Source organism: Monodelphis domestica, chromosome 1, assembly GCF_027887165.1.
Source record: "Monodelphis domestica isolate mMonDom1 chromosome 1, mMonDom1.pri, whole genome shotgun sequence".
Taxonomy (NCBI): domain Eukaryota; kingdom Metazoa; phylum Chordata; class Mammalia; order Didelphimorphia; family Didelphidae; genus Monodelphis; species Monodelphis domestica.
This window is the reverse complement of record NC_077227.1, coordinates 200,132,349-200,204,437: the sequence shown is the minus strand read 5'-3', so window position 1 is coordinate 200,204,437 and position 72,089 is coordinate 200,132,349. Positions and strand designations below refer to the sequence as shown.

The following is a 72,089-nucleotide window of genomic DNA, read 5'->3' as shown; positions in this document are numbered from 1 at the left end:
CTTCCTCCCTTCCTCCCTTCCTCCCTTCCTCCCTTCCTCCCTTCCTCCCTTCCTCCCTTTCTCCCTTCCTTCCTTCCTTCCTTCCTTCCTTCCTTCCTTCCTTCCTTCCTTCCTTCCTTCCTTCCTTCCTTCCTTCCTTCCTTCCTTCCTTCCTTCCTTCCTCCCTTCCTCCCTTCCTCCCTTCCTTCCTTTCTTCTTTCCTTCCTTCCTCCCTTCCTCCCTTCCTCCCTTTCTCCCTTCCTTCCTTCCTTCCTTCCTTTGAGAAAAGTAAGTTCAAATCTGGCTTCAGATACTTCCTGATCCTGGGCACATCATTCAACATATGTTTTCCCGTTTCCTCACCTACAAATTAGGGATAACAATAGCAACTACTTTTCAGGGTTACTGTGAGAATAAAATTAGATAATATTTCCAAAGATGATAAGCATACTAACTGGTAAGAGTCCTATATCAATGCTTATTCCCTTTTTTAGAATAAGATTTTAAAAAATTGAAGAAAAATCTGAATTCAATAAGAAATTAGTCAAAGATTACTCAAATATTTTCAAAATGTAATTATTTCCCTATACAAGTTCATTGACTCCTTAAGCCCAAATTTAGAATGCCCAGTATAAAGCTTTAAGGTTTATAAGCCCTTTACATGTGTTATGGATAGCTATGTGGTGTGGTAGATAGAGAGCCAATCCTGGAGTCAGAAAGGCATTTATCTTCCTGTGTTCAAATCTGACCTCAGACACTTACTAGCTGGGTGACCCTACATAAATCACTTAATCCCCTTTGCCTCAGTTTACTCATCTATAAAATAAAATAGAGAAGGAAATGCCAAACCACTTCAGTATCTTTACCAAGAAAACCCCAAATGGGGCCACAGAGAGACAGGGAACAACAATAACCACCACTATCACCAATACCATATTGTATTTCAATTCTTACAGAAACCCCATGAAGGATTATTATTACTATATCCATTTTAAAAATGAGGAAACTGAGACCCAGGAAGGTAGAGTAGCTTGCATAGAATCACATAGCTAGTCAATGCCTGATGTGTGATTTAAGCCCAGATTTTCCTGACTCCAAGTCCAAGGTTTTGTCCAAATAGGTCTGAGAGAAATATGAAAACAAAAAAGCAGCACACTGCAACTCCAACAGCTGTCTCCAGCCTGGGGCTTCTCTCTGGCTTTCTCTTTGTATAACTCTAATTTGGAGCCAATTTCTAGATTTGTGTATCAGAAATACACCCTAGAGGATTTGCAATGTCATTGTTGAATGATAAAGCTAATAGCAACTTCCCCTGACCCCTGAATGCTAGGAAATTATTTGTACATGGACTTGCCATTCTTTATACTCCATGAGCAATGGAGCATTTTTCATCTGCTTCCATTGGGATGTATTTATGACCAGATAAGCTAGCAAAATGGTATCATTACTTCTTATCATCCTGAACCATAACCTTTTCTCAAACAGTATTAGATGTCCTTGCTAGAGTTTACAGTCACTCCCTGACTCCTATAAGGACAATAATCATCAACATTCACAATTAGAGAGCACTTTAAAGTTTGCAAAACCCCTTTCATGCATGTTCTCATTAGCGCTTCATAATAATGCCCCAAGGTTCATACCACTATAAGCAACATCATCATCCTCATTCTGTAACAGAAGATACTGAGTTTCAGAAAAGGTAAGGGACTTCACACAGTTAATAAGGGTCATGAATTGGTAGGATTCTTTAAAAAAAAAAGTAAAAACATTATCTTTTATCTTAAAACCAATCTAAGACAGAAGAGTGGTAAGAGCTCGGCAATGGGAGTTAGATGACTCACCCAGAGTCACACAGAGAATAAAGGTCTGAAGCCAGATTTTGACCCAGGACCTCCTGTCTCTAGGCCTAAAGCTCAATCAATTGAGTCACCTTGCTGCCCTCAAGTAGGTAGAATTCTGAAAACTAGTGAGTGATACATATACATAAGACGCAGGGAGCAGAGCTTTCGATTGAATCTAGATCTTCCTGATAGTTAATCCATCATGCTAGTCACTGTTTCATACTGTGACCTGTTCTTAAAGTGCATCTTCAGGAAGTAAAACTCTAAAGTTTAAAAAAATAGTTTAAAAAATAGGAGGGAAGGAGTCATGCCAAAGGAGAGATGAGAGCTATAAACAGAGATGTTACAAAGGTAAGGTAAGGTAGAAATGACAGAAATTCACAAGTAATTGTTTATGGATGAAGATAGGGAGAAGTTAATAAGAGAGAGAGAGAGAGAGAGAGAGAGAGAGAGAGAGAGAGAGAGAGAGAGAGAGAGAGAGAGAGAGGGAGAGAGAGAGAGAGGGAGAGGGAGAGAGAGAGGGAGAGAGAGAGAAGAATTAGGGATGACCCATAGGGGGTAAGCCTGGGTGACTAGAAAGATAACAGTATAGGGATGTAGTAAGAAGGGAAGGTGTGGGGGAAAGATAATGAGTTCCATTTTAGACATGTTTATTATATCTACAGGACCTATAATTGGAGATGAGGCATTTGGGTATCCAAGACAAGTACCTCCAGGTCAGCAGAAGGGTTAAAGTTGGATAAGCAGATTTGAGAATCATCAGCATAGAGATGATAACTGAATCCATGTAAGAAATTAGATCACCGTGTAGAATAATATAAAGGGAAGAAAGCCCAAGAAGGAGCCTTGGAGGTGGGCACTCAAAAATTAGCAGGTAGGACAGGACTTGGATAAAGAGTCAACAAAAGAGACAGAAGGAGTGGATGGACAGATAGTAGGAAAACGAGGAGAGGGGTGTCATGAAAACTTAGGGAAGAGAGTTTCAAGGAGAAGAGGGTGATTAGAAGTGTCAAAGGCTGTATAGGAATCAAGAAGGATGAGAATTAAGAAAAAATCCATTAAATTTGTCAATTAAAGCATCATTAGTAACTTTGGAGAGAATAGTTTTAGTTGAATGATGAGTTTGAAAAGAGTTAAGGAAAGAAAGAAAGGAAGGGAAGGGAAACATACATTGTAAATGGCCTCAAATAATATGCCTACAAAAGGGAGGAGAGATATAGGATGATAACTATCCAGATGGGTGGTTCAAGTAAGTGGTAATGGAACATGAGGAGTGGTAGTGAATCTTGCCTATGTGGTGTCAGAAGTTCGGGTAGAATGTATAAGCATTTTGGAGATATTAGAATGTCAATGACAACAGAGAGAGGCTGCCATAATTAACTTTGGATAAAGGAAAACCAGGGTTCAAGTAAAATCTGACATACACTGATTGTTTAATCATAGGCAAGTGAGTAGGTCTACTTCTGACACTTTGTGGCTATGTGAGCTTGAGGAACATACTTGATCCCTTGGAGCCTCAGTTTCCTTATATATAGAATGGGCACAATATGCAGTACTTCTTGTGAGCAATTTTAAGAGGCAAGTGAGATAGTGATGTGTGTAAAGCACCTGGTAAGTCCAAAAGTGCTCTATAAAATGTCAGCTATTATAAATTCTGGCTATTTGAACTTTGCTCTCCCGATCATCCTCTCCAAATATTAAACCAATATGACTTCTGGAAAAAGGAAAGCCAAGGAAACCCACTAAACAGATGAGCATTCACTGCCTTTCTCAGACCCATAAATAGCTACAATGACTGTTCTTTCTCAAGTTCCCTTGTTCCATGACTCAGATAATTTTTAAATGTCTTCATCATTAACCTATCAGAGACCTTGGGGTTCTTTCCATAGTTTAGTTGCTTCTCATCCCTCCAGTTAGTTGAATAGAGCTTATTCAGTAGACACTTACAACTCTCCCTTGTGGCTTGTTGCCCTTGGAAGGGACAAGTTCCCATCTAGGCCATGGGCAAAGTGCCATTTTCATAGGAGTGTGTGTGTGTGTGTGTGTGTGTGTGTGTGTGTATGGGGCAGGGGGTGGTGGTGGAATCCCTGACCAATTTCTCAGTCTAAGATATAATCATCAAGATAAGGAAGGGATGGATAACCAAGCATTATACTAAATGTTATAAGTATAAAGGTGAGAATATATTCTACATCCATACTTAGTACAAAAAAATCCCTTGATTGATTTGAACAAGACAATTGTCATTGACTGATTAAAGATAGACCTTGTCTTTGGCCACCTTTGAAAAGCCAATTTGCTATCTCTTCAGTCAGCCTAGGAAGGAGCCAAAAGTGAAACAAGTATCCAGCAAATAAAAATAAATCACTTTTAGCTTGTTAGGGCTGGAGGAATAGACAGAAATGTTGGATATTGGTACAGTGCTTTGTATTAGTTATGTATCCTTAGCTCCATATTGCCAGGATCCATTATGATATGGAGTGACAGGATTTTCTTCAGATTCCTGTTATGACCCTTTCCTTCTTTAGTATATGATCTTTGGAAGTTTCTGTACCCATAAAAATTGTATAACGTGGTAACCAACACACATCATTAGATAAGCCTCTCTGAATTGAGGATTATCAATTTAAAGCTGGAAGAAGTCTTAGATATGATGTTAACTGATCCATGCATTTAATAGATGAGGAAATCAGTCCCCAGAAATAGAAAGTGATGTTCCCAGTGTCACACTGGCAATAACAGAGACAGAATTTGAACTCAGGTTCTTTTATTCCAGTTCTAGTACATTATTACTTAGTTAGGTTAGTCTCAGATTATCAGATACACTGAGTTGTAGTGCCTCTATTTGAAGCCTTTCCAGCTCATTAGGACCTGCCAGGGTTGGTGTTCCAGGCACCCCAGAATCTTCTCTAGTTTCCAAGGGGAAACTTCAGTGAAGGATTACTGGATACATAAACAACCAACAAGAAGATTGTGTGTGTGTGTGTGTGTGTGTGTGTGTGTGTGTGTGTGTGTAAGTGAGAATCATGATAAGAAAATTTATTGTTGTTATTGTTAGTCATTTAGAAGAAATGGATTATTTATCTCAGAAATGGAACTTTTTAGCTTATTTTATAGAAAAGGTTTTGCAATAGTGAACCAGATTTTCACAGAACCTCCAGGATAATTTCTGATGCTAAATTAAGCTTTGGAGGATTCAACTTTTCAGCACCTTTTCAAGTAAGGCACTTCATGACTTGCTATCTAAAAGTGGTTAGGATGACCTCAGGAGGTAAGACTGAAGGTTTCCCTTACTTTTTCCCATTCACTTTTATTGTTACATCTATTTTTTCAATTACAAAAATCTATTTTTCTCCTTCTTTCTTGACTGCATTGGGAAAAAACAGATATGCCTAGCTAAGCAAAACAATTTTGAACATTTTAAAAAATGTCTCAGTTTTCAGCTTGAGACCATCACTTCTCTGTCAAGAGATGGATATAATTCTTCATCATGGGTCCTCTGGAATTGTGGTTGATTAGTACATAGATTAGAGTTCTAAAGACTTAATAAGATGATTGTCTGTACAATGTTGCTGTTATTGTTTAAATTGTTCTCCTATCTCTGCTCACTTGTTCAGTTCATACAAGTCTTACCAGAATTCTCTGAAAGTGTCTCCTTTTTTCATGGCACATTAATATTCCATCAAAGTCATAAAATTCAGCCATTCCATAATTGAGGGACCTTCCTCCCATAATTGAAAATTATTTGTTCCTAAAAACTATCCATAATAAATAGTTTTTTATACATATAGATCCTTTCCTTCTTTTTAGAGTTTGTTTGAAGAAATCTCACTTGAGGTCTTGAAGCAAAGGATGAATAATTGCTTATGATCAGGGATTCATAAGGCCATAGGATAAAAACTGGAAGAGACTATAGACAATCAAGTCCAACTCCAACTCCTTTTTTTATTGTTAAGAAAACTAAGGCCCACAAAGGATAAATGACTTTCCCAGGATCATAGAGCCAGTCAGTTGTTGTTTTTTTTAAACTGGCATTCTTGACTCCAAGACCAGTCCCCCATTTGCTACACTACAAATTGAACTGGTTGTCTCCTGAAATTTCTTCCAACTCTTAGATTCTATAATTCCATTACTCCAGTATCCTAGGCAACATGATATATGGTTCATTTTAACTATGGTTATATGACACAAATCAACTCCTAATGAGGACATGCATGATGCACCGTTGTGAGCACTGTGAAAGAAAGGTAACCTCATAACCAGTAGGAAATCCTCAAGGACATATTCTCTTCCTTCATAGGACCTAGAGGAACACCCTATTTTCATTTCCCATTTATTGTTTAAGTAGTGTGCTCCTTTTGTGGTATCTGCCAAATCTTTGAACCTCAGTTCCATGTAGGTTTGGACTGAATAATATGCAAGTTCACATCAATATCTAAATCTGTGATCCATTGGATCCATCATCTTATATTTCTATAATTTGTCATTCCAGTACTAGACTGTGCCTGTATCTCCTTTAAAGATGCAAATCACAAACATTCCAGATCTGCCCCATCATCTTTTATGTTGTTTTCAGTTGTGTTCAACTCTTCACAACTGTATTCCAAGTTTTCTTGACAAATATACGATGTGGTTCTGTATTTACTTCTCCAGATAATTTTATAGAAGAGGAAACTGAAACAAAAGGTTTAAGTGACTTGCCCAGGGTCACACAGCTAGTAACTGTCTGACATCAAATTTAAACTCAGAAACAAAAATCTTCCTGACTTCAGTTCAAGCATCTTACTGATATGCAACCTAAGTGCCCTTTATATCTCTAGTATTAGACTAATTGACCTATAAGATCCCTTCAAGATCTAAATCTTTGATCAGCTCTCATATGTCTCTATAGTCTAGTCTAGTATTATACTATGATCCTATCTCCTATAAAGATGCAGCCCATCCTCATCTGGTCACCCTATAAGCTTCTTGTTCATTTCCTTCCATAAATATGCCACACAGGACTCATCCAGTGTGCTGATATTCTTCCTCAAAAATCCTATAAGGACAGTCTAAAGTCTGGGAGCAGCTGGATGACTCAGTAATTTGAGAGCGAGGTCTAGAGACAGGAGGTCCTAGGTTCAATCTGGCCTCAGACACTTCCCAGCTGTGTGACCCTGGGCAAGTCACTTAACCCCCATTGCCTAGCCCTTACCATTTTTCTGCCTTGGAACCAATGGACAGTATAGATTCTAAGACAAAAGGTAAAGGTTTTTTTTTAAAAAGAGTCTAGAGAGTTATAGCTTAAGACCATGGTCTTAATAGGTCTAATAATTGGTCTAATAGGATCCAGAAAAACCTCAATGAAGTGCCTGCTTTCTCAGTTTGTTTGTATATTTCTCTTCTTTTCTTTTCTTTTCTTTTCTTTTTTCTTTTCTTTTCTTTTCTTTTCTTTTCTTTTCTTTTCTTTTCTTTTCTTTTTAAACCCTTACTTTCCATCTTAGAATCAATACTGTATATTGGTTCTAAGGCAGAAGAGTAGCAAGGGCTAGACAATGGGGGTCAAGTGACTTGCTCAGGGTAGCACAACTAGGAAGTGTTCGAGGCTAAATTTGAACACAGGTCCTCCTGTCTCTATGCCTGGTTTTCAATCCCCTGAGCCACCAAACTTCTACCTTGCATCCTCCTCTACTAAGAAGATCTTTATTTTTTTTTATAGACTAGGTCTCCCTGTCTTACATTTAATTAATTAATTAACTAAAATAATAATCAAAATGAATTTATAAAATATCTATTGTGTTGGGAATTGTGGATGCAAAAAAAAAAAATAAAATACGGTTTATTTCATCTCCTCTCCCCTTCTCCCTCCCTTTCTCCTCGTCCTATCTCTGTCTCTGTTTCTCAATCTCGGTCTCTGTCTCTCAGTTTGTCTCTCTTTCTGTCTGTCTCTGTCTCAGTTTCTCTCTTTTTTTTAACAGAGTGTCCTTATCTCACTCAGGCTAGACTCAGGGTTAATACATTCCTACTCTGATTAGCACAGAAATGTTGAACTGCTGCACTTTCGACATGGCCAGATTTGCCACTACTTAGACAATCTAATGATCTATCCCACCTTCATCCTAGAGGCTCACCATATTGAAGATGAAATTAGTGCCCATACCAAATGGGCCTGGCCCATTGCAGCTCCTGAGCTTGAGTTCCACCAGACTCAGATTCCCCCAAAACGAGGATAATAGGAAGGTACCACCATGTCTGGTTGAAGCTCTTGTGTTCATTGCCATACTTTTAATAGCTCCTTTTTATGCTTGATATTAAAATAGAATTTTAGATTTTCTTCCAGTCATGTCGATCTTTGTGTTTAGGTGATTAGGGATGAAATAATGGTGGATCTGCCTTGATTTCTTCTTCCAAGGGGAATTGGGAGATAGTAGTGGTGATCAACTTATGACTTATTTCCTTATTTATTTTAATTTGACTCAGGCATGGATTAAAAAAGAATAATTAGAAGGCAGAAAAAGAACTTTTTAATCACAACAATTCATTGTTTCCACTGCCCCTTAGTCCCCAGCCAACAAACAGGAGGAAGAGAGAATGGTGCCAAAGTTCAAAAAAACATGTCAATAACCCTGCAGGCAGGGTGTTTCATCAGACTCAGTTGTGGCTAGGCCAAGTCAGAACCCAGTCTGGGGTTCTGTTCCAGATTCTTCGACCCATTTTGCTGTGTGACCGTAGTCAGATAACTGACCCATTCTAAGCCTCCTTTCCTTCTGTAAAGTGGGGAAACAACAGCTAGGTGGACCATTCTCCTTACATCCCAGCTTAGGAGAGATGAGACCTGCTGATTACATTTTTAATTCTGTGCAGAGCTCTTTGTTTTCATAACCTGCCAGAGCCAAGCAGAAGAATAAGTATCAATAAAAATTGGATTCAACTGTTCAAAGTTCACATGAGCTTAATTTGATCCAAACAAGCATGCTCTTCTTTACCAGAAACCCCATGACTTTCTCACTTGGCATGGGATAAGCTCCTGGAGCAGACTACTGAGTTGCCTCCCCTGTTGAAGTAGGGTGGCTTTTTTTTTTCCTATGGAACTGGCTGTTTAACCCAACATGATTTCAGAGCAAACATTACCTACTGTATTTGCTGAATGACTCATCAAGAAAAGAATGTGGGAGGAAGGACCTCTCCATCAGTGACATTTTGCAGCTGCACAGATGTCTCTTGACATGGTTTCCCGGAGCCTGAGAGAAGGCAGATGCTTGTTGAGAGATACTTTGGACTTTAAACTCAGCCCATAGTCCTCCATCTCTTAGCTTGTCTACATAAACAGCCTTACTCTTGTATATTTTCTAGGCACTCACTCTCTCTCTCTCTCTCTCTCTCTCTCTCTCTCTCTCTCTCTCTCTCTCTCTCTCTCTCTCTCTCTCTCTCTCTCTCTCTCTCTCTCTCCCCAGTAGGGTCTCCTATCACCTAGAGAGCAAACAATTTTAGTAAATTTTGTTTGAACTTTTAACTTTCTTAAAATTAGGCCACTCTAATCATTTCTCCCCCTGCCCCAGCCCATCAAACAATAACAAGAGCCAGAGAATCATAGTTATATATTTTGAGCTGAAAGGAACCTTGGAAGTCAACTAATTCTAACCCTCTCATTTTAAAACTAAGAAGCTAAGGCCTAGAGAGCTGATGGGATTTACACAGTCACACAGAAAGTAAGGAGCAGAACCAAAATTCAAACCCAGGTCTTCTGCCTCCAGGTATTTTGTCCAAGGAGGAACTAGGTGATGCATTGGATAGAGAACTGCCCTTGAAGTCAGGAAGATGGTTTCTGATCTGGTCTCAAGCATTTACTAGATCTGTGAACATGGACAAGTCACTTAACCTCCATCTGCCTCAGTTTCCTCTGGAGGATGGGAAAGGGGAATATAATAGCATCTACCTACCAGGGTTGTTCTGAATATTATGATGTTCTAAATATTAGTAAAGCACTTCACCTTGCAGGTAGTTGTTCAGTTCTTTAAGTCATGCTCACCTCTTTGTGACCAAGTTTGGGGGGTTCTTGGCAAAGTTACTGGAATGATTTACCATTTCCCTCTCCAGATCATTTTACAGATGAGAAACTGAGGCAAAGAGGGCTAAGTGATTCGCCCAGGGTCATATAGCTTAGTACATGTCTGAGACTAGATTTAAACACAGGAAGATGAGTATTCCTGACTTCAGTCCTGGTGCCTAATATTGTACTGTTGTGTTGCAACTTGTAGGTGATTAATAAATGTTTGTTTCCTGTCTTCCAAGATACCACTATGCCATATCCTTCATTTTCTGGTTCCTGTTTAGCTACAACCCACTCAATGTACCTCAAGGTGAAGAAAATTACTTAGTTCTAGAATCTTGAAGAGAATTTTTAGGTTAAATGGGGGAAAGGATTCCCTTAAGGTTCTGATCAAAGAATCCATTATGAAATACCTGAAGAGTAAGGGTAGGTTAGGGGAGAGGATGTGTTTCTTCTTGGAATCTGTATCCCTTTTAATCTCAAGTTTTGGGTCAAGGTTTGGGATATGATAGTTCTAACTAGTAAGAACAATAAGAAATGGCAAGAAGGAATGAAGAACATGAGGAATTCAAAGAAATACTGGACAAACATTGCATATACCTTTAGACTCAGTCTGGACTTTCTTTAATTCTCTTCTTTGTTAGAGAGAAGGTTCAACTTTCAGAAAGGTAAAACAAAAGGAATCATTAGGGCTTTATACATACATATATATGTTTGTACATATATGTTTGTCCAGTCAGGCAATTAGATGCTTCAGTGGATAGAGGACTCGGCTTGAAGTTAGGAAGACCTAACTTCTAATATGGCCTCATACATTTACTATCTGTGGGACCATGGACACTTAACTTCTGTTCGCCTCAGTTTCCTTTGCTATAAAATAAGGAATATATCTCCTAATTTATATGGTTGTTCTGTTCTGAATATTGGTAAAGCACTTTAGCTTGAAAATAATACATACTTAATAAATGTTTTTTCCCCTCCTTTCAATAGTTAAATGACTTGCCCAAGGTCACATAACTAGGAAGTTTCTGGTGCTAGATTTAAATGCAGGAAAATAAGTATTCTTGATTTCAGGTATCCTGGAAGTATGTAGGGTTCTTTCTGGCTTTAAGGCTAGCTCTCTATTCACTAGGCTACACTAACCCTCATTTTGTCCAGGTCACACAACGAGGAAATAGCTGAGTTGGATTTTAGACTTGGGCCCTCTACCTCCAAGTCCAAGACTTTTTCAAGCCTAAAATGTATTTCCTTCTCAAAGAACTAATGCTTTCTAGATTATTTTTATTCATTTAATGTAGTGGGTAGGTAGGTGGCACAATGGGCAGAGCACCTTGCCTGAAGTCAGAAAGATCCAATTTCAAATTCAAATCCAGACATTTACTAGCTATGTGTCTCTGGACCAGTCGATTAACCCTTTTGTCCTCATTTTTCTCAATTGCAAAATGAGCTGGAGAAGGAAATGATGGACTACTCCAATATCTTTGTCAAGGAAATTCCAAATGGGACCAAAATAGTGAATGCATTTTAGATCCTTCCAAAGAGTACATTCTGATGAGGGAATGTCAGGTTGAGGGGCAGAGGGAAGGAGGATGAGGTAGGGATCATGAGGTTCCAATAGAAAGAGAAAAAATGTGAGAAAACTGGTAAGTAATGAATCAGAATAGCTAATGATCAGCTTCTCCTGATTCATAGTCTTCCTCTGGACTGACTCTGGTGACCAATTTCCATTGCCAACAATTGCATGCTGTCATGTTAAAGGAGCTAAGAAACATTCTGTGGGCTGGAGCTCCTGCTGATGAGTTTCTAATACGCGATTTCATGATTTGTTAGATGGTATTACAAAGAAAAATAGTGTTGTTTGACTCAAACCATCTCAAAGATTCCAGTGTTCAAAACCGAGGAAAGAGAATGGTCCAGAAAGTCTCATTAAGTAGCTTGGATGTATTAATAAACCATGTATGAAACTGACAGACCATTTTTAGAAAGGGAATCATTCAAGAAAATGCTGAATGACATGGCTGAACCAGGAAAGGGAGATGAACGGACTCTGAGGTAGGTGGTTTTTGTTTGCAATGGCAGCCACATTGAAAACACTCCCTGCACTCATGAGGAAAGATCAGTGGAACTTTCTATTGGCAAGCATAGAACATTCTCTATTCTCCCATAAGACCTGTGTAATTTTCAAAAAATATGGTATGGAAGGAAGAAATGCTCCTGGCTCTGATTAAATGTATAATCAAATGGGATGGGAGAAAGTTCAGCTCCAATGTTGTTGTAAAGGAAATATGGCAGCACAACTATGACTGGGAAATTTGAGAGAGGGTGGAGACCTCCTTCTTTGGAGAATTTGGGATTTCAATTACTGACCCTGTCTTCAGAAGTTTATAAAGAGTCAAAATTCAAAATATTAGAATGGAAAGGCATTTCCAAGAATGGAAGAAGTTGAGGAAAAAGTAATAACATGGGCTATTGGCTTGAAGGATTCAATAATTGCTTTGATGGGAGATGGAAGTGAAACTAGCATATAAACATTTTCTAAGCAGGCATGTAGTTTATCTGGATAGCCAGCACCATTTTTAGGAATTGGAAAGAAGCTGACTTACCACTCAAATGCTTATGCTTTACTAAAATATCACTGGTTTAGAGAAGGAAAAGAAAAAAGAGGACAGGAAAGTAAAATCTATGGAAGTAATCTGGAACAAAGCAAGAGGAGGGATAAGGAGAAGAATGAATTTTTTTTTCAGTTTTTAAATTTTACTTTTTTACCAATTACATGTAATAACAAATTTCCACACAAATTTTCTGAAGTTACATGATCCAAATTGTCTCTGCCTCTCCTTCTGTCCCCTATCCCAGAGCTGCCAAACAATTCAATTTGGATCATACATGTATTATCATGTGCAACATGTTTCCATATTATTCTTTTTTGTTAGTGAATAATCTTATAACACCAAAAGCCCAAAACATAAACCCAAATAAATAAGTGAAAAATCCATATGCTTTTATCTGCATTCTTACTCCAACAGATCTTCCTCTGGAGGAGGATAGCATTCTTTTTTTATAAATTCATCAGAATTGTTCTGAATTATTGCATTACTAATAGTAGCTAAGTATCACATTGGATCATTCCACAATATTGCTGTCACTGTATATGGTGTTCTCCTTGTTTTGCATACTTCATTTTGCATCATTTCCTATAAGTCTTTCCAGCTCTTCTTGAAATCATCCTGTTCATCATTCCTTTTAGCACAATAACATTCCAGTATTACCATATACCACAATTTAGCCATTCCCCAATTGAGAGAAATCCCTTTAGTTTCCATTTCTTTGCCACCACAAAAAGAGGAGTTATAAATATGTTTTTCTACAAGTAGGTCCTCTGCCAATTTTTTGTTGAATGATTTAAAAAAAGATAGAACAGATAGAATTTTCTTCCCATCTGTGCTACAGAGTATGAGACAGAAATGCTTCAATGTGCCTGACACAATATGATTGAGTAAAGGAGGTTAAACCGAGGTTAACAGAGATTGTTAAATCATTGTTCCTATTTGACGAAGCCACCAAAGAATCTTCTGTTCTTCCCTTTGTTTAGTCTGATCCTAAGAGAAAACCTTGGTAAAATGGTTAAATTAGAGCTAGTTAAAGTGAGAATCCAAAGCAAATTAGTGGCTTTCAGAGTAGCCTATATACACTCAAATAAAGAAAGGGGCTCAAACTCAGTATACTTCAGAGTCAGCATACCAGGTATGTAGTCAACCAACTTCCATTTGAAGATGTCCACAAACAGAGATGCCACAAGAGGGCCTATGGACTCCCTTCAAATTCTGAGATTTTCTGTCATCCTGAAACATTTTGTACTTTTTTTTTTTTAACTGAAGGGTATTGAGATAGCACAGTGGTTGGAATGTCAAGCCTGGAGTCAGAAGAGTCACCTTCCTGAGTCCAGATCTGGCCTTAGACATTACCTATGTGACCCTGGGCAAGTCACTTAAACATATTTGCCTAAGTTTCATCATCTGTAAAATTCTCTGGAGAAAGAAATGGCAAACTATTCTAGTATCTTTACCAAGAAAACTCCAAATGGGGTCTTGAAGAATTAGACAAACTGAAAGTGATTCACCAACAACAGTGAGTATTTTGTGCAATTAATTATTAAGAAGTCTTTCTTTTTCATTTGTGTCCATCTCGCTGCAATTTCCAATCTCTACTCCTAGCTTTGGACAAGCAGACCAAGTGTAATTAACTCTTTAATATGGCAACTCTTCATGTATTTGAAAGAAGCTATCATGACTCTTAACTTTCTCTTCTAGTGTAACAATCAAAATCATCAAGAGTCAGGATTTCTTCATTTTAAGTTAACTTATATATCAACTGCTCAAAAAGATCTAAAATGGCCAGTAGACTCTCTCCAAAATCTCAACATGTACCAAGAAGAGTGGAGCATAAGAGAGTCAGAATTTCTCTGGTGTGCATTTTATATAACCTTCTTGATCCCAATACTCAGTCCCTTCCCCAAACATCCCAAGACATCTCTTATTAGTAAATAGTCACTGAGGAAGTGGATGTAGAGCCCCCAATGCCTTCCTCAGTACTTCACAGATGAAATTTGATTATGACAAAGTACAGAACAAGTAGAAACTCCCCCATTCCTTTTTCTATGGTCAAATAGGCTTTGTTGGCTTCCATGTTCATTCACCAGCATTGCAGTCTATTAAATTCCCAAGATCTTTATAACATCAAATTCAGACTAATCACAAACTACTTGACCCTATAATAATATAGTTGTTTTCCTGAACCCAAATGTAGGATTTTATATTTTTATCATCTATTATATGTCATCTAAAAGATTAAGTTCTTTTGTCTAGCCTGTCAAGATCATGTGGGCTCTTGACTCTTCTCATTAGGGAGTGATACCTCCCAGCTTTGAAAGATTGATGAACATCCCTAATTTGGCTTCATACCAAGAACCTGTAGCATAGGCCTAAAGACAAATTCATAGGGCACATCCATTATGTTGACATCAATTTATTAAATGCCTGCTCTATAGGTTCCAATATTATTTGACTAGTTCTAAATCTAACTATTTGTATTATCATTTGATCAACAACTCTTCATTTTGTCCATAAAACTAAAATGAGAGAGACTTCATCAATTGCTTAGCTAGAGTCTAGGAAAAGAATATTTAAAGCATTAGCATAATATGCCAGGCCATATGCAAATCAGAAAGGAAAAGTGAGATTAATCTGTTGTTCATTCATTTTTTTAGTTGGGTCCAACTCAGAATGACCCTTTTTTGGGTTTTCTTGGCATAGGTACTGAAATAGTTGTCCACTTCCTTCTTTTCGTTCATTTTATAGATGAGGAAACTGAGGCAGACTGAGCTAAGTCACTTGCCCGGGGTCACACAATTAGTAAATGTTCTAGGCCAGATTTGGATTCAGGAAGATGAGTCTTTCTGATTTGTAAATTGACACTTTATCCATTGCACCAATATTATTAAGATTAGTCTGGCATCACTTGTATTTGGTAAAGTCATGCTTTTTACTACTAAACACTATTTTCCTTTCTCAATATTCCCAAAACAACTTGTAAAAACATGTTCTAGAATTTGGCCAGGATCTCAAGTTAGGCTTACTTTTAAACATATTACCATTGTAAAACTATACATTTTCACCTAGTTCATTATTTATGATAGTACTATACACAGTGAACATGATCTCCTATATGGAAAGTACAGTTAATTGAAGACTGAGTCAGGATCTTAATTTTCTACCTTGTGTAAACAGACTCGCCTGAGAAGAGCAAGTAGAGAAATTATAGTTTTCTCCTTAGCAATCTCACAAACTTGTTTTGTTCCCTAGGACTTTCTTCTTCATATTTAATCTTGTGCCTTCCCGAGGGGAGAGACCAAATCATCTTCTTTGTAACTTTGCTCTTATTTCTCCTCTGTCTGTAATCCTTTCAATTCAATTCAATTCAATAGCAATCTATTGAGCACACCACATATACAAGTCAAAAACTAAGAGTGACTTCTTCATAAGAGACTACCTTCCACCAAGGAATTTACATTCTACTCTCCTCCTCTTCCTACCTTGTTCAGATCCTACTCAGCCTAGAAGGCTCAGTTGAAGTCACAGTTTCAGTCCTATCTCCATTCAGTCTTTTCCAACCATTCTATACCCTTCCCTAATTCCTTTTCTGAGAGTATCTGCACCATACAATTCTTGCTTTATTAATCACTTTAATATTATAGTTACCTCCATTACAAATTAAGTTACTATATACATAAAACATTTTCCCTACTTCAGAATTGACATACTCCATCATTCTATACATAAACATCTTCGGTCTTCAATTACTAAGCTTCTCATGAGCAGGGATGATGACTTTTAGATGAGTATACCTCATGGAGCTAATATATTGTAGGTATATAGTAGACCCTCAATCAATAGTTATCAGTTGATTGTTTAAAGGAAACATCTTTCTCTGTTCATACATTTTTCTATGGCTTACTGTTGTTGTTCAATTGTATCTGACTCTTTCTGACACATTTGGGGGTTTCTTGGCAAAGATCTTGGAATGGTTTGCCATTTCCTTCTCCAACTCATTTTACAGATGAGGAAACTGAGGCAAACATAGTCAGGTCACACAGCTAGTAAGTGTCAGAGGCAGAATTTGAACTCCTAAATAAGAATCTGCCTAACTCTAAACCCAACATTCTATTTATGAGTATCTCTTTTTATTTCTTGGGTGATTGCTCCATGTAAAAATTAAAATTAAATCTCAGTAATAAAAATATTTTATTTTAAGGGATTTATTAATGATCATTAGAAATCAAGGAATAAATAGGATACAAAATGAAGACCATGTGCCCATGGCTGATCAACCCATTTAAAATCCCCATGCTTAGCTTACCACCACCACCAAGCTCAATGTCATCATGCCAAAAAGAGAGAGGCAGGACCACCCACTCAATATTTATCCCCTGTCTACAGGAACTACATAATGACAGGAAGTCAGTGGGCTCCCAAGAAATGTAGTTCTTTTTTCAGGGTAACAGATTTTCAATTATATATCTACCCTACATCATCTCTTCCTAGCTTATACCTAGCAGGAACAGGTCACTTGTGTTCTAATTCTCAATAGTGAAAACATGGCACAGTGAAAAAAATGAAGGCTTGGAAGTCAGAGAATCTAAGTTCAAATTCTGGTCCATTGACAATGATTAAATAAATAACTTTCTAAGTCTATGTTTCATCATCTATAAAATGAAGGTTTGGATTAGATCAGGGATTCTTAACTCTTTTTTGTGTCATAGACTCCTGTGACAATCAGTGAAGCCTATGGATCCCTTCTCAAAATAACTTTTAAAATTCATAAAAGAAAACATACAGGATTATAAAGGAAGGCAATTATTTTTAAATAAAGATCAATTTTTCTCCTTCAAGATCATGAACCCTCTATAATCTATCCACAGAAACTTCAGAAATCATACATGAACTCACAGTTTAGAACCCCTGAACAAGATGACCTCTAACTCTAAATCTTTGCTCCTTCTTGCAAAGGACTCTAAGAAGTGGTGAGAAATTAGTCATTATAATCTTGCTGTACAAACAGACTTTTCATAGTTTTATTTCATTAGGAAATTCAAAGGCTGATGGATTTGCTCTTGAGAAGAAAATACATCTTTACCAAAATATATGTTCTTCCTCTCACATATGCCGCAGCCCTACACTTATACATTTTTAAGGTCATATAAATGAAATGATTGATATTCAGAGAAGTCAGTGAAGGGAGTATTGTGTATCTGTATAGCCAAACCACATTAGTTATATGCTATTTCTAAGTCATGTTCCATCAAAATTATAGCTTGGTTGGTTGTTTGTTTGTTTTTTCAAAGCAGTGTAGACTTAGCTCCAGGTGAAAACTGTTCTGTGATTTTTTTTTATAAGTTCCCTTCTCAAGAATAGCATGTGGAAGAGTTCATTAGTAGGGCAGAGGGAACACGTTGTATCCTGGATCTCTCTCAAACTGAGTGGTGGTCTAGCTAGGGTCTGAATGCCACTCTTGAGCAGCAGAAAGTACAAAGAAAGAGCCAACTTGGAAATCAACAATTAAGCTGTAACACAATTTTTAAAAAATTTAGAATATTTTTCCATGGTTACATGATTTATGATCCCTCCCCCTTTTCCTCCCCCCCCCCCTTCTAGAGCTGACAAGCAGTTCCACTGGGTTATATATGAATCATTGTTCAAAAACTATTTCCATGTTATTCATATTTGCAGTAGAGCAATCTTTTAAATCCAAAATCCTAATCACATCCCTATCAAAACACATGATATATCATGTTTTCTTCTGCATTTTTGCTTCCACAGTTCTTTCTCTGGATGTGGATAGCATTCTTTCTTCTAAGTTCCTCTGGATTGTCCTGGGTCATTGCATTGCTGCTAGTAGAAAAATCAGTTATATTCAATTGTACCACAGTCTATCAGTCTCTGTGGACAATGTTCTGGTTCTGCTCCTTTCACTCTGCATCTATTCCTGGAGATTATTCCAGTTTATATGGAATTCCTCCAGTTCATTGTTCCTTTGAACACAATAGTATTCCATCACCAACAGACACCACAATTTGTTCAGCCATTCCCCAATCAAAGGGCATCCCCTCATTTTCCAATTTTTTCCATTACAAAGAGCTTGGCTATAAATATTTTTGTACCAGTGTTTTTCTTCATTATCTCTTTGGGGTATAAACTCAGCAGTGCTATGGCTGGATCAAAGGATAGGCATTCTTTTAAGCCCTTTGGGCATAGTTCCAAATTACCCTGCAGAATGGGTGGACCAATTAACAACTCCAGGAACAGTGTATTAATGTCCCAATTTTGTCACATTTCTTCCAACATTTATCACTTTCCATTGCTGTCATGTTAGCCAATCTACTAGGTGTGAGGTGGTACCTCAGAGTTGTTTTGATTTGTACTTCTCTAATCAGGAGGGATTTAGAACACTTTTTTATGTGCTTATTGATAGTTTTGATTTCTTTATGTAATACTATTTTTTTTAAATCCTTTAACTCTATCTTAGAATCAATGCTATGTATTGGTTCCAAGGCAGAAGAGCAGTAAGGGCTAGGCAATAGGACTTAAGTGACTTGCCCAGGTTTTTCCCATTCCTAGGTCTCTAAACCAACTGAGCCGTCTACCTACCCTGTAACATTCTTGATTATAAAAGAGGAAATCACTTTTGGTGTCTATGGATATCACAGCTAGTCTATTGCAGGCAAACATACACCTTGAGGTAACTTTTCAACTATTTCATATTGTGCCACCTGCCCTTTTGCCTCCACCACCATCTTGAACTGAAGATCCTCCCACTCTGTGTTCCCACTCTGGGTTCTGATCAATGTAAATTTACTTTATCTTACCTAGTCTCAGGCCTATCATTCTACTTCCCACTGTCTCCCTGTCATACATATTACATTCCTATCCCTAGCTATTCGATTGTCTCTCTGAAAACAATAACAAGTTCAAAACTACCATTCCCTGTAGGGCCATGTTAATGGCCCAGTTATTTCAGTCATTATTGTCTCTAACTTCTTTTTTAAATTCAATTTTTTTTCAATAATCATCCTTGACTCTCTTTCTTTTCTCTTTGCACTACACTCAATCTTTCTGCCTGCCTAGTTCAAGGGCTTCTGGAGGCTACCATAACCCTACCCAAATTAATGATATTTCATCTCCTCTTGTGCTAAGAGATGGAAAAAAAATAAGATAAGCCCCAGGGTTTTAAATGAAGTACAAATCCCTAACTAGGGAGTCTTTAACCCACAGCCCTGTCCTAAGAGAGATTTGGAATACTTCAATATAGTCAGAATTACATTTGTTTTTGAAGGAAGGAAACAGCAACCTAAAAGGAGATGTACTGTAGTGTTTTGGAGTTCTTGGACCTCATCTGGTACAGCTGGGTTATTATGACACCTGTAGAAGTCCTTTCATCAAAAGAACATTGAAGATGAATGTGATTGTTTTTTGAGAATTATAAACACCCAAGTTCAATACCAAGAACTTACAGAATTAAAAATAGGAATAATCCACTTGTGTGTGCCAGGAAGAGATTAGTATATTTGGTATGTAAAGAAACTACTGTGAGCTTTTCCTGTGGGTAGGAAAAGCATTATGATTCCTATAGCAGGTAGGTGAGGAACAATGTGACTACCAACCTAAAAAAGAGGAGGTATTCACTCACAGGTTATTCATTCCTGATTTCTGGATGCTTTCCCTTGATGAGGTAGGAAATGAAGTTGAGTAGGGGAGGGACATTGGAGGGTAAAAGAGGCAAAGTGTACTTCATTTGAGATTTAAAAAATGGTCAGGCTTGCCCAGTAGGGCAGTCAAGATTGGGAAATGTTTCTGAGTTATACAACATTCAGGGAACTGAGGACTGGGCTTAGGAGGTGGTATGTGTAAACACAGTCCTTGGTAAAGGATCTCTTAGGCTCAGCATGAGATATTTCCTTGATGAGTAGTGTTAAGGTCTGGTTTGTATTTAAATGCCTCCTACCATCCTAGAATATTGGAAATGAGCTTAGGCAGAACACCCATGTGGATATCATGCATCTGGACAATGTGTCAGTCCAGGGCCTTACATTTTCATCCTAAAGCCTTTAAAGTTAAGACAGAATTGTCAAATCATTCATGGAAAAGAAACTGGCACTCAATTTGGTGGTGAATGGTAATTTTTAAACACTGTTAAAGGAGGAAAAAGGGATAGCTTACTAAGATAGTAAATTAAAAAGATAGCTAAAATAGGGGCTGGGCTGAGAAGCAAACACACCTGGTAGATAGTGCTAGGCCTAGATCCATGAAACCTGAGTTCAAATCTGACCTCAGATTCTTATTAGCTATTTGACCCTGGGAAAATACCTTAATTTCTAGTTACCTTAATCTACTAGAGAAGAAATGACAAACCACTTCAGTATCTTTTCCAAGAAAAACCCATGGACATTGTCCATGGGATCCTGAAGAAAAGAACACAAGTGAAAAACAGAAAAGGGGAAAATAAGTTGAAAAAATCAAATCTTCTTAGCTTATTTTCTCATAAACTCATCAGAAAATTGGTGTCTTTGATTTCTTGGGTTAAATGAATGATTTCCTTATTATGGTTCTCAGGAATGTTTCTTAGGAGTAGTCATCATGGATTTTGAAAGAGGAAGGAGAGAGGCAAGAGAAAGTAGTAAAAGAAATAATAGAGAACAAGGATGGAAGAAAGGAGAAGAAGAGAGAAGAAATGGACAGACAATGTAGGCTAATGGATAGAATCCTAGGCTGAGTCAGGAAGATTAGGATTTAAATTCTACCTTTAAATCTTCCAGTTATGTGACCAAGGATGAATCCTTAACCTTTTTCATTCTCTATAATGTGGGGGAGACAAAATACGTTTTTATACACTGCCTACTATCAATATTATCTCATTTGTTCCTCATAACAGACTTAGAAGGGAAATATTTTTATTAGTCCCATTTTTCAGTTGAGGAAACTGTAGCAAACAATTGTTAAGTGAATGCCCAGGATCACATAGTTAGCAAATCTTTGAGGCCATATTTGAATGCTGGTCTTCCTTGTTCCAGATCCAGTGCTCTGTCTACTGTCCACCTACATGTGTAAATATACCGTAGAGTTGTTGTGAGGCTCCAGTCAGGTAATATACTTGGAATATACTTGGAATAATAAACTTGGAAATGTCATACAAATTCTATCATCTTCATCATTTAGAAGTATGCCAATTGAATGACTTGGATAAGTTTTTCCTATCAATCACAAATGTTTTATTTGTCATGAGCAAGATCAAATGCTACAAACACAATAGTTAGTTTGCCTAATACCAAGATTGTTGTTGTTCAATTGTTTCAGTTGTGTCCAGCTCATCATCACCCCTTTTGGGGTACTGTTGGCAAAAATACTGAAGTGGTTTGCCATTTCCTTCTCCAATTCATTTTATAGCTGAGGAAACTGAGGCAAACAGAGTTAAGTGACTTTACCCAGTATTACACAATTATTAAGTGTCTGAGCCTGGATTTGAACTCGGGAAGGTGAGTCTTCCAAGCCACCTAGTCACCCAAAATCAAAATAGTAAGCTAAAAAGATAGTTTAAAAAGGGGCTGGGCTGAGGGGCAAACATATCTGGTAGGGAGGAGACCTGGTAGAGAAGTCCAGATTGCTGCTTGGGAAGGATTGAGACATAGCTGTTCTGGAAGCCCTTATTAAATGGAATGTTTTCTGAAGAGCTGTCCAATCAGAGGGAGAGGCTATTGGGGGCAAAATGTACTCTGAGGGTATTTTCCCTCTGATCTTGATGTTCTTAATCTGTAAAATGAGGATGATGATGATTACATTATTTACTTTACAAGGTTGTTGGGAGGCTGAGATAGCATCATTCCCATTAGTAGGATGAACCCTTAGAAAAGTTCTGAGAAAATCAAAGTTGGTCTTTGGTACTTACGCTTACCAATCTGAAGGTTTTCCCATTCTGTCTTCCTTTCTCCCACTCCAACTAGACGAGACCTCTATCTCTCCTATACCCATCTAAACTTTTCTCAAAAATTACTTTAAACTAATTAACTCTAAGGTATAAATAGCAGTTATTATTTTTTTTAACAAAATAGTAATCTTATCTATGATTTCATCAGCCTTGGGCTGAAGTTGTAAAAAATGAGACCCATAACACTCCTGAGTCTGGCTTGAAACAGATTGAAATGTAATGGAAAAATATGTAATAAAATAAATAAAATGTAGAAAATGCTACATTTTAAAATGAAGTCACTATGTGACTACAGGGATCTTTACATATAGATAAAGAAGACACATTTCCACTTCAATGTTAGAACATTGGTTCCCAGAGGGAAACTGTTTCAACTGATGTAGATAAGCAAGTATTGTAGCTTATGATCTTAGAGAGTATCCTGGGTCGGTGAGAGGGACTTGGCGATAGTTATATAATCAGCATTTATACCCAGATAGCACTGAAATCCAATTCTTTTGATTTAATGACAGATATCTATATACTCTACCATTTTGTTACCTCTCAAATACTCAAGAAGGTAGTCTTAAACAAAAAGAAAGAATCTCTGATGGTGGAATTTAAGGTGTCCACCAATAAATGTAGTTAGAAATAAGCAGTGTGTTGGTAAATGTTTAACAAAGACATTTGGGGGGAAAAATCAATGTACCATACACATGCTTTTGTTATATTTTCATAATTATAATTTTCTTAAGTCTAGAATATAAAAAATAAATAAATAAATGAAGTCTTGATTTGTAGCTTTGCCCATTTCTGAGTTGTAAATGCTCCTGCTGAAAATTTAAATATCAGCCAGTTTGAACTGGACACTACTGTGATGAGGGGGTAGGGAAGACAAATACTGGAACTTTCCCTATAGCCTTGACCCATATTATGCACATGGTGGCTTATCAAGCTGATTAGTGATGACCCATATTACCAGCCATTGAAAATGACTGAAAATAGGTATTCACAGAAACATTGGAGGGGAAAATGATAGCACCTTGTGGCTTTACTATATTTCTTTATCATAAACATTGAATTAAGAAGTAGGGGAGAAGAGGTTAGGGGAAGTGTAGCCTAGAAACAATACTCCACAACATCTTTGTTTTGAAAGCAATTTTGATGTTATGGACTGCCATGTCATCTTAATTAAACATAGTGATAGAGATGGATAGAATGAAAGATTGAAGGGAAGCTCTAGCACTGAGGCAGTTAAGTAGCAATCGTGTATTAAGAAATGCTTGTTGAATATTTAACACCTAAGTAGACATTCGCTTCTACTCTTCAGCGGGGCTGGTTTCAATATTTAACGTTTAAATTAAATAATCATACCACATTTAATAATAAAGTCACTGTATGTTAAACAAATACTAGATGGCTATTGAAACCACATGTCAGACTAACCATGTTTGAGGGATGCACATGTTTTCAATAATCTTCCAATCTTTATTTCACACACGGTACAATGGCCACACTGTACTCTGAAATGTAGAAGGACTATTTTTGTCAGTCCCAAATGATGATTTGAGTATTATCTTCCAACTGATCTCCCTCCCTACTGATTCTACCTACCTAGCCTTGGTCCTGAATAAATCTAATTTTCTTTGTTTCTACAAACAACTGTCGGCAGAGGTGTTAAATGATTACATATGTTTGAATGTTTTTCTATGTATATACCCTTAACATATCTAACAGATAAGTGAAGAGATTTCAGCTCCATTCAACTTTTTTTCAAGAGATAGTTATTAAGAGTCTACTATGTACCAAGAACAGAAGCAGGGTTGCACAGTGGCTAGAGTGGGAAAAGATTTGAGTTAAAATGTTGCCTCTTACTAACAGACTTATTTACTATACTTAATAGCTGGATGACCCTGAGCAAGTCACTTCACCCGGTTTGCCTCAATTTCTTCTCCTGTAAAGTGAGCTAGAAAAGGATATTGCAGACCACTCCAGAATCTTTGGTAAGAAAACTCCAAAAATGGTTATGAAAAGTCAGACATGACCAAAATGACTCAACAGCAACAAAAGTGTATACAAAGAGCTAGGATATGAATTTTTTAAAATAGCTCCTGACTTCAAGAAACATGTATTTAATTGAGGGTCAGGCAGTCAACCAACATTTATTAATACTGACTGTGAAAGGCACAGGAGATACAGAGAAATTTAAAAAAGCAATACCTGCTCTCAAAATGCTCACAATCTAATTGTGGCAACAACATGAAAACAATCATATTCAAACCAAACTATATAAATCAATTATGGATAAATTGTAAAAATCAACAGAAAGAAGGGGATAGAATTAATAGAATTCATGAAAGGCTTCCTGTAGAATGAGATTTTAGATGGATCATAAAAGGAAGCTAGAGATTAGGAGGTAGACCATGGGGGAAAGTCACTGAAAATGCCTGGAATCCAAATATCAACCATGCTACACAAATTGGTACATACAAACTATATAAAAAAGTTTTCATTTATTGGGTTTCTTTTCAATCCCTTACCTCCTCTCTTAGAATTGATACCGAATACTAGTTCCAAGATGGAAGAGCAGTAAGAGCTAGACATTTGGGGTTAAATAATTTGCCTAGTGTTGCACAGCTAGAAAGTGTCAGATGTTAGATTTGAACCTAAGACCTCTGTCTTCACGCCTGGTGGTCCATCCATTGAGCCACCTAAATACCCCTATACAAAGTTTCGCAAAATGGAGAATGTATTAATAAGTGAAGGAATCAGGAAAGGCCTCATTTGCAAAATGAGATACCTAACATGGACTTTGAAGGAAGTGAGGTATTCTAAGAGGAGGAAGTGAATGTCTTAATTTCAAGTTGAATGAATTTAAGAGTTAAGTTAGCTAGCTATGTGTACATAATGCTAACTATTTGGTTATTTGGTTGCTCCTGCCTCCCACCATTGAATTAGTGGATATTGGTGTAGACTAAACTTAAAGCTATTTTTAATTTTTCTTTGGAGTCTTTGGAACCTATGTCCTGCATAAAATGGTTCTTTCTTGTATTTCTCGCTCATTCCAACTTAATTAGCGGTTTTCAAAGCATTTATAGACTATGAATAGGCAATTATTGCTCGATTGTCCTAGAAGGTATTTATTCATATTTTTGGAAATAAAAATATTAACAGTAACTTCACAGTGTCTGTCTAAGGCAATAAAGTGCCAGACATCTATTCCCATGACTTCTGGGAGGATTTAAAGTGGTTTAAAAAATTGGATTCAAGAAAAGAAATGTTTTCCACATTCCACTGGTATACCTCAGACTAGCATTTGCTGAAGCTTTCCTGGCCTATGGGAAACACTTTTAAATAGCATTAGATGGCCTAATACTTCCTTACTTCAATTGCTTTTAAAAAATTCCATCCCTATCATGTCTGACTATAAAATCCTCATACCAAGTGCTAATCTCTTATTTCCTTGATTAATCACATGCAAATGAAGCTATTGTCCTGAATTCCATACACGGCACCATTTGCAATTACATTTTCTGACAAATATTGATCTTGTTTTTTAGATCTATGTAGAGGACAGGAGGGAGATTTTGAAAGGATCTAGGCATCCTAAGAGGTAAAGGGTAAAGGTGAAGAAGGAGAAGGAGAACATTCCACAAATAGAGCCAGTCTGTTTAGTGACGTGGAAGTAGGAGAATGAGACCTTCATAAGGGATAATAAATAAAATAACAAGAAACATTCATAAGTCAGTGCCATCTCAATATGTTTAAAGTCTAGTTTTTAACTTGGATTTGCATGTGTCTGTGTTCCTCAAAACTACCTTATGTTTCCAATAATTTCTGCTACTAAATTACTAATTACTACTTATTGCTTATTCTTGAAGCAGATCTCATGGTCTGGTAAAGAAACTTGACTAATTCCTTGTGCCAGATAGTGAAAAATGACAGTTACTTTTCTAAACTTACTCTTTTCATTCATTCATTTATTTATCTATTAATTTATTCATTGATTACTTCATTCATTCATCCACCCATTCATTTAATAAATAAGTACCTACTATGTATGATATACTGTGATAGGCAATGGTGACACAAAGATAGAAGTAAAACAGACCCTGCCTTCAAGGAGCTTCCCTTCAACTAGGAAGGATAGAAGAAATATACAAATAAGTACCTATGAAATGTTTGCAAAATAAATATAAATTAATTGTTTAATGAATGTATTTGTGTTTTATCTGAAGAAAACTTTACTTTTGAGTTATTTTTCTATAACCCTACTAAATTGTTATCATGTAAATAACCAACCTTAACTAATTTATTAATTTGAGTCTAATTATAACATAAGAGAGGCACTTCAAAATATATGAGGGAGGGAACAGTAAGACCAATCTCTTCAGCATTCATTGAACCTATCTTGATTGTCTTTTTGTCTCTGATTTATTTGGGGTTCATATTTCTCTTCTTTTTTTTTTCAACCCTTACCTGCCATTTTAGAATAAATACTGCATTTTGCTTCTAAGGTAGAAGAATAATAAGGACTAACAATGGAAGTTAAATGATTTGTCCAGGGTCACACAGCTAGGAAGAATCTGAGGTCATGTTTGAACTCGGGAACTCCTGTCTCTAGGCTTGGCTTAGCTGTCCCCTTGGCTTCATATTTCTTAGTTCACTGAACCATACTATTCACAGCAATGAATAGGAATGTAAAAAGGTCCTACTCTTATCAAGGTATACATCTTTTCTATGTGTAAATCTAGTACTTAGCATGGTGCTTTGTATATAGTAACTATTTAATAAATGCTTTAAGATTCATTTATCCATTACCTAAGGAAGATGAGGAATGATTTTTTCTCTCTTTCCCTCTACATCTTTTCTATTTCCTTGCTAGCTATAAATAAGAGTATCATTATCAGAGAATCTATCCCCTGGCCTTTTTCTCCTAAGAGGATTCAGGAGTGAAGTAAGACAATAAAACCTAAGAAAGATTGCTAAGGACTATAAAATCCCATATAAGGAACTGAAGACCTTAGGAGCACAGGTTTTATTTTCATCACCAGTGCTGAGAATAGGCAGATTTTGAAAGTGCAGACCTTAGAGCTTTGGATAACCAATCAGTGAGGACGCTATACAGAGAGAATACATGGTCAAGTATAGGTTGGTCTAGATGGCTTCTGAGACACCTATAAAATTTGAGATTCTGTAAATCTCTGATTATTTGCCTAGATGTCAAAAAGGGAGTGGGGGGAGTAGACGGAAGTTGGAAGGAAAAATAACTATGGAATAGTGCTTTTCCTAGATGACTAGAGCTGATATGCCTTATCCATTGTACCTCTGAGGAATAGAAATTCCCTGATGCAGTTCTGTTTCCCCAATTCCCACATGTCCCCAGTCAAAGGGATGATCATGGATCCAAGTACTGCATCCCACTCCAAGAGATGGCCAAAATGGCAGGACCTTTATTTTTCCACTTCAACTATTGTCATATATATATTCAAAACAATAAAATGAGTGTATTTACTTACATGCATATATATATATATTATGTACATGTATGCATGAGTATATATAATATGTGTATTATGTATATACATATGTATATATATATGCATTGCAGATGTCTATTGTGTATACTTATGTATATATGTTTGCATGCAAATGTGTATATATGGCTTATAAGGGTTAAATGTTAGGAGTTTGACAAAAATGAGATCAATTGAATAAAACACAGTTTAATTTGAGAAGTACGGATAGAAAATAGAAAAGAAGGAAAGAGAGATTCAAATACCCTATGACTATACCTAAATTCCTAATAGTAACTAAAATTTCTAAAACCTGAGGACAGGTTCTTCTTGCCTGGCCAGACAAGTCCTAGCTAACCTACACTATCTAAAATTGATTCCCCAACTACCTATCTTCCTAAATAACTGGACATTCATCTCCCATGAACTCCTTCAATCTGTTTTTACCAACCGTCAGTAGCAAACTGCCAGTAGCTCTTGACTAAGAGACAGACCTTCTACTCTACTATCTCAAGATCCAAAGGCAAAAGACCTCTAATTGCCAACTGTCCCTTCCTTATCTCCCCCTCATCTCCTTGGTAATGGAATCTTCAGCTCTGGCTCACTGACCTCTGTCAGTTCTGTTCCACTTAGAAATCCTGCCCTCCTGCCTTTTAAAGAGATAGAGGTAGAGGTTAAGAGAATCCCTTTAACAATATATATTGATGAGGTGTAGACAGAAGTATAGAACAACTCTTGGTTAAGGAACTCAAGAGATCTAGATTCTAATTCTGTTTCTGTAATTAATTTTTTTTTAGTTGAATTAGTCTTCTGTGCTATTCTAGGTCTAAATTTCTTTAATTTCCTATAGAAAGAAAAAGTTGACTACCAGCCCTACCATTCTGGAGTTCTACTATTCTATATACATCCTGGCCAAAGGCTGACATGTAAACAGGGAATAGCTATTAGCAAAATCATTAGGTCCCTGTTTTGAATTACTTTCACTGGAATTTCCTTTAATTTACTGCAGTGAATGTTGCTCATCAGTGAGCTATATTTCAGTAGAATTCATTATTTTTTCATGGTACTCTATATTCCAGCCAAACTGACTTCCTTTCTTTCCTTCTAACTCAGCATTCTGTTTTCACCTCCATGTTTTTGAACAGGCAACATAGCTCTCTTTTTTCCAATATATTTTCTTCTCACCTCCATCTCATAGAAGAATATTTACTTTTATCCAAGAATCAAGTCAGGTTCCATTTGCTATGGGAAATCTTCCTGATTTTCCAAGGTACTGATGCTTTCTCTTGATTTAAAATATCTTATATTTATTCATCTATTTAAATGTTATACACCCTTCTCCCCCAGTAGAATGTAATCTTTTAGGGGGCAGGAACTGTTTTCCATTTTGTCTTCTTATCCCCAAAGGGTAGCACATTTTAATTAATTAATTTTAATTAATAAACACAGTTTAATTTGAGAAGTTCAGATAGAAAATAGAAATGGAGGAAGGAGAGATTATTATTCTAATACCCTATGAGTATACCTAAATTCCTAATACTAACTAAAATTTCTAAAACTCTACTGCTGTCTTCTGCGTCCTCATATAAAGGATGGTTGAATTAATTAATTGTGCTGGCTCACCTTTTTTCTTTTTTAATCAGGACTCATCCTCCATCACTTTTTTTTTTTAACAGAATAACAATTTTCAGGAAGACATAAAAGCTGGAGAAATGACTCTCTCTCCAAAGACCTACGCACATAACCATAATGAATGAATTTGCTAGTGGCTTATAGGATGAAACTAAGCTTAGCCTTGAATCTTAACACCTACTCACCTCTTTATTGAGAAAAAAAAAAGATAAAAGATTTTACTGTATATGCTCTCACGCACATAAAAAAGTATGTGCATACCACAGATGTGGTGATGACTCACCATTGATATGTAGTTACCTTGGGACTTGGAGAAAGATTTGGCAAGATAGCTTAGACTTATCTTGAACCATTCCATTTGATGAAATAGAATAACATGATGTAATCATTTGTTATCATGCACCTCCACATGGATACCAGTCAGTGGTTAAGTATCAAAAACCTTTTCTAAATATAGGAGTATGGCCTTTCCACATGCTTCTCAAATGAGAACACAACTCATCAACCTACTCAGATTCCTGCTTTCATTTATCCCCTGTGTAATGGATGACATTTGTTTTTAAGTTCAACATACATTGATGAAAATCATCTAAAGTCTTCCCATCAATTAAGCATGTTATTAAAGGATGAACAGTCACAAAGATAAGGATTTCTTATGGTTTTGTTTTGGCAAAGTTGCTGTGATCACAAGTGTTCTTCAAAGGCATAGTTGTCCATCCAATAATGTGCTTAAAAAGGCAACTTCCCAAATCTCGTGATAAGAAAGACTTCAATATGAAAGCATGGTTTATTAACTCTTTATTAATGTTATTAACTTCAGAGCAAAACTAATTTTTGACTGTTAAATAGAAAAAGGAGAAATATGATATACCCTTGAATTGGGAGTAAAGAAAACAAGGCTTTTCCTTCACCTTTGGTTCAAGAGAAATAGTCAATAATCTCAGAATCTGAAGTAGTTTTGTTCCCAAACACTTTCTTCTGACAATTCCAATGGCATGGCAGTCTGAGGGAAAATGCTCATATGTGGGGTATTGTTATGCCTAATTTTTGGCACCACACCATAAAAGGGTCTAATGGAGAGGATTAAAGTCTATGCCATGAATAGGTCTGTCAAAGGAGCTTAGGGCAGTTAGTGAGTTAAAGTATGAATTCAGAAGGGACATATGAGAGTTGCCATCAAATATTTAAAGAACTGTTACATGGAAAGAGAGATTAGACTTCTGTTTCTTAATACCAGAGAATGGAATTGGGACCAAGGGTTAGAAATTTGGCAGAGGATTGTAGGTCTTGGTTCAATATAAATGAAAAAAAAAGTTTCAAATACATGTATACATATAGGGAGAGACAGAGGCAGAGACAAAGAGAGATGGAGAGAGAGAGAGATGATGCAGGTACAGAACACATCACTCTCCATTTTTTAATAATAACAATGTGATGTGTAGAATAATTATAACTATTTAAAATTATTACAGTTGCCTCAAGGTAAAGTCATAATAGTGAGTTCCCGAACACAAAAGGCCTTTAAGCAGAAGCTATATTATCACATCTTAGTATTCTAAAATTCATAATTTTGGTATGAGATGAGACTAGATAAATTCTTAGATCTCTTCTAATTTTGTGATTCTGTGATTTAATGATTTTTCTCTTAAATTTAATTTTAAAATAAAATAAAAAAGATGGACAATAGGGGAGTTTCAAAAAAGATAGGCCAATTTAGAAATTAGTTCTTCTGCAGTAACTAATACTGTTTTGATATATAGATTTCATTGAAATAATGACTATCAGGTGTCCAAGTCTTTAAAAATAAAGTAAGAAGACTCACTTTCTACCTTTGAGGGGTTTAGAATCTAACTAGTTAGATTTGTAAGGGTTTGTTTGTTGGCTTGTTTGTTTGCTTCTCTCTCTCTCTCTCTCTCTCTCTCTCTCTCTCTCTCTCTCTCTCTCTCTCTCTCTCTCTCTCTCTCTCTCTCCTATTCTTATCCTCTATCACTGATTTCTTACTAAGAAATACAAAATGACTCTTGAAATTGTAATTTCTTTCTCTTTATCATTAAAAATCCAAGATTTTGGGAAAAAAAAAACATCATATAGATCAACTCTGAAATTTCATAAATTTTATAATTATAATAATTTGGAAACCATGATTGTGGGAAGTGGAGAATTTTGTGGAATCGTCAGTTCTGGACTGTATATGTATGTGTACTTGTACATGTACATGTATCTTTATGTGCACATGTATTATATATATATGTAAAATCCTCACCAATCAACAACAGGAACATAAATGACAACAACTAAATTACTGCTTTGGGGATGGGGAGGGGGGTGTTTTGTTATGTCTGATCCTCAAACAAAACTCTAGAAAAACAGCAAAATCCATGAGGCTTAATCAGATATACCGTCTAGACTGAATTACCCAATCATCAAAGGCCCTTTTCCAGGACAGTTACAAAACATAGCCAAAGTACAAGTGTCTTCTGATTAGGTAGAGATAGAGACATAACTGCACACATATATTTTCTTCCTACCCAACTCCCAAACCACCTTCACAGTGGAATAGTATACCCATGAAGAACATAATATTGAAGGAGGAAATGCATTCTATGTAGCCCCTGGGCAAGATGTGTCTAATTTGAAAACCTGTGGGCAAGTCCCAAGTACATCCTGAATCAGATTAAAATGTAATTGAGAAATATTTAATGAATAAATATAATAATTAAAAATAAAAATTAATAAAATAAATATAATAAAACATAATGTTAATATAGAATTCTCTATTTCAATATGTAGCCCTCAGAGATACTTATGTATGACTTTCCCACCTGCTGAACAGTCCATGGGTCAATTTCTCTCTGGCAGTTAATCTGAATTCATCCAAAATGCAAGAGGATCATGTTAAGTCTTATTCTAATAGTAATTACTCTCTCACCATTAAGTACACTAACTAATTGTATAAGAAGAGCCATTCCCTAAATTATGAATGGTCAAAGAATATGAACATACATTTCTCAAGGGAAGAAATCCAACCTATTAATAGCCATATTTTCCCCTCTTGTTACTTTTATTTTATTTTTAATTAATTAAGACTCTTTTTCCATGGTTACATGATTCACGTTCTTTCCCTCCCCCCTTTCCTCCCTCCTCCCAAAGCTGACAAGCAATTCCACTGGGTTATACATATATCATTGTTCAAAACCTATTTCCATATTATTAATATTTGTAATAGAGTGATTATTCAGTCAACATCCCCAATCATATCCCCATTGAACTACATGATTGATCTTATGTTTTTCTTCTTTGTTTCTGCTCCCACAGCTCATGTGGATAGCGTTCTTTCTAATAAATTCCTCTGGATTGTCCTGCATCATTGCATTACTGCTAGTAAAGAAGTCCATTACATTCAATTGTGACATAATGTTTCAGTTTCTGTGTATAATACTCTCCTGGTTTTGCTACTTTTACCCTGCATCAATTCCTGGAGGACTTTCCAGTTCACATGGAATTCTTCCAGTTCATTATTCCTTTTAGCACAATAGTATTCCATCACCATCAGATGCCACAATGTATTCAGCCATTCCCCAATCGATGGGCATCCCCTCATTTTCCAATTTTTTGCCACTACAAGGAGTGAGGTTATAAATGTTTTTGTACAAGTATTTTTCCTTATTATCTCTTTGGGGTATAAACCCAGAAGTAGTGTGACTGGATCAAAGGGCAGACAGTCTTTTAGTGCCCTTTGGGCATAGTTCAAAATTGCCCTCCAGAATTGTTGAATCAATTCACAACTTCACCAGAAGTGTATCAGTGTCCCAATTTTGCCACAACCCCTCCAATATTTTTAATAGCCATATTTTTAAAAAGTGATCCAAAATGTTTCAGATCATTAAGTTAGAGAAATGAAAATTAGAGCAATTCAAAGGTTTCAGCACACCCTTCAGATTGATGGTGACAAAAAAAATGATAAATTTTAAGGAGCCATGGGAAAACAGATACAGTCATTCCTTGTTGTTCCACAACCTCCACCCCCCCCAAAGATGGGCCTGGAGGAGATGAGAAGAAATATAAATAAATGCTTTTAATTGAAAAAAGAAGGAAAGAAGGGAAGGGAAAGGAAAGGAAAGGAAAGGAAAGGAAAGGAAAGGAAAAGAAAGGAAAGGAAAGGAAAGGAAAGGAAAGGAAAGGAAAGGAAAGGAAAGGAAAGGAAAGGAAAGGAAAGGAAAGGAAAGGAAAGGAAAGGAAAGGAAAGGAAAGGAAAGGAAAGGAAAGGAAAGGAAAGGAAAGGAAAGGAAAGGAAAGGAAAGGAAGACAGAGAGAGAGAGAGAGAGAGAGAGAGAGAGAGAGAGAGAGAGAGAGAGAGAGAGAGAGAGAGAGAGTAAGGGAAAGTGTGTTTTAATCTGCATTCATACTCCATCAGTTATTTCCCTGGAGGTTAATCCTTTGGAATTGTCTTGGATTTTTGAATTTCTGAAAATAGTTGTCATTCATAGTTGGTCATCCCACAATATTTCCGTTAGTGTGTACAATATTCTCCTGGCGCTTCTCACTTCACTTCATCAGTTCACTGAATGCAAATCTAGAAGGGTTTTAGTAAAGTATAAATAAAATCCTTTGGCCTAAAATTCTATTGACAAAGTCATCCCAAGAAGATCGAGAAGCTCTCAAGAATGAAATGTTGAAAACAAAAGGAATAGCAAATTTAATGAAGAATATGAAAGGGAAATGTGGAATGAAACCAAATGTGAATGCACAGAGGCTTCACTAATTAATTTGAACTTAGAAAGATATGCTGTTCTGGGTTTGAGGAACTAATTCCAAAGGATAGAAAGGTGATAGGTCTCTAGTCTATTTCCAAATATGTAGCAGCAGGTGCCTTCTTTTTAAAAAAAAAAAAAAACTATTTTCTGTCTTAGAATCAATAATAAGTATTGGTTCCAAGACAGAAAAGTGATAAGGCCTGGGTAACTAGGGATTAATGACTTGCCAAGGTTTACATAGCTAGGAAGTGTCCAAGGTCATATTTGAAGCCAGGACCTCCCATCTCTAGATTTGACTCTGAATTCATTGCTTTTAAAAATAGTTCTCAGTGCTCTGCATCCCTTATAATCAGAGAGATGCAAATCAAAACAACTCTGAGGTACCACCTCACATCTAGCAGATTGACTAACATGACAGCTATGGAAAGTAACGAATGCTGGAGGGGATGTGGCAAAGTGGGGACACTAATTCATTGCTAGTGGAGTTGTGAATTGTTCCAGCCATTCTGGAGGACAATTTGGAACTATGCCCAAAGGGTGATAAAAGACTGTCTGCCCTTTGATCCGGCTATAGCACTGCTGGGTTTGTACCCCAAAGAGATAATAAGGAAAAAGACTTGTACAAGAATATTCATAGCTGCACTCTTTGTGGTGGCCAAAAATTGGAAAACGAGGGGATGCCCTTCAATTGGGGAATGGCTGAACAAATTGTGGTATATGTTGGTGATGGAATACTATTGTGCTCAAAGGAATAATAAAGTGGAGGAATTCCATGGAGACTGGAACAACCTCCAAAAAGTGATGAAGAGCGAAAGGAGCAGAACCAGGAAAATATTGTACACAGAGACTGATACATTGTGGTACAATCGAAGGTGATGGACTTCTCCATTAGTGGCAATGCAATGTCCCTGAACAATCTGCAGGGATCTAAAGAATACTATCCACAAGCAGAGGATAAACTGTGGGAGTAAAAACACCAATGAAAAGCAACTGCTTGACTATAGGGGTTGAGGGGATATGACTGAGGAGAGACTCTAAATGAACACTCTAATGCAAATACCAACAACAGGGAAATGGGTTCGAGTCAAGAACACATGTGAAAACCAGTGGAATCGTGCGTCGGCTATGGGAGAGGGGAAGGTGGTGGGAGAGGGGGCTGGGAGGAAAAGAAAATGATCTTTGTTTCCAGTGAATAATGTTTGGAAATGACCAAATAAAATAATGTTTAAAATTTTAAAAAAAGAAAGAAAGAAAAAAAGTTCTCAGCAAATACTATACCTCATGACTAGGAGATGGAAGCAAAACTCAATATACTACATATTTATTTTAGTGAGACTTACTGTACAGCATTAGAAGCTGCTAACTCTCAGATGGGTAGCAAGTATAAGGGATGTAAAAGTGAGCAAGATCTCCACAGTTACCTCCAGATGAGGGATGCATGCCTCTAGGGCTGAAGAGTTCCTGGTCCTCTGCCACCTGTAAACACACTGATAAAATGAAGAGCATCTGTGTTAGGGCTGCAAAACAAATCTTTGGCAATAGTGCAATCTGATCCTGGGTTACATCTGCTTATATAGAGAAAAATCTCCATTTCTTGTGTTGTTTATTCACAAAAGTCATTTCAAGAGTGATCTTAAAGATTTAGAAGTATTAATTTTCTAGGGCACATGTAACTGAGATTTGTAGGAAGTTGTTTCACTGTAAGCCAGCTCTACCTTGGAACACATCCATGACTTTCGGTAATTTCGGATGAAGGTGTCATTTAGGAGAAATGGAGTGATATTCTGGATGATTCTTCATAATTAGCTAAAGGATAATCATATATCAGTGGCCCTGGGAGGAGGCTATTGTTTCAAGGTAGGCAGCCTGTCTAGTCTGCCCATTTCAGTTACTAATTTTTTTTTCTTCTGAGAAAGACCTTTTAAAAAAGCTATTCCTGGGGGGGAGATGGGTGGCCCAGTGGATTGAGAACCAGACTTAGAAAGGGGAGTTCCTGAGTTTAAATCTCATCTCAGATGCTTCCTAACTGTGTGGCTATAGGCAAGTGGCTCAAACCCCACTGCCTTGTCCTTACCACTGTTTGGCCTTGGAACCAATAGAGAATACTGATTCTAAGATGGAAGACAGTGGTTTAGAAAAAGAACTATTGTTATTTTAGTATCAGGGTGCTAACTCCACTCAACCTTGTTGCCAAAGTAATGAAAAGTTGAATTTTTAGCATGTTAACTGTGAGGTTAAAATGTTATATTAATAAAAAAACTCAACCTGTGAACTCAACATGCAAAGGAAAGGAGTACAATAAACCATACTTAATTCAAATGATCATTTTCCTTCTAAAAGGGGTCTACAGAAATGGGGTTAGCTCTTTTCGTTTTAGTATTCAATAAGTGATAAATATAGGGATTTGATCCATTATTTATCTACAGCTAGAAATCTAATTTCATTAGCACTAAAACCTAGAAGTAGACTGTAACAGTCAAATGAAGTCTTGCCTAATAAAGAAGCCAATAGACTGAAAAGTAGTTAGGGCACATAGGCTAAATTTACAGGGTGAAACAGCATGGGGAAAAAATTGTCTGGAGCATTAAAGTCTGAAATAACAATGAATATAGTAAGGAAAGTTAGCAACAATAAAAATGAGTGTGTGTGTGTGTGTGTGTGTGTGTGTGTGTGTGTGTATGCTTTATAAATATCATGGAAAAGAGGAAGATCGGTGAAGAAAAAGAGCTTCTGCCTGTCTATCCTTTTGATTTTGTTTCCTTTGTTAAGCAGAATGACTTTGGGGCTAGAAAAGACACAAGAAAAATGGCTAATTGGAGAATGATAGCCCAAGTAGACAAGAAGATGATGAGAAAGCCCCTACATTTCCCATCACTTTGTGGTGGTTCTTTTCATTTATGTTGTTCTAGTCATTATATATACATATATATAAAATTGTGTTTTTGACTCTGCTTGCTTCCATCCACATCTCTTCATGTAAGTCTTCCCACACATATATTCTTGTTTCTTTCAGTATTATTCTATTGCATTCATGTTGCATAATATTTACAGCCAAGAAAGCTAATGCCATCCCAGACTATCTTAAGGAAAGGACAGTGTCCTAAACTAGGAAACTGATCATCTGACTGTACTCTGTCTTGGCTAAATAAACGTAGATTATCACAGTTCACCTTGGAGACACATTTTAAGAGGAAAGTTGATAAACTACAGAGCACCCAATGTAAGTTAACCAGAATGATGACTTTTGGATAATGAGTAGCTACCATTTACATAGTGTTTTAATGCTTACAGATTTCTTAACATTTTTTATCTCATTAAATCCTCCCAAGATTGAAAGGGTCTTAGTTCTTTGAGTTGGCTTTTCACTCTGACATGGTTTGTGAATTTATGTGTCAGTATTAGAATTGTGTGTGTGTGTGTGTGTTTGTGTGTGTGTTTTCCAATTGCTTAATCAAAAGAGAAGGATAAAAGTTCCCTTGAGGCTCTCTGGTTTGGCCAGTTTGGAGCCAGTATAAACTCCGGAGAGAGTTCTCTCTTTCCATTCCCCACTATAGAAAAAAAAAAGAAAAGAAAGGGCAGTTTATAATAGATATGTGTTTGGAAGCCTGAAAATGCTTGATGCCTGTAGTTCAGGTTCAGTGGGAATAGTGGAAAGGGAACTCAGACTAGGGAAACCATGGAGTGTCCCATTTCATTCCCATTTTGGATTTTCTGTTCAAGGTCATGCACAGGAGCCAAATTCCTAAACCACAAGTAGATGAGCTCTGTTTGACTATTCAGATTCTGAAACACATTGCATTCTCTGCTCTGCCCTCCCTACTGACCTTCCCCAGGAATCCCCACTCTAAATTCCAACAGGGCCTAAATCTTTGAGCTGAGGAAATTTCTCCAGTTTCAGTAGCCTTGGGGTGCAAAGGTGCAAATATTCCCCCCTAAAATTATTTTCCCTTCTTGATGAACTTTGGGTATCTTCCTAACAACTATGAATAATCAAAATATTTTAGGGGGAAGTATTTTTAATGTTGTTTGTGGAATGAAGAATATGGATAGGAGAATTTTTTCTAAAGAGTTACAAATTAAGTAATGTAAGAAAAAAGAACAAATCAATGTATGTTTTCTCCTCTATAGAGGCCCAGAGTTTACCCAACAGGATGTAAGGAATAAATAAAGTAGATGAAAGAATCAGAATCTGAAAATCCTGTTTTGGAAAAAAAATTCCATAGTTATATTTAAGGCTACCTTGACAATTATCCACTTAAGTATTTTTAAATTTTTTTTAATTTTTATAGCACATGCATTTTCAAATGTATTTTCTCCTTTCCTTGCCCAGCAAATCATTCTTCATAAGAATAGTTGTTTTTAAAAAGAAAAAATAATATTTAGAAAAACCAATCAATGTATCTACAATGTTTGGAAGTAAATGACAATGTTGTAAAGCTCAAATAGAAATGAGGCCACTAAAATGTACATGAGGATCTCTGAGAGCCACATATTGACTTAGCAAACCATATATTAAAATTATCTATCTTCTATTATATTTAACTATTTCATTAAATATTTCCAAATTACATTTTAATCTGGTTCTATAGCACTGGGGAGTTTACAAAGAGAACAAAACTTGGGTGATTTGTCAGAATACAAACTTAATATGGGTCAGCAGTGGCAGTCAAAACTCAATCAATGAACAAATCCACCTGAATTTTAGGTTACTCTATTTGAAATATGGCTTGTAATCTGCATAACTGGAAACTATACTCTTCTCAGTTCAATCACTAATCTATTAATATGTTGTAGTAGAGCTGTTCAAGGACAACCTGGATGATCACTTGTCCATGATGTCCAGGGGGTTCATTCTTAAAGTAGGGTTTGACCTAGATATTTTAGATGTTTTCTAACTCCAATGCTTGGACAATTTCCTTTACAATTCCACTAGTGCTCATAAAAAGTCCTCTAGGAGTCATATGGGGTAAGAAAAACAAAGATGTATTAGGAACTGAATGGGGAACTGAACAAAGTCATTCATTCTCCAATAGTATATTCTCTCATTTGATCATCCTGACAAGAATCTGGGTGGGCGGATAAATAACTCTGGTAATGTTATTCCCATCATATAGATTTGAAACCTGAGGCCAGACTGCTGGGCGGAATAAAATAAGGTAGTTTATTCCTACAAATATTCAAAGGAACTATAGCATTCATAGAGTGGGTCCCTGATATGGGAAGATTATGGACATGATTTTGAGATAGTGAGACTCATTCATGGTCAAACAGCTACTAAGTATGAGTGATGGGACCAGAAGCCAAGCCTTCCTGAATTTAAGTCCAGCATACTATCTCTTTACTCTGTTTGCTACCAGTTCATGGATTAAATACACTTTTTCTATCTAGTTCCATTAATTGCTCTGGATTACATGGAAAGTGATAGCATCTGTCATATGTAAAAACCAATACTACTTATACCATATAGTTGGTTGAGAATCTTTACAATGACATTAAGGAGCCATAAAAAGAATTTAGAACAAGGCATCTTGAAAAAATATTCAGAGGTCAGGGAACGGAATATTGTGGAAGAAAAAACAGATTGCACAACCTTGATTCAATTTAATTAAAAAGAAAAAACACATTTGTTAATTGTCTTCTCAGTACTGACCACTTTGCTAGTCATGAGGATACAAAGACAAAAAGAAAAATGAAAAGTCTCTGCCCTCAATAAGCTTCTTTTTAGTATATGATGGAGGCCCACAGGGAGAGCTAATAAAAGCAGGTACATAAAAATGAAAGCACAACATGTATTCAGAGTAATGTAACCTAATTTTAAGAAGGAGAATGCTAAGACTTCCTTGAGAGATCCTTGAGAGCTTCAACAACCACTTGCATAGCAAAAAATGAAATCAGACCATTATGTTTGTGGAGTGGGAAATGGGACTGGGGTTAGACAAGGGAAATCAAAGAGACTTACATACTGAATTCAGTCAATTGAGTTTCTGTTTTCTTTGTTTTAATTCAGGGAAATTCATAAGTCTAAGGTGGAATTCAGTCAACACAATTATTTAAAAAAAACACAACTATACGTGGCTAGTTAACTACTTTGTAATTACATTTGTTTAACCAATTATTCGTACTGAGGGGCCAAGTGGTGTGGCGGAACACAAGTGGAGTCACAAAAACCTGGATAGCATTAACAAATTGTGTGACCTTGGTCAAGTCAGCAAACTAGTTCTTTGAGCCTTGAGCTGAGTCACTAAGTCTTAAGATATAAGTTTCTTGATGTAGGGGATAAGTTCATTGTTGTGTTGTCACTTGACAACACAACCTGAAAGAAAAATAAGCAAAGTTTGGAAGGGAAAAATCAGTAAGAAGTAAAAAAGTTTTTCGCATTAATTCTTTAAAAGATTATTGTAGTAATGTTATAGAAAAACCAGCTGTAGAAATAAGTATGGATAGATGAGAGTTTGACCAATTTAAGGTCAGTGTATTTTTGCCATTGAAATCTTGTGGATGCATTGTGCTGAAACTTACTTGTTTTTATTTCAGGGCTTCTGTGTCCTAGTCACATGACTGACTCCCATCTAGGCCCCTATATACTTCTAAGATCTGACTGTCCTAAGCCCACAAAAATGACCTTAAACAAATCCCCACCTTCTTGCTCTGCTCTCTCAAACAAAGCTAGAAAATTCCAAAGAGCAACGATTTCTTTGTAAAGTTACTTGAACTTTTTATTTATTTATTACTTTTTTACGTGAATTTATTTAAAGATTTTTTTTAAATCAAGCAAGCTTCTGAATTCTTGGGTTAAAAAATCTTACCTTCCATCTTAGAATCTGTACTATATATTAGTTCCAAGGTAGGACAGTGGTAATGGTTAGGCAATGGTGGTTAAGTGACTTGCTCAGGGTCACTCAGTTAAGAAATGTCTGAGACCATATATGAACACAAGACTTCCCATCTCTAAGCCTGGTTCTCAATCCACTGAGCCACTTAGTTGCCTCTCTGAATTCTTTTTTTTTTGTCCCCAGAAATGTGAGCAGGAAAGATGCAGCCAGAATTTGTCATTATTTTTACCTTCATCATTATTTTAAATTATTCTTCTCATGGGTAAATGATAAAGATGAACAGGTGCAATACAAGTTGAATTTTCCCTTCCAGGATCCTCCTCTGGCATTCATTGGTCTGACAGGCAAATCCTATTGTTTATTTGAGTCAGACTTTCCAGAGATGTCTACACTGCCATTCATGGGCATTCACCTGGTGCTCTGAAGCTCTCCAGGTCTTTGTCTCCTGGGTCTTTGTTCACTGAGCTGAAAAGTCTAATTCCTGAGGGCAGAATAGAGGGGAACAATGTTGCAGCAGATGGCTTGGGCCACCCTGGTCATGGCTTCCAAAAAAGCTGTTGATTCCCTGCCCCCCCCTTTTTTAAATGTGGGATGTTGGAGGAGCAGGTCTTTTTTTTAATTGCACATTCCAAACTCAGCATGGACAGCATATACAGACAGTGTTTTGCTCCTTGCTTGGCTATGTCTTTTGTACAGGAAAGGGGTCTCCAGTTCCACATATTTGTGTTTCCAATCCCAAAAGAATTCATTTCCTCTAGTTCCTGTAGTCCAGGTTCATAATTTTCCTTTTGAATTGAGTGACAGCTTCTCATCATGGAAACCCTTGAAGTGAGAGTAAGGTAATACACACACTCAAACTATCATTTCATCACCTACCACCTTTCTCATCAGTTAATAACCACTAAATTTGAATTTGTTCTAGAAGGTAGAAAGGAGCCACCAAGAGTGTCGCACCTCCTTTCAAGAACCTTTTATACTAAAGGGCTTTAAGGTTTTCTACTAATGCCAAACAATTTGTTGGTTTGGCCAATTTACCCAAAAGCATGTTTAAGTTCATGCATTCATGGATTTCATGAATTGATAAGCTCCTTCTGTATTTGTGTGTTATATAGAATCAACCTCAGAGGAATTTTGCCAGATTCAGCATATGAGTGTCATTGATCAGAATCAGTGAATCATAATTTAAGAGCTAGATGGGGCCATCTAATCCAATCAGCATCTAAAACCAATCCCTGATACAAAATGAATGTAAAATGCTTATTTATAACATTTGAGGAGCAGCTAGTTGGTTCAATGGATTGAGAACATGGACTAGAGATGGGAGGTCCTGAGTTCAGATTTGACTTCAACACTTCCTAGCTATGTGATCCTGGGTAAGTCACTTAACCCTTATTGCCTAGCCCTTATTGCTCTTCTCCTTGGAACTAATACACAGAATTAATTTTAAGACAGATGGTAAGGGTTTTAACAAATATTTGAATCTTTCTACTTTTGAGCTGTTTCAATTATTAGGAACATTTTTTTGTTTTGTTCTGGTTTGTTTTTCCCCAGTTGTTGTTGCTCAGCCATTTTTCAATTGTGTCTGACTCTTCATGGCCCAATTTGGGGTATTCTTTAATACTGGAGTGGTTTATTATTTCCTTCCCCAGTTCATTTTCCAGATGAATAAACAGAGGCAAAAAGGGTTAAGTGACATGCCCAGGGTCACGAAGCTAGTAAGTTATCTGAGACCAGATTTCCACTTAGATTTTTAATCTTCCTGACTTCAGACCTGGTACTATGCCCATCTGCTTTCCTCCCAGAAATCGAGCCTAAATTTGTTGATTTGCAATTTCTACCCAGTGCCATTGGTATTGCCCTACAGAGTCAAATGGACAGTTTTCCCTTCCACATAACAGTGTTTCAAACCCCTGAACACATCATGTTCCTACTCTGTATTTTTTTCCAGGATAAAACCTACAATTCTTTTAATCCAACCTTATGGGTCACGGACTTATGGCCCTTTATCATCTCTTGACAACTAGGACAAGCCCTTATTATGGACTGGGCACTGTGTTAAATGTTGGAGATACAAAGACAAAAAAGGAAACACTTTCCACCCCAAAGACCTTAGATTCTATTAGGGAACACAATGTGCTTGAAAGTAAGCATGTAAAATATAGAACAGATAGAGAGGTAAATGCAAAATAATTTAGAGGGAGAAGATATTTACAGATGGAGTGGGGAGTGCATAAGTAAAGGCTTCTTATGGAAAGTGACACAAGCTGAGCTTTGAAGGAAACTAAGATTTCTTAAGGGAAGAAGTAAAGAGTGAATGTGATGTAGTGGAGAGAGCAACCAATTGGAGGACACTGATTGTGTCTGTATACCTAACCTGCTCATACTGACTCATCCTTTCTCAGTAAGTGACACAAGGTGGTAGATTCAAGATGGCACATGGAGAGGAAGCATTTTTGTCTAGATAGCCCAATGTATTCCATCCCCAATGACCTAGAAAATGCACTAGAATGAATTCTTATTGGAAAAGGCAAGAAAAAATCATGGTGAGCCATTTTTCCAGTCCAGTGCAGCATAGGGAGACAGAGACTATAGACATTAGGGTAGATCCTGACCAGAAGCATGCATGCATTCCCATAGATAGAATGAAAACCTAGACATAGCACCAGAACCCAAACTACTGGAACATAAAGAAAGCTCAGGGGATCCCTGCACCGGCAATGGATGAAAGAATGGGGGCCCATTAGCTCTTTCACTTATTCCTGAGGTCTAGGTCATAGATCCAGGGCAAAGAGGAGCATTCCAAAATGAGAATAGGTCCTAGCTATATACTGATAAAATAATAAATTATGGAAATAGTTGCACAGCTTTGTTCCTAGGAGCAGAGAGGCAACCCAGTTCTAGCCTTCATTTGATTACAGAAAATATAAGCAAAACAAAATCTTTCCTCTTTTCCTGAATCCACTAGTATTTTCAGGACAGGAGAAGAGTTTTCCCATTAAGTTTGTCAGTCTTAGGTCATTTGGATTTTATTAAGTTTATCTATTGAAATTCACACACAAGTCTAAAAAATTCCATACCTTGGAAAAAAAAACCATGGAGTCTTTCTAATTTAATGAGTTACTGATGAAACTCATTAGAGTTTCTGTGAAAAGGAATTTTTACTCCCGTTGTTTAGTCTAAGTTAACCAATCAGGAACTTGAAGTACCCCTACTTAACACTTAGTAAGTCACTAACAAAGAGAGTTCATGCCCTAACAGGCCACAAGCACTGCCTACCCCCCTGGGTAGTGCTAGGCAAATTGAAAGGCTGTAATTGTTTCCTGAGATGTGAGAGGAGAGCTGATGGTGGAGAAAACTGTATATAAGCAGGAAACTGAGAGAGATTCAGGGGCTTTTATTCTAGCTCTTCATTTTTGGGGGCTCTTAGCCTCAGAAACTTGAGCTCTGATGGGATTCTTGGTTGTCTTGGCCTGGTGTGTGCTAAAGGTTCTTGGTGGTTTTCAGGGTCTTTTGGCTCTTTGGATTTTGGCTTCCTGTTCTGGACTTTGGATTCTGATGAAGATTTGGCTTCCTGCATTGGACACTTGGGCTCAAGAGGAACACTTACTTGGGTGAGACTCTTGCCTCCTTAGCAGGAGAGACTGTCCAGCCTCTTCAGCATTGGTTTTTGGTTGTTGGAACTCCTGGACCGGGGGGATTTGGATTCACATTCACCATCTGAAGGCACTAGGATTAGGACTTAGGGTATTTTTAGCTAGGCAATATTTTGTACCTCCTTCCTATATTTTCCACTTTAATATCTCTACCTTACTGTAGAGCTACTAAACAACATTTTGACTTAAGAAGTTAATTTTATATAAAGTGACCAAAATTCTTTTTTAACATTATTATTTTTATCAAACTAAATTTTTAACTATTTTAACTATTATCCTTACTTGGAGTTCATAATTTCATGGACAGTGCTTAATTACAGACTGTCTATTCCAAATTACCTAGGCCGGACAGCTTCCTCTTGGCAGACCAAGTGAAAAAATTCATGTAAAGGAGGACAGTTAAGTGGTTCAATGGATGTGCCAGGTAGAGTCATGAAGACTCATCTTCCTGAATTCAAATCTGGCCTCAGATTCTAACTAGCTATGTGAACTTGGTAAAATCATTTAACTCTGTGTTCCTCAGTTTCCCCCTCTGTAAAATTAGCTGGAGAAAGAAGAAATGGCAAACCATTTAATAATCTGTGCCAAGAAAACCCCAAATGGGATCATGAAGTCAGATGCTGAAAAACAACTAAATAACAGTAAGGGAAAATGACAACTTGTATTAGTGGAAATAACACTTCTGAAGTTTCTTGAAACCTTTCCACTGTGATACTTATTCATATTCTCTGGGCAATCCCACATTCAAAGATTAAGTCCGTACCAACCAGTCTAATTAATTTCGTTATTACCTTGATGACTCCAATGATCTTGTACTTCTAAATACTTCCCACTTGAAAGTCATCTATGCATTCCATGGTTACATAGGTCTATATAGATTAATGAACCTTAAACTTAGAACAGAAAAGGACCTTAGAGAAGTCACTGAGTCCAAAGCCTACATTTTCTAGAGTAGAAAATTAGAGCACAGAAAATTTAAGTGACAATAAAAATCACATAAGAGACAGCTAGAATTTAAAGCTAGATTTTCTTGATGCCAAATTCAAAGTCCACTCCACTTCTCTCCATTGTCTCCTCTTCCTATTATATGTACTCAGCTGTGTCATTACACTATTCACTATGAATTGGACAAAATCCAATGAACCTGACAATTCTAGGCCTTGGATTATCTGGTTCTTTCAAACCATTTTCAACTTTACTCTACTCCTTGCCTCGTGCTTCAGCCAATCTGACTTTTCATTCTTCTATCCATTGGCTATGTCATTCCATATGCTTAGATTATTCTTCCTTGCCTCTTCTTTTCTTCTCTCTATTTGTTAAAATTCTAACCACCCTTCAAGGCCCAACTCAGATGATGATCTCATTAGCTCCCATGGGTTCTTGTAGCCTCTCTATGAAAATTATTCCCATATATATATATATGTATATATATATTAACATATATGTATATATATAACCTCTCATGACCCCCAATTTCACATTGCAAACTATCTTTTGGATATTTTGAACTGGATGTCCTATAGGTTTCTCAAATTGAACATATCCAGAAACAGGTCTCATATTTCTCTCCAATCCTTCTTCTTTTTAAAAATTTCCTACTACAACATCTTAGTTACCCAGTCTCACAGCTTTGGTGCTAGCATGAGCTCCTCACTTGCACTCACTCTATTGCTAATTCTTATCCTATCTACCATTATAACATCTCTTGTACATATCTCCTTCTCTCCACTCACAAAGCCAGTACCCTGGTTGAGATCCTCTCTGCCTCAAGTCTCTCCACACTTTAATCCATCCTCTACTCCTCTGCCAAAATGACTTTTCTAAAGCTTATCTCTAACCCTGGAATCCCCCTATTCGATGGGATCTAGTGGCTGCCTATTATCTCCATGAACAAAAACAAAATATTCTATTTCATATTTAAAATGATTCACAACTTGGACCTTTCCTAGTTTTACAGTTGTCTGACTCCTTAATCCTCTCTATGCCCCTCATGATTCAGCTATGGTCATCTACTTATTGTTCCTCACAAATAATACCCCATCTGCTTTCTTCTTGAGAAAAGGAAATTTGGCCATGTCATCTCAGGATCTCCTCTGGGACCTAACACAATCAAAACTTAGAGTTATAAATTTTTAGGTTTGAAAAGTGCTTTTACTCTAATAAATGGGTAGGAAGGGAGTGTGATTATTATCAGATCCCCTTTTCTAAGATAAGAGAACAGTGACTTAGAGAGTTTAAGCGCTTGACCTCAATTATACAGTTAAGAAGTTTCCCAGCAAAGATTCTCCTTTTTGACTCTGGAGAAGCCCACTATTCTATATTGTTTTATAACAAGTAATCAATAGAGGGCTCAGTAACTTGAGAACCAAGAGGTCTTGGGTTCAAATCTGCCCTTGGATATTTTATAGCTGAGTAACCCTAGACAAGTCATTTAACCCCCATTGCCTAGCCCTGACCACTCTTTTGCATTGGAACCAATATAGAGCAATATACAGTTCTGATTCTAAGGTGGAAGGTATTAAATAAATAATCAATAAAATTAATTCAGATCACAGATGAAAGTAAATTAATTGCTTCCTGGCATTTGAAATCACTTAAGGATTGATCCTATAAGTGGAGATGGATGAATTATTGAATTAAATGACCTCTGGTATCTCTTTAAACTCTAGATTCTGTGATTTTATAAGTCATTCTGATGGAAAGGCATGATTCACATCATCATCATCATCATTCACATTTACGGATCCTTTTTAAGTTTGCAAAATACTTTAGCTACACTAGTTTATCTAAACCTCAAAACAACCTTATATGGTTAGGAAATTAGGAAATGGAGAATCAGAAAGGTAGGTGGCTTATCCATGATTAAACAGCTGATGACAGCCATAAGTGGGATTCAAATCCAGTTGTCTCTCACTTCAATCCCTAGTCTATTCACTCGGATTCAATCCTTATATGGACAATTCTTACTTATAGACTGTTCTACAGATTTACATGTGAAGCTATTTTTAAAAATAAAATAAATTTGCTTTTGCCAAGGGACATAGGGTGTAGGGAAGGGGTCAAGCCTATGGAGGGAGGGGGCTAGTATGTTGTTCAAGGACATGTGGGATCTGGCAACAGAGAAGCTAGAGCAGGAGGAGGAAGACAGGGTTGGGACCTGCCAAGGAGGTCGGAAACCCATGAGAGAAATAACACAAGAAGCAGATATGGGAGTCTGACATGGTACTGGGGACACATATGGAGAAATGATCAATACATGAGGCAAAAACATAAGCATCTGGTCAGAGTAGGTAAAAAGTCTCATGTCTAGATGCTACTCTCAAGCCAAGCCCCTATCTAGCAGTGGTGGTGGCCTCTCCCTACATCTTTTTTTTTTTCTGCTCTCACTTGGAGGAGATTATTTTTAGGATTAAAAAAAAATTTTTTTCAGAAGGGGACATTAGTGAGGGAGAGTGAGGACTGCCAGGTAAGGCAGGAGTGGAGAGAAGAATGCAATGATGTATAGAATATTTAACATAGGTATTTGGAGAGATTCTTTCAGAATTCTTTATGCAAATATCAAATTTTATTAATGTGAATTCACCTAGTGGGAGATCTATTTGTATTGCTTATAGCCTACATCACTCACAATGGAGTTATTGACCAAATAGAGACTTGCTTTAATATTTACTGTGAGAAAGGAAAAATATCACATTCTAATCAGTGAAACCACTAAGAGTAGTAGTAGTAGTCGGTAATAGATTATGAAAACTAAAAAATTTAATGTCATTTACCCAATATTCTCACCTTGTCCTAATCCTAATATATAGTCCTAATATATAGCTAAATAGTTTAGTGGAGAGAGTGGTAGAATATATGTCAGAAAGAATTGAGTTCAAATCTTGCCACAGACCCATGTGTTTCTCTGAATGGATCACTTACCCTATGTCAACTTTCGTTTCCTTATCTGTATAGTGGAGATAATAATATCACCTACTTAACAGGGTTGTTACAAGGACCAAATGACATAATATATGAAATGCTAGGCAAGCCTAAAAGCATCATCATCATCATTATCCAAGCCTTAGCCACAGGGCTCATACACTCTTGGCATAGGTGCAAGAAATCCCATCTGACCTGAAGTATATCCAAAGACTCTCTAACTAGCTCCAGATCAATTCTAGTAAAGAAATTCCATGAAGAGAAGTGATTTTTAGGGGCAAACCTGGAATATAGTTCTCTTCTACTAAGCCTAAACTTCTAGACAATCTACCCATTGTGGGAGTAAATCCTGAATCTGCAGCTAATTTGAGGGGAAAGATGACACTGTAGGCAGACTGCTAACCCTGGCATCAGGAAAATATGACTAAGACTCACATCTAACATTTACCAGTTCTGTGGCCATGGACAAGTTAATTAACCTTTCTAAGGCTCAATTTCCCCATTTGTAAATGAACAAAGAAAATAATGTAAATTGTACCTTGTTCAGGGCATTATAATGAGGCTTCAAATAAGAAAATGAATATAGAGTGCTATGTCCATGTCAGCTTTTATTATCTGAGGTAGAACTGTACCCTTTGGGCACTATTAGCTATCTAATCTATACAAAACAGATTGCATGGTTTGAATCCTAAAGTAACACAACACATCATCCTATCCATTACTAGATTTTAAACAATTTTAACTTAGACATGGTTGTAAGGAAAATACTTTGTAATGCATCAACTGATCAAAGAATATTTAAAAGTAATAACAGCACTAATTAGCATTTAAATAGCCCTTTAAAGCTTGCAAACCACTTTAAATTTGGTATCTCATTGACCCTCACAACAATCCTGGGAGGTAAGTGTGTCTACTATGTGCCAAACATTTTACTGAGATTGAAATCTGCCCTGAATATATGCCATGAGGGCTCTATAATGTAGCCACATTAGTCTACTTGCTGCCCTCTTTATGTTCTCCACTTCTGAACTCACACTCATATTATTGCTGTCCTAGAATGCTTAACTCCAAATATCTATTCCAGATCATATCTAAGAGTCATGTCTCACTTATTTTATATGATGCTCTGAAATTCTTTGCTGTGTTTTTTTTTTCTCTTTAAATTTTCTTCTTTGGGGTTATAAAATTAATCATCATAAACAAAAATGAACAGAATACTTAAGTAAAGAACAAAAAAGGATTGTATATTAAACTGAACTCCTGCCAGTTTGCTTTTAAATATACATGAACATAATGAGAACAAAATTGGCATTTGTGTACTTTCTGAGCTTTTTGTTTTCTTCTCTGAATCTTTAAATATGTTTTGATGTTTTATTCATTTTTAAAAAATTTCATGACCCCTGTAAGGATGATATTAGAAAAATAAGTATTGTTTTATTAATTTAGGGATAAAAACTAGAGTGGCTGGCTTGAGAAAGAAGTGGAGTTTAAAGCAGAGCTGAGAGCATGTTAATTTCAGATGTGACAGTTATAACCATTTTTCTATGTTCTCTGGCAGTTGGCAGAGATACACTCAGGGACTTGCTCTCAAGGCTGGAGGAGGCAACATCTTTGCCTCTCTCTCTGTCTGAGGGAAAGATCTGAAAGAACTTAGTGTTTTCCTTTCCCAATTTAGGAAACACTATTGACTATCTATTTCAGTTTATATAAATTGATTAAACTCTGAAAAGACCAAAGAAAAGACTGATCTTTGGTTGGGACTCTGAGTCTGTTAAGGCTCAGAGTCCTAACTTGATTCTCGTTGAGACTCAACCAGCTAACCTTTGCTATTTTATAATATGAAAGCAAAGTTAAAATTTATGAGGATAATAGTGGTAGTTTTATTTATATAGTATAAATTTGGGTTAGTCAGATCAGGAAGGAATAGTATAGCCTGTGAAACACAAGAGAAGGGGATCCTTGAGGAACCAGGGAGTTTATTTGGGTGGATTTAGAATCCCTTAGAATTAGAAATCCTTTTTTATCCTTATATATTTCAATAAATATTTTATGTTTATAACAAGAGCCTCTTTAGAATCCTTGTGCTTGGCCCTGAAGTTCACATTTGAACTTCACTTTATCACTGAAGATACTTTTGATTCCCCCTACCAAACATATCTGAACAGTTTTGAACTTATATTGCACAAGTTTCCATCTAAATATTTTATTTTATCTTGCCAATTTTATTTTACACCCCCTAACTTAATACCCTATAAGTCTGTCCTTCTAGCAAAAAAAAAGTATAATGAAACAAAACAATTCAACATAGTGAAAATATATGCCTCATTCTGTACCTTGTCAATCAGTAAACTGGGCTAAGCACTAGGTATACCAAACAAAAAGGCAAAAGACAATTTCTGTTCTCATTAAGCTAATAGTCTAATGGAAGAGTCAACATGCAAAAAAATATATAGGTACAAATGAGATATATTCAAGAAATATTAGTAAAGTGAGGGAAGTTGGGTGTTGCAGTGGATAGATTATTGGGACTGGACTCAGGAAGACTCTCTTCATTAGTTCAAACCTAGCCTCAGACATTTAATATCTATTGATCCTGGGCAAGTCACTTACCCCTGTTTGCCTCAATTTCCTCAGGTATAAAATGAGCTAGAGAAGGAAATGGTAAGCTACACCAGTATCTTTGCTAAGAAAATTCCTAATGGAGTCATGAAGAGTTAGACATGGCTGAAAATGAATGAACAACAACAAAAAAAAGAGATAGTAAAGCAAGGGAAGGCATGAAAATTAAATGGGATCAGGAAGACTTTCTGTAGAAGGTTTTATTTAGGTAGGATTTGAATGAAAGAAGGAAGCCAGTATAATAGGACCTCATCTTACACGAACTCAACACATACAAATTCAAATATATACAATTAGTAATACAAAGAGAAAAATTAAGGCAGAAAAAATAACAAAATAAAAAAGTTTTAATTATGCACTAAATTAATACCCCTTTCCCAAACAGTGTAAAATCTGTCAGCAGTTCGGCTAATCACTTGTTCTCATTCTGAGAAATCAGTGAGTCATTACACTGTTTGGCACCAAACATTAGCACTGCTTCAGTCTTTTTCTGTTGTTCTCATTTGTAACAAGTAGAGTCTGCATCAGAGCAGTGCTTCTCTTTGCTTCATTAACACTATTTCTTTATTGATAATGGCCCCAAAGTCCAAGAATAGTGATGCTAGAAGCTTTGATAAGCCTAAGAAAAGTTTTCAAATGCCTCTGTATATTGGTATAAGAAATAATTACTGAATAACGGGGTTTCAAATTAACCACAATGTTCGACTTTTGAGAAGCTTCTTAGAACATATTGGTTCCATTGTAGAAGGAAATGAAGAGGGAGAGCATCCAAGGCATGGGAGCCACTGCAGTTATTTGACTTGTGTTGGAGTAAGGGGCTGGAGAATGATGAGATCAGACTGGTGCTTTAGAAAAATCACTTTGATAGTTGAGTGGAGAATGGACTGGAGCAAGAAGAGACCAATGATAGTCAGAGCAACTAGCAATAATCCAGTTTGTGCAGACAATAGTCTGCACCAGGGTGATGGCAGTATCTGAGGAAAGAAGGGAGCATATTAGAGAGATGTTACAAGGATAATGTAAACAGGTCTTGGCAGCAGATTAGATATAGGGTGAGAGTGGGAAGTTGAGGTTAATATCTCGGTTGTAAGCCTAGCTGATTGAGAAGATGGTAGTGCCCTTTACAGTAATCAAGGGCATCTAGTAAGTGTTTGATAAATGCTTGTTGATTCACTGACAGATAACTGAAATTCTCACAAGAACTTTATCAGAACACTAGTTTCCTACTTATACCATATCTCAAACTATACTATTATCATAAAATGATTTGGTTTAGGTTTAAAAAGAGAGAGATTGTAGTCAACTAGTGGAGCATATTAAACACACAACATATAGATGCAAACAAATCTATTAGCATAGTGTTTGATAAGGCCAAGGATACCAGTTACTGGGAAATGGACTTATTAGTTGACAAAAACACCTGGGAAAATTGGATATTAATCTGACAGAAATTACATTTAGATGACTATTTTATAACAAGATAATAATTCAAATGAATAGACCATTTAGAGATAAACATCATAAATTAAAGGAGCAAGGAAAAAAATATCTTTCAGATCTATGGATGAGGAAGAGTTCATGGTTAAACAAGTGATAAAAGCACAAAGACAAAATGGGCCATTTTTATCATTTAAAATTAAAATTTTATTCAAAACCAAATATAATAGAGTAAAATTAGAAGGAATACAGGTAAATAGGAATAAGGTCTCAGGATAAAATGTTTCTGGTTGAGATATAATTTCTAAGATGTGTAAGGGACTGATTCAAATTTATGATATAATTCCCAATAGGAAAAAAATGACCCAAGGAAATGAATAGGATGTTTAAAAAATTAAATGCAAACTATCACTGATCATTTGAAAAATGTTCTAAATCACTAATAAATTAGAACAATTCGCTGCTGACAGGTTTTAGCTCACACGTATCTTCAACTGTAAAATAGGGATAATAATTGTATCTATGTCATAGGATTGTTGTATCAAATAATACTTATAAAAGCACTTAGCATTGTGCTAGGTACTATATAAATACTTATTCCTTTCCTTCCCCTTTCCTCTATTAAATCAAAAACAAAAGAGGAAAATGACAAAGGCTGGAAGAATTGTGAGAAAACAGGTACACTAGTGCATTATTGATGGATCTGTGAATTAGTACAATTGTTCTGAAAAATAGCTTTTAACTATGCTCCCAAATCACCATGCTGCATACAATTTCACACAGTTATACTATTGCCGGGACTCTTTTCCAAAGAAATTAAAGAAAATAATTCATTTATACAAAAATATTTATAGAAGCTCTTTTATTGGTAGTCAAAAATTGGAAACTATGGAATTGTACTTCTATTGGGAAATGGCTCTACAAATTGTAACATATAAACTTAAAAGAATCTCATGTGCCACAAAAACAATGCTGAAATGAACAATTTCAGAGGAAACTGGAAATATATTTTTGAACTAATGCCAAACAAAACAACCTGGAATATAACAATTTATAAAATAATAACATTGTGGAAAAAGAAATCACTTTGAAAGACTTGAGAATTTGTCAATTCAGTAATAATCCATGAGTCCAAAAGAATGATGGTGAAAAATACTATTTACTTCTGTATTTTTTGTTATTTTTAATGTTTACAAAATCAAATGAAACAAGCTTTTCCTAATGTAAAGAAAAAGATACTACACAAATGTAATCAATCACAAATCTTCCATATTGTTTAACATACTTTTCTTCATATCTATGTAATGAATGCCATCCAAAAGTGTCCCAGCACCTCTCCACCTTCCCCACATATCATAAGATATTGTCAGGGGGGCCAGCATGTCCATGTCTTTCTTTCTATTAACTTTTTGGAGGTAACATTCTCAGTTTATTCTTCCAGGATTAGTTCTGTGGCTATGTATGCTTTCCTTCTTCTACTTGTTTCAGTTTTCATTATCTAATAATGTTTCTTCCAGGTATTTTTCTTTAAATCCATCTGTTTATCATTTCTGATGGCCCAATAGCAGTTCATCACAATCATATACAGTTTGTTCAGCCATTCCCCAATTGGTAAGAATCCTCTTGGTTTCTAATTCTTTGCTACCACAAAGAAAGCTGATATAAATATTTTGGAACATATGGGTTCTTTTCCTCTTTCCTTGAACTCTTTGGAAAATAAAGATTATATATATATATACACATATATATATAAAGAGAGTTTTATAACTCTCTGAGTGTAATTACAATTTGCTCTCTAGAAAGTCTGGATCATTTCATATCTCTGACCATTTACTTCTTAACAGAGAAGTGACAAACTTGAGAAAGAGACAAAGATTTTTCAACATGACTCATGGGAATTTTTTACTGAAATATATAGATATGTACTGAGGTATTTGCTTTTGTTATTTTACTTAAGAGGGGAGTTGTAGTAGAAGAAGATGAATTATTAAAGGGAAAATAAAAAGTATTATCTTTATTGTTTTTTCTGAAAAAATTAAATATTGATTTCAGTTTCACTTCTCTTGAAAAAAATAGTATCTTTGTCAATAGTTTGTTTTAACATGATATTTATTTCTTAATCTATTTCTCCACTAAAGCCATCTCTTGCAAGAAAAATCTAAAATAGATAAAAGCCATTCATTAGAACTGACTACACATTAAGCATATCTGATCATATATATATAATAATCTCATCCTTAAAAGCCCACCTCTACAATAAAGGGAGGAATTTCTTCTATTGTTTCATTTCCAACCTTTCATGGCTGAACGAAGTAGCAGTGATTAGCCCCAAACTAATCAGATATTAAGGATGATTCATAAACTGTCATAGTTTATTAGAGGTAAGTATTATGTAAGACATACCAGCAGTGATAAGTAGTAATTTTTGTGTCTGAAGCAATCAATTCAACAATAATAAGAGAAAGGAAGTGAAGACAATAGCATTGTTACCAACAACAATGACAACAAAAACCAACAGTAGCAGCAGTAAGAAGCCTAAAACACAACCTCAAACACTTCTAGGCAGTAGGAAGTAGAAACTAGTATGATTTGGCAGCTCCCAATTTCAACTAATTATTCTTTCTTACTAGGTACTATAATGTCATTGGTATAGTAATATGCCCTAAATGTTATCATATTCTAAGTCTGGGCACCCATTTGCAAAGGTCCATTTGCCTCTCCCTAGTTACTTCTCTCCTCACAACTCTTCCATCCTCCTAAAAGATCAAAACACTTCAAGTGAATCAATAGTAACTTCCTGTAAGGAAAAGGTCAAGGGCAGTTTGGATTGAAATAATAGAACCATCAATATTATTTTCATTTGCTTACTGTTAGCAGAGGAGGGGAAAAAAAGCTAAGATAGCCATTTGTTGTTGTTTAGTTATTTTTAGTCACACCTGATTTCTAGGGGTTTTCTTGGCAAAGATACTAGAGTAGTTTGCCATTTCCTGACATTTTATATGTCAGGCAACTGAGGTAAAGAGGGTTCAATGAATCACCTAGCTAGTAAGCATCTGAGAAGACATTTGAGTTTTTCTGTATCTAGATCCAGTGCTCTTCCCGTTGTGCTACCTTCCTACCTTCCCCCAAATAGCCATAGAAAAGTTTATCTTTCTCTTTCAGAAACCCCATGTACAACGTTGCTGTTAGAAAACAAATTCCCTAGAATGAAAGATAGTTGCCTTTTGAGCAATTAAAATGAGCTCTATTCACTTCCCCACAGAAAAGTACTAAAAGCTTCAAAACTGAATCATTCTTTTCAACATCATTAAAAATAAAGTGTTACTGAATGAATCAGAATTATTAAGCTTCTGAGGTACAATTGCAGCTGCTTAATCGAGACTACATCTGGGCAAGCTTTTGACTTATAACTTGGATTAGTTCCACCTCCATCAGTCAGTCTGCTTAGGTAGCAGACTATACAACCATCAAGGAGAGAGAGGGTGTATTAAAGAAAAATCTGGATGAGTTCCATCTGTCATATATGGAGACTTCATTTCCCAAGTTTTACTATATCAATAGAGACTATGTCAAGTGGAAAATAAATTTGAAGTTTTCCTTCCTCACCTTGATGAGTTATTTTCTGAAATATTAAACCAATCTACCTCATTTCTTTGTAACGGTGGAATTCTATGGACATGGAACACTGAATACACTGTCAATCCTGATCAATGATTTAAGTTGATTTTCCTAAACTACTTTTTTCACCCCATTTTCTTATGTTTTTTTTTTTTTGCTTTAAGGGTTATCTCACAGGATGTGGAAAGGAATAGGATTATGTTAAGAAATGAAGGTCCTGTAAAAGCAACAGATAGAAATAAAAAGTAATCTAAAAGAGAGAGAGAAAATGGAATGTCTTCCCAAAGAAGGAAGTGTCTGTGCAAATTATTAGTCAGATCAGAGAAGTCAGAGTCAAAAAGCAGAAAAATATCTTTTGGTAGAAAAATGAGAACAAATTGGTGTCAAGGGCTGGTCAGTCCAGGTATTTGAAAGTAGTGGCAATAATTGAATAGGAATCCAAAATGGTGTGATGAAGTTTTCTGAGCATGTAGCTGTAACAGTTTGAAGAAGGTACCATATTCTGAACAGACAGAAGGACCCACTCAAGACAATTCAATAGTGAGACATAATTTTTGGCCAAGCCAGAGGCTTTTTGGAAAAAAACAAAACACCTTACCTTTCATTTTAGTGTCATTTCTAAGATAAAAAAGTGGTCAGGGCTAGGCAATGAGTGTTAAATGACTTGCCCAGGGTCACACAGCTGAGAAGTGTCTGAGTCTGGATTTGAGACTAAGTCCTCCCATCTCTAGGTCTGGTTCTCTAACCATTGAACCACCTAACTGCCCCCCCCCCTCCCAAAAGCTGGTTTTAATATATGTCCTGCCAGGACAGAATCTCCTTTCAAGATCTGGTCAGTCCTGACAGGCAAATAAATGGTTATTTTTGACTTCTATGAAAGGTTAGCTGCTAAGGTGCTCAGACAAGAAGCACATGTAAAACTTTGCAAAATTTAAGTACTACAGAAATATAATTTTTAACTATGGCATAGTAGACAGCATAAGGATGATATTAGAAATTAAGTCTTGTTATATTAGTTTAGAGATAAGAAGTAGAGAACCTGGCTTGAGAAAGAATTGGAATTTGAAGCAGAGCTTAGAGTGTCAATTTCAAATGTTGACAGTGGGGGGTAATGTTTTTCTGTGGCAGTTGGGCTGTGGCAGTTATGCTCTCTCGGAGTGGTGAGAGCAGGTGACATCTTTTCTCTCTCCTCACTGTCTGAGGTAAAAGGAAATAAGGAAAAAACCTGAAGGAGTTTAAGTGATTTCCTTTTCCAACTTGGGGGAAACCTAGTGATTGTCTATTGCTGTTACATAAATTGTTTTTATATATGAGAAGATCAAAAAAAGACATATTCTTTTTACAACAGAGATGGTTTTAGAGTCACAAAGACCTAGAGTCAAGTCTTTCTTTTGACATATGTGACTATTTGACCTGAGATATGTTTGTTCTATCAGCAGCTTAGGCAATTCTCTAAGCATTAAATGTCAATTGCCATTCTGCATTAGTAAAGGGAGTTTCTTTGCTGGGAATTTTTTCTGCTAATAAAATCAATCACAAAATGTATATATATATATATATATATATATATATATATATATATATATATATATATATATATATATATATATAGAGAGAGAGAGAGAGAGAGAGAGAGAGAGAGAGAGAGAGAGAGAGAGAGAGAGAGATTCATATATATATATATATAATAGTTTCTGGTAGCCATATCCTAAGCAAAATTGTTCAATTTTTGTAGTAGATCATTTGTCCTTGGCATCATCTGACCTTTTCTCCAAGACTATATTTCTTTTCCTTCCTTATATACAATCAGAGATTATAGGATGAGTTACTTAGAGATCATAGGATGAATGATTAAGGAAACTAGAAGCCATCAAACCTAACCTTTAATTTAATAAAGGAAAACACTGGAGTCAGTCCTGGGTCACAGAGCAAGTAAGTATATGAAACTTGATTTCAAACTAAGCCTTCCTGACCCCAAGTGATGCCCTGGCTATGACACTGTCTGCTTTCTTTCCCTATCCCAATTCCTCTATTCTTTCACTTTGATCCCATGTACCAGTTCCTATTAATTTTTTCTATGAGATTTAACTTGTAGCAAAATCATTAGGGATTAACAAATGCTTAAATTATGATACTCTCCCAAATACATGTAGTCTAGCAGAAGAGCACTGGAATTAAAGAGAGAAAAAAAAAACTTGGGTTTGGATTCTGCTTCTTTCCCATAACTTAGCTCTAAGTCTTAGTTTTCTCAATGGCAAAATAACAGAGATGAATTAGAAGGGTTATAAGCACCTTTCTACCTTCAAGATTCTGTGATTCTTTGAGCAGAATCTACATTAAAATAATGTTTTGATATCTTTTGTTTTTATATCATTTTCATTTCTAAAAAATTCTTCTTCTCTTCCACCCAGACAATTGCAATGAAAATGTATGTATGAATGAATGGATATGAATACATGAATGCTATAACCTTTGTAATAAATTGGTAATTTTGTAAAGAGAGTAAAAAGAGAAAACTATTTATTGAATCTGGTAACATATGCATCGTCCCTTGCCTCTAAAAAGAAGGAAGTAATGGGATAAATTTTTAAACTCTTATCCCTGAAAAAGTGTGGTCATTAAAATTATATAACTTTCAATTTGGTGCAGTGGATAGAGAGCCGGGTCTGGTGTTAGGAAAAAAAAAAAACATGAGTTCAAATTTGACCTCAGAAACTGGCTAGCTGTGTGACTCTGGTCAAGTCATTTAATCCCACTTGTTTCAGTTTCTTCATCTATGAAATATAGATACTAATAGTCCTTACATCCCAAGACTGTTGTGAGGATCAAATGAGATAATACTTATAAAGCATTAGCATTGTGCCTGGTGCATAGTAAATGTCATATTATATAGTATCATATAGCAAATGGCATGATATTTATTTTTTCCCTTCTGTTCTTTCCATTTAGTTAATTGTCAGCACCATGAAGTATGTTACTTTCCTGTTTCTGCTTACCTCACATTGTATCAGTTCATAAAACTTCTGATGCTTCTTCAAATTCTTCATATTCATTGTTTTATATGGCCCAGTAATATTCTATTACATTCATATACTGCAATTTCTTTAGATATTCCTCAACTGAAAAAAATCAGCTTTTTTTCTTGTCCTTTACTGCTACAAAAATGCTGTATGAGCATTTTTTTGCATATAGGACCTTTCTTCTTATGGAATGTTTCATCTTATCTTTTACCTCCTTAGTCCAAGGAATTTCTGGATCACAGGAATTACTATTTAAGTTGATTTCTTGGCAAAATTCTAAATAAGTAATTGCATTTAATAGGGAGCTCCTGAAAATCAATAGTCCCTAAAGAGACATAGGTTTACAGATCTAAAATAAAAAGTACCCTAGAGATTATTAAATTCAATCCCTTCATTTTGCAGATTAATAAACTGAGATACATAGAATTTAAGGGACTTAGAGTCACACAGCTTCTAAGTGTTTGATGTGGAATCTGAACCTGTGTCCCCTTGACTCCATATATGAGGCCTATTGATTATGACTAAATATGGGATGGTTATTCTCTGAAATTTCCCCTATATAAGTAATGCTTAAGTTTCACCTCAAATCAGGTATACCTTGAACTTTAGTATAGTTGAATGGATAATAACTACTGCTTGTAGTCACTGGAAAATAGCTATGAAAGTCAATGCACATCATTCTGGGAGATTGCCTTTTGTCATCAGACACTATAATTAATAATGTCTTATATGAAAGTGACTAGATATTGAGTTTTTAAAAATGGATGTAGGAAATGTAGCATTTCGTCTTTAAAGGGCAAACCATTCACTGTTTTTTGTTTGTTTGTTTTTTTGTAGTTCTCCCACTAAGCAGGAAAGGCAAGTAAAGGTAGAGAGATAGCATAACACATCTTGGAGGAAGGAGGACAATACAGTAAGAATAAATGTTTGCTTTTGTTTTTCCATTAATGATGTTCTTAATTAGTGATTGATGAATCCAATTCTATCGGGGGCTGTTGGACTCCTCCTTTGTGATCTCCAGACTCTTTTTCCAATTATTTTGACTGGCAGAGCACGTTTTGACCTTAGGTTTTCAACCTGCATAGCCTTGAAAAGAAACTTCAATAGGGGTGTTTCTGATCTCCTTACACTTACCTCATCAAAGTATGTTTTCCTACTGACTATTTGATGTCTAAGAGACCTCATTAGGAACCCATTTTATATGCCTGTTAAAACAGTCTCTTTCCCTTAGGAAAAGGAAGTTTCTACTTCTTGTACATTCTACAAGAGTGTAAAACCCTCTGAAATCTCTCAAGGATACAATCAAATTTGAAGCCCTATTCTTAAGTATTTCCAAAGCCCAGCCAGCACTCCTCTATCATCTCTCTACCATTGCTAGAAGAAATGAGACCCACCTAGGAAGGGTGGTACTTAGTGATACTTAGTTCATGCATGGTAGGATGTGGGTTTCCAGTCACTTCCTCTGGCTTCAGGAAATTGTTGCTTTTTCACACACAATATTTGAAAGGGAGGCAGTCAAAACTGATGCTGATCAATAATGCACCTAGATCCATGAATAAAATCTCCTGAAATTCCAGCTTGGGTACAATATAGAAACTAAGTCTAAATGAGAGAGGCAGAGAGACAGACAGAGACAGAAAGACAGAGAGAGGCAGAGAGAGACAGAGACAGAGACAGAGACAGAAACAGAAACAGATAGACAGATAACTATAGAGGTATAGATTAACATAAATGAAAGGATGATAAATAACAATAAATGTTTAAAATAGATAAGTAAATAAGTGGGCATATGAATAAATGAATAAATAAAAGTTTAAGAGCCCCTAATCTAGAAGAACCCACTTTTACACAAGTAGAAACCAAATGAAGACAAGTTTAAATTAACATAAGGAATAAATTTTGAACAGTTAGAGATGAGTGAAAGTGAAATGGCTTCCCTCAAGAGATGATTCCTCCCTCACCACAAGTCTTTGAGTAGTCACAGGTTAATCACTTATCTGGAAATGTTGATTAGTCGAATTCCTGTGTAAGTATAGGTTAGACTAGTAGTTTTAGAGGTACTTTTCAACTTTTAAATTCTATGATTTTATGACTTACTGCTGTGCACCTTTAGATGGATGTTAGTCCAAAGAAAGACAATGAGAACTGTTTTCTGGTGCCATTGTCACAATAGTGATGTTATAATGATCACACTCCATAGTTCTAGAACATTTCATAATTAGAAGGTGTTGACATTCTCTTCTCCTCAGATGGCATATGGTCCTGAGCCCCCAAAAGCTTTTGTTACAAGATAAGTTGATAAGCCAATCATGCTTGTAGCGATCGAAGTCATTTTTCCAAAGGTGGTAAACTGTGCATTAGATATAGAAATCATACCATTGGATTTTGTCATGGGAAGTTGAAGAGAGGATATAGAATTTCTACTTAAAAATTATCTTAGTGATCAAGATGACAACCTACACTGGCAGAAGATGGACTAAATGTACAATTAGATAATAGGGACTAATCATGGGATTTTTGAACAAAGGAGTGACACAAATTGATTAATGCATATGAAAACACATTAAATGGTCAAGCTTATCCGTAAATGAAAGAGATGTAACTCCCCCCTTTTTTGAAGAGGTAAGAAACTAATTATGGAACACTACAAATACTTAGAAACAAAGGACAATTAGAAAAAGAGAAACAAAATTCAGTAACATTCAAAGAAAATATGACCTTTATAGAAACAAAAGATACTGTTCTAGAGGACAGACCAAATAGTGATAATTTAAGGACAATATGTCTTCCTCAAGAACAAAAGTCAAAAAAGCCTGAACAAAATAATGTAAAAGAAAATACAAGAAAACTCTGCTCAATTGAGGATCACAGAAAACAATGGGATAACCAAAAGGATCCATAGATACTATCAAGAAAATAAACAAGCAAAAAATTATGTTGCAAAATATGACAATAATGGCTAAAAATAACAATTCAAATAACAAACAACAAATTCTGCTAACAAATAGGAGAAAGACCTTCAAAATAAAAGAAAGGTAATTCAAATAACATAACTTTCTGTATCCACCAGAAATCACAAAAAGATATTGTGATAATCTTAGTAAGTGGTAATATGGATTAAGATAGATGAAAGAGATATTACAGAATAGGGATCTGTATTATTTGGAAAATAATATAGTGAAAGGGAGAAATCAGTAATAATACTTAGGTTTTGACCAGATAGAACAGAGGCATTATTGTGCCATAGACAGAAATAGAAAATCAGGAGGAAAAAATAAACTCTGTTTTGGACATTTTGAATTTTAACTTCCTGTGTGACTTCAGGTGGAGATGTCTTATGGACAATTAAGGAGATATATGAAGATCTCAGAATATATATCAGTATCAAATCTGAAAATTGTTTATATAGAAGCTTTAAGAGTTCATGAGATATCCAAGGGAAAAAGCCTTAGAAAATAACCATGTTAATGGTTGATATAATAGGATGAAGAGCCAGTGAAAGAAAAAAGATAAAACAACTAGAAAATAAGAGTCAGGGGCAGGTAGGTAGCTCAGTGGATTGAGAGCCAGACATGAGGTCCTGGGTTCAGATCTGGCCTCAGACTTTTTCTAGCTGTATGAATGATGTTTCTTTAATTGGATTCTGATATGCTGCAGTTGTCCTCTCTTCTCTTTCCCCCCTTGCTTTGAGGGGTAAAAAAAGACTTCAAAATAAAAGAATCAGAACCTAGGACATATTGTTTAAGACTAAATGCAAATTAATCAGTAGGATGGCTCTATGGAGAAGAAGATAAGGACTTTAAGGGAGACTTACTTAAAAGTATCAGAAAGAAACTGTATCATGGCTCTAGTTAGACCTTCAATATTGATTATGTTCCCAGGAGTATTAAAATCCTATATGACATAGCTGTGAAATAGCTTTGAGGATTTCTTGGGTTATCTAATCCAAATATATATAATAATAATTATTAGAGTTATACAATCATATGAACATAGATTTGAATCTGGAATGGATCTTAGAATTCAACTAGTACAACCACTTAATTATCATTAGTTAGTATCATTCACATTTGTTTGAGATCTGAGGGAACTGGTCTTCACATAAATCACTATCCTACTATTACGTGATTATATCTAATGTTCTACTGACTCTTTCCAGGTGGATACTTGCTGCTTTTTGTTCTTGAATAGAAGTGTTAAGGATTCAGTGTCATCTACCATAGTCTCACTAAAAACATCTTTTGTAAAACCCCAGTGGTAGGCAGGATAATGCAGATGATATACTACATTTTTTCCCACATGACTTGTATTTCCTATGCTATGTCCATATATTTTGACATTTTTCCATGTAGCCTATAATTTATGAACATTTCATAAGATGACATGTATTAAAAACATTGTTCTCAAGTTATTGTGAATCACTGGTAAATTCAAGCAACTGTAGTGCAATGGTTTATTCTTTTATAATAGAAATTTCCAGAATTTTTAGGTTTCTATTTCTGGTATGGGGGGTTGCTGTCTGTTAATTTAAGAAGGATAGAGAGCCTCTGAAATGTCATTCTAGTTTATAGCTCCTGTCTTGCTAAGTCTTTTGTAGGTGATATGTTTTTGGAACAAGTAATGTTATATTGTACATTTTCTACTATTTTCTTACATGGTTTGTCTACATTGATCAGCATATCTGGCCTCATTAAGCAAAATCCTTCTATAATTTCTAGTGGCAATAACTTAGTCTTGTATCACTCATAAACTCCTCTCCATTTATATACAAATTCCTATGACTCAGCCTTTTGTTTGACATTCATTTGGGGAAATATTGTTGGTTAATTCATGTGTTTATCTCCCATGGAAGGTATTTTTGTTTCCACTCTTGAATCTTAGTAGTTTCATAGGCTCCATCTAGAGGTAAACTGATAGTGGGTGCATTCAATAACTCCAGTGGCATGTTCCTCTTGTCAGCCTTGACTTGTACCAGAAGTATTTCTGAAAGATTATGATCTATTTATTTTGCAACCTGAGAACATATACTAATCCTCTTACTCCTTTTTGGCAAAGAAAGAATTCTAGTTCTAGAGAGGAGAACCTGGGTTCAAAACCTACCTCTTATGCCTGCTTACTCCCTGCATGATCTCATGCAAATCACTTGAGCTTGGGGCACACAGTTTTTGTTTTTTTTTTTTTTCATTTGTAAAATGATGGAGGAAATTGAATGAGACACTTTCCAACATTCTTTTCATGTCTAGCTCAACAAACCCAAGATTTTCTAATAGCTCCCTTAGCACCATGTTTCATTAATATTATGTCTTTTTATGCCTTCTAAATTCATTTTAAATTATTATTAGCAATCATTCATAGCATATTTATTATATAATATGAATAATTTACATATTGATTTTTATAAGATATCTAGAGACTCTTATTGTTAACCATGAGAAATACCAAATGGGTAGTCATATAGAATGAAAAGCCAGTGAAGAAAATAATATATTAAATTAGAAATAGTGTGTATGTTGTTGTGTGTGTATGTTTATGTTTTTGTTCAGTTGCTTCAGTCATGTCTGATTCCCTATAATGTAATGATTCCCATTGTGGGGCTTTCTTGGCAAAGATAATGTAGTAGTTGGCTATTTCCACTTTCAGCTCATTTTACAGATGAAGAACTGAGTCCAACAGGGTTAGGTGACTTACTCAGAGTCACACAGTAATTAAGTGTCTGAGGCCAGATTCAAATTCATGTAAATGAGACTTCCTGATTTGAAGCCTTCCATTGTGCCACTTAGCTATCCACACATATATGTATACAGTTGGGATATCTCTATAGATTATGTAGATTATATCTATTATAGATTATATTTGTCTATGATATATGTATGTATGTAAAACGGTGCATGTCTTTTGACCATCAATGCCACTAGTTGGTCTATATCCCAGAGAGATTAAAGAAAAGGGAAAGGACCTCTACGTAAAAAATATTAATAGCAGCTCAATTGGAAATTGAGAAAATGCCCATCAATTAAGGGATGGCTGAACATATTGTGACATAAGTTTGTGATGGAATATACTATTTGCTTTTAAGAAAAAAAGAAGGAAATAGTTTAAGAAAAATCTAGCAACTTACAAGAATTGATAGAAAGTGAAGTGAGAATTAAAGAACATTGTACACAGTAACAGCAATATTATAAGGATGATCAAGTGAGAAAGACTTAACTACTCTAATCAGTAGAACAATCCACAATTCTGAAAGATTCATGATGAAAAATGAACAACTCTGAATGTGGACTGAAGCATATATTTTTCATTTTATTTTTTTTAATGTTAAAATTGTGCATACCCTTTGATATAGTAATACTACTACTAAGTCTATATTCCAAAGAGAGAAAAAGGAGGGGAGGAGAAAAGATGTACTTATACAAAAATATTTTTAGCAATTCTTTTTGTAGTGGCAAAGATTTGGGAATTGAGGAGATGCCCATCATTTGTGGAATGGCTGAACAAGTTGTGGTATATAGTGGCGAAGGAATAGTATTGTGCTATAAGAAATGATGAGCAGGATGGTTTCAGAAAAGTAAACTGGAAAGAACTACTACTCTCAGCAATATAATGACCAGAACAATTCTAAAGGACTTATGAAAAAAAAAATGTCAGAGAAAGAACTGTTGAAATCAGAATGCAAATCAAGCATATTATTTTTTACTTTAGTTTATTTGTGTTTTTATTTGGGGGTTTTGGTTTCATATGAGTATTCTCTTACAAAAATGACAAATATGGAAGTGCATTTTGTGTGAAAATACAGGTGTAACCCAGATCAAATTATTTTCCATATATGGGGCAGGAGGGAAATGAGGGAGGGAAACAATTTGGATATTTTAATTTTGGAAAATATATTTTGAAAATTGTTATTACATGTAATTGGGGAAATAAAATATATTTTTAAAAATAAATAAAATTTTAAAAGCTTGGAGAAAAAATACTGTAGGAAGGACAAAGAAGATGACAAGCAGCAAAAAAAAAGGTTAAAGCTTTAGCTTTAAACTGTAATAAAATTATGGGTCCATGTTGTCTTTTACTGTTAATTATATAGCACTATTAGTTTTGCAAAGTGCTCTACATCTTTTTTCCCAAATTTTATGTCCAGAATAATAATTATAAAAAATCATAGCTTTCAATAAGAAATATTTCTGAGTGGGAATACCTCAATCCTAGACACCTTCCTAGGGAGTTTAGCTTAGTTTAGTTCAGTTAAGTTTTAATTAATTTAAGGTGGCTTTTCTTCCCCTTATATAGAGAAATTAATAAAAAAAAATTGGAGGGGAAAAAGATTGGACAAGGAATAAGGAAATTTTACTCCTAGTTCTAGCCTCTCCACTAACTTATTTTTAGTTTGGGTATGTCACTGAAATCATTCAGGCTAGTTCCCTCCTTTGTAAAATGAAGGTATTGGACTACATATTCTTTTGACTCTAATGCTTATAATTCCACAAATCAAAGAGGTCATTCTGCCTGGGACCATTCTTTCATGATGTCACCAGCATCTGGATTGCCTTGAGAACACTAAAGCAGGACATTCTTATAGCCTTCTGGATATTTTTCTGTAACAGATTTGTATTTGGAGAAGGTAAAGAAGCCCAGATCATAAAGCCTCATTCATTGGTGCACTGACTTTATAGGACTACTTCATTCTTCTGTTGTTTTATTAGTCTGAGAGCAATATTCTTTCCCCTGAAGTTCTAGACAATCTAATCTGCTAATGTTTAGCTTTCAATAAAATCCCTACTTTTGTAGGTTTGTCAGGCTTCACAGATTGCTTAAAGAGTTCAGTCAGCTTCTGCCTGGGAAGAGAAGAGGGAAGAAAAAGGAATAAGCAATTATATAGTACCTACTAAGTACCAGATGCTGTATCAAATACTTCAAAAAATATTATCTAATTTGATTATTACAACAACTCTGGGAAGTAGATTCTATTATTATTCTCATTTACTTAAGGAAACTGAGGCAAATAAAGATTAAGTGACTTGCTCAGGATTGTTACTCAGTCATTTTCAGTCATTGTTCAATTCTTCCTAGACTCATCTCACTGGAGTGGTTTACCATTTTCATCTCTAGCTCATTTTCTAGAAAAGGAAGCTGAAGTAAACAAGGCTAAATGACTTGCCTAGCGTCATGTAACTAGTGTCTGGAATTAGATTTGAACTTCCATACTCCAAGCCCAGCTATCTCAAAAGCCATCTAGGTTTGAAGTGTGTTCCTAAATTCCTTCATTTCAAACCTACCAATATTTTGGGGAGATATCTACCCACATATGCAAAGACTTCCACCAGTGGAATGGGCAGATGAGAATTCATCATTTCAATGATCATGAAGGTGGTTGAAGCCAGTGCTGTGGATTGCTTAGAGCTTCATCAGATATCAAAGAGACCAAGGTCATCCCTAGTCATCACGGGTCCTGACTTTAAAGAGAGCAAGGCTGATGACTCTGTGCAACTCTGCTCACTTAAATGCAATTCATCTCAAATCAAGACATCACCTCATGATGTCATTGGTCCTTTTTGAAATGAAGGATGAACAACAATAGTGGAATGTGCATTGATTCCAGTCAGAAGATATAGATTCAGATTCTCCCCTTGACATTTGCTACCTGTGTAACTTTGTACTGATGACAACCTCACTGGGCTCAATTTCCTCAATTGTAAAATAAGGGGGAAGGGGGATTGGTAGGAGTGGACTGGCTGATCTCTGAGGTCCCATATAGATCTTAAATACTAAGAAGATATTCTGAGCATTGATTCCAGTGGAGTTTTCTCTTGAATGAGGCTTTGGGAGGAAGCATTAACTTATAAGATCATAAGTTTGGAGTTGAGAGAAACCTCCAAGATCATCTGTATGGTCATACTGCTGGCTAAACACTAGCATTACATTCTGAGATCTGTTCTGATTTTGGGGTGAGTGGAACCTGGATATTTGCGTAAACCTGGTTAAAGTAGAATGTGCCAGGGGTTGAAAAACTATAGATTCTTTCCAGTCCTTTTAGGAAATGCTTAAGTGAGGTAGGTAGCTTTCCTTCTTTTGTCTAAACTAAGGAACAGACAGGTTTGAATGCCAATATTTGCTCTAGCTTTAGACAGTGACTTGCTTGCTTATACTGAAAAAAGCCATTAGCCTCAGTAACTTCACCAGCAGAGTGGGATTCAAAGCAATACTGGTTGCAAGACTTAAATAGATAACACTGTTCTGTACTGTTCAGCCCTTTAAGCATGGCAAAACCTAATTTCATTGGCCTTGAGACAAAGAAGGGAAAAACTCAGCTATTTATATAATACATTCTATTTAGTAGAAATGATGCCCTTCTTTGGCAATGAATTGAATTTAACTTTGATTCCCCGGGGCTTACCAAGGTGCCTGGCACACATGAAGTGCTTAATAAATGCTAGCTGAATGGAATCGAGTCTATTTGAATCAAATAATCAAAAATGACTCTGTGGTTTTCATTTTTCCTTAAAGTTAGTGAACTAACTTGAAACCCAGGTGGCTTTTGAGGAAGCTGGTTGTACAGTCACTATAGTACTGAGCTTGGAGTCCAGAAGACCTGAGATCATATCTGGCTCAGATACTTACTAGCTGTGTGACCCTGGGAAGGATACTTAGCCCTGTTTGCTTCAGCTTCTTCATCTATAAAATGATCTGGAAATGGAAATGACAAACCACTCCATCATCTCTCCCAAGAAAACCCCAAATGAAGTCATAAAGAGATAAGTATAACTGAACAACAGTCCTGAGCAAGCCACTTAATCTTTGCCTCTGTTTCTTCAACTGCAAAATAAGGATAATAATAGAATAACAATAAAAGTTTTAAACATTTGTTAAAATCTGCTGAGATTTCAACCTCAACTGAGACCCAGATCACCATCAGTCATCTTTACTTTTGTCTTTCTACTTGGTTTTAATGACTGCAGTTGAGTATGAAGCTGCAACTTTGTACAACTGTGCCTTACTATCCAATTCACACATCACTCATGATGCCATTGGTCCTTTTTGAATAGGAAAGATAAACAGTAGTCTCCCTATAAGAATGTGAGCACCCTGAGAGTGTCTTGTTTTTCTAATTGTACCCCAACATTTAGTGCAATGCTTTGTTCTTTAGTAAGTTCTCAATAAATGATCATTCATACTTGGTCTTATAAGTGCTTTAAAATTTTAGATATGGAAGAGACTTTCAAGTCATCAAATTTTTACCTCAACTAGTTCATAGGATAATAGAAATTTTAGAATTGGAAGGGTCCTTTAAAGTTATTTAGTTCAATGGATGAAGAAACAGAGATCCAGAGGGGTTAACAGGCATCTACACAGGTAATAACTGGAAAACCCAGGATTTGAATTCAGGTCCTTTGACTCCAAATTCACCCCTTTTTCCACTGTACCATGTTCTCCACAGAGAAGGAAACTGAAGCTCAAAGAAGTGATTTTGCACAAAGTTATACAACAAATTAATAGTTGAGCCAAAGCTAGAATTCAAGGTTCCTGCCTTCCTGTCCATTTTTCTTTTCATCATAACACTTTGCTTCCTACATGGGTTGTCCTTTTGCCTGTGTAGTTTTGGGGAATTATTGATAAATATGCTATACCTTGATGTCAGAAATCCATCCTCTTCTTTCTGAATGAAAATAACCCTAATCCCTCTTAAATGTCATCTAGATCAAAGCCTGGTGGATGTCTCATTTGATAGCAATGAGATTGGTTTGCAGCTGGGGTTCATTAGAAAATCAAAGGGGGTTGGTGGAATGGGATTTAACAAGTCAACTAATGGAATGGACTAAATTCCTGTGGATCTTAATATTTATAGTACACATGAGAGGCGATTGACTTTCTCCTTACAAAGACCATCTGCCTGTTTTATTTACAAAAAAAAACCACAGGCAATTTTCCGATGTGGGTAAAAATGAAAATCTAGTAGAAAGAATAACAAAAAGTAATATATTTATGTTGAGTTTTGAAGTGTATACAGTATTTTCTTCTCTGAAACACTGAGGTAGGTGTTGCAAGAATCATAATATTCACTTTATAGATGAGGAAACTGAGGCTGAATTAACCTAAGGCTCTCTTAATTGAGAGGTTAAATGACCTACCCAGTGTCACACAACTAGTAAACATCAGAAGTATGACTCACACCCCAGATCATCCTGATTACAAGCCCAGTACTTTGTGAAATCTGTTCTCTGGCAACTAGTCAAGTCTTAGTATTTCACATTTTTGAAGATATTTTCACATATATCATTTAAGTCCACTTCCTCTAAATATGCAAATTTTGTGACTCTCCTTTACAGAATATAACTCCCCCTTGACTTGTATGTAATTTTAATACTCTATAGCCTCACTAGGACACTATGTCATGCCATGGGCCTGTGTGTTTTATGAGACTGTTTAATAATCACGTCCTGAAGCCCTTCGGAATGTGTCCAAGACAGACTTCCTTCACTTAAAACAAAATTCCATAGGTTATTAGATCACGAAATAGGCAAATTAAAGACACTATATTTATTTACTTGTTGATTGATATACCCTAGTCATTCAACTATCTGGGCTGTATCAGTGCAAGGCCAACCAGTTGAAATACCAAATGCCCTGGTAGCTTAACTGAGATTTCTATGTTTTAAACTATCGTAATGGTGATGCTTCATTTATTTTGATTTTTTTTCCCTTTTGAATTGACTAGTGGTCTGACTAAATGAATTGATGTGACTGATTGTTTATCAGAGTGTATATAGCCTAAATTTTCACTGTTATGTCTACAAGAGTATTGCCTATCTTAGTCTGGGACTTCTCTGAAGATAGTATAGTTATGTTGCTCAAACTATTATGGGAAACAGCCAAGACCAAGCTACACAAAGGTGTGGATAAACATTTGCTAAAATTTATTTTCAATCTTTTATTTTCACATCACCTTCATTTTTAAGTATGTGCCTTCTACCACTCTTATGCAATGGCTATCCTTTATAACAAAGAATCAAACAACAGAAAAAGTGGTTAAAAAAAAAAACCAAACACAACAACTACAGTTTATGACCCATTTCTTTCCCATATTCAAAAAAACCTCCTTTTATTGGTCTATCTCTGCTATTATAATGTATTTCTTTGGCCATTTGTAGCTAAATTCCTCAAAAGGATTTCCTACAATAGGTGCCTCCACTTTTCCAGGTGTCATTTACTTCTTAATCCCTTACCAACCATATCAGTCCACTGAAGTTGCTGTCTCAAAAGTTAATTAATAATCTCTTAGATGCTATCTCTAAGCTGATGATTCTCAAATCAATGTATTCTTTTCTGATCTGTCTGCTGACCTCTTTTCAGATTTTTTCATACTGGATGTTCAGTAGACATCTTAAATTCAATATGTACAAAATGGAAATCATTATCTTTCCCCCTAAACTTTCACTTATACTGGAGAGAACAACAATGTCTTCTCAGTTCTTCAGGCTCACAACCTAGGAGTAATCCTCAACTTCTTAATGTTTTTTCTCCTCAATATCCAATCTGTTGACAAGATTTATTGATTTCACTTTGCAACATTTCTTGATCACTTCTTTCCTTTGACACTCACTATTCCAATGCATTCCCTCATTACCTCATGCCTCAATTACTGCAATAACCTGCTGGTGAATTTTCCTGGCTTAAGTCTCTCCCCTCTCTAATCCATCCTCTCCATTCAGTCACTAAAGTGATGTTCCTGAAC

At 36.0% G+C, this 72,089-nt stretch overlaps 1 long non-coding RNA gene across 1 annotated transcript; it reads right to left on the bottom strand.

The window, feature by feature from the left end:
- Positions 1–51,615: 51,615 nt before the first annotated feature.
- Positions 51,616–61,592, bottom strand: LOC130456279 (uncharacterized). The gene is made up of 2 exons (XR_008914893.1): positions 61,463–61,592; positions 51,616–52,264 (listed from the first exon to the last, which is right to left on the bottom strand). It is a non-coding gene; the product is annotated as an uncharacterized LOC130456279 (long non-coding RNA).
- Between the last annotated feature and the right edge of the window lie 10,497 nt (positions 61,593–72,089).